Below are 72,089 nucleotides of genomic sequence, written 5' to 3' on the forward strand. Positions count from 1 at the left end.
TTTCTGTCTCTACACTCACCATTCACTCACTACTCAACATTTCATAATCTCTCTTCTAGTCCTACTACTTCCATTGTAATGTCTTGCTTCATATTCATCAAATACCCTTATGGTGGCACTATAATCCTGAATATTTTTTTTGTTTTATTTTTTCAAGGCAATGGGGTTAAGTGACTTGCCAAAGGCCACACATCTAGGTAATTATTAAGTGTCTGAGGTTAAATTTGAACTCAGGTCCTCCTGACTCCAGGGCCTGTGCTCTACCCACTGTGCCACCTAGCTGCCCTTGATCCCAGAAATTTGTACAAGAAATCCAACCTTAAAAAAGATCCTAGGCATTATATTACAAGAAATTATTAGGGGAAACTGACCTGATATCTTAGATGCAAAGGGAAAATAGATATTGAAATAGACTAATCACTATCTGAAAAAGATCCCCAAATCCCAGGAATATTAATAGTAAAATTCAAGAGATCTCAAGTCAAGTAGAAAATATTGAAAGTAATCAGAAAGAAAATTTAATTATCATGGACCCATAATCAGAATTACCCAGAATTTAACAGCTTCCACCATAAAGTTAAGCACTTACCATATTATATTCCCAAAGGCAAATGAGCAAGGATTGCAACTAAGCATTCATACACCCAGCAAAAATAAGTGTAATCCTTGGGGGAGGGGATGAATATTTAATGAAATGGTGGACTTTTAGGCATTCCAGATAAAAAAGACTAGAGTTCTCTAGAAAATTTGACATTCAAAGACTCAAGCATAAAAAGGTAAACATGAAAGAATTTTAGGGACTCAACAAAGTTAGATTGCTTACATTACTATGAAGGAAAGACTATATAGAATATATGTGCAGGTATACTCTGTGGAATATAAATAGACTACACAAGCAACTATCTATAATATACATGTGTGTGTGTGTATGTGTGTGTGTGTGTGCGTGTGTGTGTGTGAGTATACAACTCCTAAGAATTTCATCATTATTAGAGTAGTTGGAAGGAGTCTACATAGACAGAGGTCAATTAAGGAATGGCTGAACAAGTTGTGGCATATGATTTTGATGGAAGACTATTGTGTTATGGAGAATGACAAAGAGGATAGTGTAGCAAGATCTATTGATGCAAAGAAGAGTAAGAAAAAGAGGATTATAATGAGAACAATAAAAGCAATGTTGTTGTGATAATCAACTATGAAAGATTTGGCTACTCTGATCAATACAGTGATATAGGTCAATTCCAAGGTACTCACAGAAAATAATGCTATCCACTTCCATAGAAAGAGCTAATAAACTGAGTGAAAATTAAAGTATTTTTTTGCTTCTTTATTTTTTTTAATTTTATATAACATGGTTAATATGGAAATGTTTTATATGATTTCACATATATAACTGATACCATTTTGCTTTTTAGAGGGTGGAAAGCTTTGGGAAAGAGGTGGAGAATTTTGAATTCAAAATTTAAAAAGAAATGAATACTAAAAAACTAATAAATTTATTTAAAAAGTAAGAAGCAGAGGGATAGAGGGAAAAGGAATGAAGGAAGGAAGGAAGGAAGGAAGGAAGGAAGGAAGGAAGGAAGGAAGGAAGGAAGGAAGGAAGGAAGGAAGGAAGGAAGGAAGGAAGGGAGGAAGGAAGGAAGGAAGGAAGGAAGGAAGGAAGGAAGGAAGGAAGGAAGGAGGAAATTACTATTGAATATTTCAACTACACTAGACTACTTGCACATCTTTACATTCTATGACAGTATTCTACTTTTTTCCTTCTTGTCTTTATATAATACTCTCATATTTACCTAGAATCACTTACCTCTATCTCTTGATATCTTTCCCTTCTCTCAAGAACAACAATCAGTTTTCATCTTCTCTGTAAATCTTTCTATAGTTCCCTCTTAGACTGAATGATTTTTCCCCTCTTGAATCACAGTGTTTGGATATCTTCTTGGCACATATCATATTATAAATTGCAGTGTGGTTGCTGTTCATTTGTTTCAATTATGTCAATTCTACATGACCATTTGGGACTTTTTTTGCAAAGATACTGGAGTAGTTTGCTATTTTTTTTCTCCAGCTCATTTTACAGATCAGCAAGTGAATTAAGCAGTGAATTAAGTTGCTCAGGACAACTTAACTAGTTGGTGTCTGAGGTCAGATTTGAACTCAGGACAACTGATCTTCCAACCCCATACCTGACTCTCTATCCATTGTTCCACCTAACTTCTTAAAATATAGGTTATCTATATATCTCTATCTCTATCTCTATCTCTATCTATCTATCTCTATCTATCTATCTCTATCTATCTATCTATATTTACTTGTTTTAGTTCTTGAGAGTAGATGTTAATGCTTGCTCCATCTTTATATGTTCAACAACTCACAGAGTGGATTTCACTCAATATGTATTTTTTCAATATAATTGGGTGATAAATGTAAATCTTTGAGAAAACAGTCTAGAGCAGGAGAAATTAGCACAGAGAGACAAAAACATGTGACAATAAGGTACCAGTTGGCCAAAACAGGTGGCATCAGAAGAAGTTTTCCTTTATCTATTTCCTTCAGCCTGTTCAGTGTTAATAGAAGAAGGTTGGCAGTATGTGCTAGCAATTTGAAGGAGACTCAGATCCACAGCTACCCATTATTTTTTTTAACACAGTAGAAGATTAGAACAGGGGAATTATAATATTAATATAATATCCTTTTTATTACCAATATCACTCTTCTAAAAGAGACCTACCCAGATTTCGGTAGCTTGGATATTCAACTTATAACCATACATGAAACCTTAAGCATCAGATAAAAGCCAAATTGAATCTAATAACTTTGACTATATTATGAAATCATAAGAAACATTCTTATTTATGTGCTTTATGTTTTCATTATAAGTGATCAGTGTCTTCATGATCTTTTATAAAATGTACATTAATGTCAAAGGCCAAAGAACTTTTTGGCCAATGCAGAATCTTACATGTGGTTAATATGCCCTCTTTGCCTTTGATAGTTTATAAGCATCATACATAATATTGAGCTTTGTGTGCAATAAAATCCAAGACTACAACATAAAATCCAATTTTCTTTATTTCAAATGAAATGAGTCATATTGGAAGTTGGAAAACTGAATGATAGCATTGCTAAGTTAATATTGTCATATGTATTATTATTGAGGCTTCATTAAAAACTCACAGTATGATAAGACAAAAACAAATTCCACTGGGTATGAGTACTGTTATTCCTCTCAATCTCTGAATGCCTTTCCCCCCCTGTGAACTAATAGCTTTTCTCTAGAGGAATCTGATTGGTTGTTGCAGCCTATATGGAGGTTGTTTCAGATAATGAAAAGGTTATGATTACTGGAGATCGTTAAGGGCAAGGGAGGTATTCTCAGCATCATTCAGGCATGGCAACCTATTTGCTGTGGCAAGGTAGATTATTTGCTGTTCCTAGTCCCTCAGGTTTCATACTCACTGCAGTAGAATCTTAAATATTTTCCAGATCAATTTTAACTGCCTTTGGGGATGGCATGACTTATGTGGTATCTCTCAAAAAGCAACTGAAATGCCTTTGACTACCAACTGCAGCAAGGTTAGTTGGACAAATGAAACCCTTCAGTGGCAATCCCCCATCATTGTCAGCCAATCATTTACATACTGTGAACTAAGTCACACTTTTCTTAACACAAAAAACTTTTCAAAGATGAAACTATTTTTTTAGTAAATTCTATTTTAAGTTCTGACAGGTTTTCACAAGCAATAAAAGGAATAAGAAAGGGAGAAAGAAAAAGAGAGAAAGAAAGAGAGAAAGAAAGAAAGGAAAAAAGGAAGGAAAAAAGGAAGGAAGGAAGGAAGGAAAGAAAGAAAGAAAGAAAGAAAGAAAGAAAGAAAGAAAGAAAGAGAGAGAGAGAAAAAGAAAGAATGAAAGGAAGGAAGGAAGGAAAAGAAGGAAGCAAGGAAGGTAAGAAGAAAATGTTCAACTAATATTTCAAATAGTGTAATGTTCAATTTCCACTATATAACATTGAAACTTTGAGGTGATAGAGATTAGACCTTTGGTTTCCTTGATATAGACAATGCCCAGATATTTAGGAAGTCAAGTAACAGTGCATAAAATACTAGAACTGGAGTCAGAACGACCTTAGTTGAAATTCAGATGAAGACAATTAATAGCAATGTTACTTAACCTGTTTCCTTCAATATCCTCAACTGTAAAATTGGTAAATTTGCTCAGACCACTGAGAATTTAAGTGACTTGACCAAATTCATACACCCAGTATTGGGCGTGTGAATTACTTGAATCTGGATCTTCCTAGTCCTGAAGCCATCTCTCTCTATTATTTCATGTTTACTCTTGTGCCTTTTAATGGAATATATTATTTCTCTTAATTTTTGAAAGCTTTATTACTCTTGGAATCTAGTGACTTCTGTAAACTTGTATAAGTTACTTGACTTCAGTTTCTGAAATATTATATAAATATGTACCAGTAAATGGAGAACTTCCATTGGCACTAGAAAGGCATGGGTTCAAGGGCCAGCTCTGACACATATTGGCTCTGTAACATTGGGCAAATCAATTAACCTCCCAGTGTTCAAGAAAATTCTATAAGAGTACAAGATGTCAGCCTATGCTTGTAGAGATAACATCCTTATTTGGAAATTCTTTGACTTATTGATATCATGAATCTAGTCTCTTATAATAGTCTGAAAGAGAGCCAAAACCATATAGCTACTAACTCAATATTCTCCCAGGGTCCTAGGTGTAATTTTCTTTCCTAAGTAGGAGCATATTTCTACTACTCACCTCCGAGGTTTCTGAGTCTCCACTGTTGATTTTATTTTATATAGAATAAGTCATTTTTTGCTAGAGTGCTAATAATGTAATGATTCCTTATTCCATAAAGGGAAGAATAATTATAACACATTTTACTCAATATAAAAAATGCAGTAATAATAATATTTGAGTCCACCATACAGCTCACACTCTCTCATCAATGTATGTACATTTTAATAGAAACCTGACAAAGACACAAAAGTAGAAAAACCCTTATTTTGGGGACAATTACAACTGAACTGCAGACCCTGAAGTCTTTGGTTTTTCCAGAAAAATATAAGACCCAAGTCTACTTCCTTGCAAACCGTTCTCCTTCTGGTTCTTACTGATCTCTTATGAACAAACCTGCAATTGTTCTTTCACGAAGACAAAATAATGGCAAGCTCTTTTGACACAATATCAACCTTTACAGGACACTTAAGAAAGTATCAAGCTACTATATTGGTACTAAGTTTTCTCAAGCTAGGAACCTGCAAAACTCCCTGGATATCTTTATGGACATTGCAGACAAGCCCTTTCAGGTCTTAGATCAATCAGTTTCTGCTTAATCTAATTTTCTCTCTCCTTATCACAATGAAGAAGAGGTTACAGGAAAATTCCTCCACTTGACTCTTTGGATAATGTACTATTCCAGCTATCTCTTCATTCAATGTGATTCTGCCTTATTCAATCAGCTTTGAAATGTTTTTCAGCAAAACAGCTACAGTCCAACTTTTCATCTGTTTCCCTTTCTCATTTGAAAGGGTAGTAGAGGGTTCCTTTCCAATAAGTTACTACTTTCCAGTTACTATTCCAAGTTTTTATAGTGCCAATCAGCAAAGCAATGTCTCTATTCCTATCAAGCATAGCAGTTGAAACTTTCCTGTCACCTTACTCTTTTAATGGTTTCATAATGGTTTCTCTCCTATACAGTTATTTATTTTTACTATTTCCAATATGTCAAATGTGTCACCTGTTGGTCAGTGATTTTTCTCTCCCTTAAGATAAAACTCAATAAATCCACTTTTCTTCCAGGAATGAAATGAACAATTCTCATTTGATCTTCCCATAATCCCCAAACAAGTATTTGATTCGTCACTTTATTAGTTCAAACATTCTAAATTCTAAAAATAGTCTGTATGTAGATGATAAGGAACCAAGATGTCTTGTAAACCCCATAATTTCTCTATCTTCAAACAAATCTTTCATTATATTTACTGGGAATTCTCTATTCAGTTATCTTACTCTCTCTATGGCTTTCTAATATTTTCTCAAAGAAAGTGGGTTTCTTCACAAATGTATACTACCAATTCTTCATACACAAAGTTCTTTCCCTGCCTCTTTGTGCAACTAACTATTCAAATAAAATGTGGTCAAAATAAAAATAACAACTAATATTTGCATGTTACTTTGAAGTTTATGATATACTTTACATTTTTATTTCATCCAATGTACATAGCAACCCTGGGAGGTAGGTACTGCTATTATTTCCATTTTAGAGATAAGCAAACTGAGTCTAGGGAGATTAAATGATTCGCCAACAGTCTCACAGCTAGTAAGTGACTGGAGCAGTATTCAAAATCAGTTATTCTTAACTCTATAGAAACATTAAATAGCAACACAAAAAAAGAAACATCACTTGTTGCAGACATAATCCATTCCTAAAGTCAATGTTTTTTCCAGTAGGGAAAGGCAAGAAGATAGTATAATTCTATCTTTTCATAAACTCCTCTCCTATCTCACTTGCACATTACCCCTAAATCATAATCTCCTATTCCCTAGTGTTTAATTTAAACTCTGTACTCTCTTTTTCCTATAGCTCTCAACCAACAGTTGAGGAGGAAGGCAAATTTGCAGCAATAGAAATTGAGGTATAATGCAAGAATTTTTGTGATTTTTCTAAATGAAGCTATGGTTAAATAAGACATCTAGACAATATAGTTTAGACTCTTAGACCTTTATGGTCCCCAAAATGCAAGTTATCCCTACTAAGCCACTATCTTGTTCCTTCCCAGCACAGATGAACCCAATTTTACAGTATAGCCAAAATGCAGAGAAAAGGAGAAAAAAGCATCTGCTCAATGTCTATAAGGTGAGATCAGAGAGCCATTAATCTTTTAACTCTACAGAAAAGACATTAACTTTTTTCTCATTATCTCCTTTTTCTTGGCTCCCAAACTTGACCTTGCTTCCATACACCTTCCTCATTTAATTCTATCTTTAACCAAGTCATAATTGACTTTGAAGATATAGTGGGAATGTCCCAGTCAACACTGTCACAGGCAAATGACACCCAGAGACTCTGAAGTCACATCCAAGTACAGTACTTTTAGATCATTCTTATGCTTATTTTAACATTGGTATGATATGTCCTATTCCATGAGCTAATGATAGCATTTTGCAAAAAAAATAAATGAAAGTCAAAAACTCATATACCAGATATCAGGTTTGAATTATCAATAATGGTACAACTTGATCTGGTGTAAAACTTTGGGGGTTATTCTGTGTTCACTGAATTATCCATTCTGTTCCTTAGATACAAACTATGCAAATTAGGGTATCTGATTGAATTTTTTGGAAATTAATTATTTCACTTCAAGAAAGAATTGGTCTGGAAATTGCTATTTTATTTGAGTGTGGCATAATGAACAAATATGACTTTTAAGTCAAGAGGACTTCAGTTTTAATCACAGTTCTGCTATTCAAAATACCCCATGAAATTTTGGGGAAGAATTAAAAGATTAACATGTCAAATAATCGTCTCAAGTGAATTTTGCACTTAAGTGTCATATTTAAAATACATCATGGCTGAAAAATTTTAGTGATATTTTAAGTCTTCTTAAAACTTCAAATTTCACTGTGACTTTTAGGCCATATCCCATACATGTCTTCTCTATATCTTTATTTGTATTTATCAGTAGCATCTATATCTATCTATCTTTCATATTATAAAGATTTAATAAAAGAATCTATATTAGAAATACAAGTAGAAACAGATGCTCACTGTTCCAGAATGCTTCAAAAAGGTTAAGTTATACATTGCAGTGGAACAAGATGATCCCTGAGACATCTTCCAACTCTGAGATCCTGTTGTTCTTCAATGCTACATTGAGGTCAAAGATAATTTAGATGGATTATAAAATAGCAAATAAGAATCTAGTGGTCCAACAAATACCTCTAGAGCTTTTAGAATAACAAAAATATTTTGAGCTCAAGATATTTCATTTGGAATAATGACATTTTAGTGCTGTCCAAATAATGTTAGGTTATTGAAACTTATTTCATTTTTGTTAAAGGAAAATATTGACTATTTTTGACAACTATCAAAACTCAAATTTTGTTGAACTTCTCTGTATTATTTCATCTTTTTCTCACTAAAGGAGGTCTCCTCTCTCATGAAGGAGATCCAGTACAGAGTCCAAGTGGAAGAGAAATGCCAAAAAGATGGTGAGAGCTCTCAGATTATCCTTCTGTAAATAACATCGGCTTGGTTGCATCAAGCTCAGAACATAGAAGAACCACACGAGGACATATGTGGAACCACTTGAAAAATTTCAACTTGAACGCAAAAAACTTTCTCATAAGAAAAATAATAACTAAAAAAAGTCCCTTGCTCAGATGTAGAATTTATCCATGTATGCATTTATTTAGGATATATAGTAAGAATTAAGAATATGTAAAGACCAGCCAAAATAAGAAAAGTGAATTGGATTGCCCTAAGGAAATAGTAAAGTTCACTTTATAACCATGAACTTGTCTTAGGAGTAAAAATCCATGTTTTTCATATTGATATTCTATTAAAACTAAAATACAGCTATGAAATCTAGAATATAAACCTCAAAGAAGTGAAAATAAGCATCACACAGAGGACAATAGTTGCATGGTGAGAATGAACAAGCTTCAACACATAGCAAATAAGGCATTACAAACCAAAAAAATAAAGGATTGCCTAAGGAATATGTTTAATAATAATAGAAAGAGAAGATGAATTGGTCACAAAGAGGCAAAGATGGGGGCAGCTAGGTGGTGCAGTGGATAGAGTACTGGCCCTAGAGTCAGGAGTACCTGAGTTCAAATCTGGCCTCGGACACTTAATAATTACCTAGCTGTGTGGCCTTGGGCAAGCCACTCAACCCCATTTGCCTTGCAAAAACCTAAAAAAAACAGGCAAAGATGGATAAAAGTTTCAATAGTATCATTATATTATCAGAATAAAGTGGGGAAGGCCATTGACATGTAGTATGGATCTCTTGTGACAAAATTCTAGAAATACATGGGAAATGATTGACACATGATGGGCCAGCAAGGATGGATTGAGATTGACATCACTGGAGGGAACATCTAAATTGATGACATCATATCTCAATTTGAATATTTATCTATGTCTCATTGCTTAGAATACATAATTGGGCCAGTTTGGGACCACTTTAAGAGTGCAGTGAATGAATGAAGATAATTTCTCCATGTCCACTATGCTAACTCATTATGATAGCTACCTTTGGATTAATGAGCTTCAATCCAGCTCTATTGGACTTCTTATCTTAATTGTCATCAAATGAAAAATTTCAGCAGGAGAAAAAAATAAAATACTCCTCTAGTTATCATTGCCATTCCCAATTGTACTTTCTGTTTTAAGGTTTAAATGAGAATTCCGATAAAGTATTGCAAACTGTGAAGTGCTTTAGAAGTATGACCTACTATTATTATTGTGAATATTTTGTTATTATTAATATTGAGAAAATCAGAGATAAGAACTAAAATAACTCATGTAGGTCTATTTACAGAGACAAAATGAAATGAAAAATTAATTACATCTTAAAATTCACTTTCTTATTTATACATTCATTAGTTCACCTCAAAACATTTAAAATTTAAATAGAGTTTTAAATATATTATTACCTATGTTGAAATTCAAGAAAAGAAATAGTCTCTAATTATTGTAGCTAAAATACTCAATAATAATAATATGCAAAAGCCTCTTCCCTAATCCATTAAACAATCAAAAGGATATTTATTTCAGTTGCCTTTTAGCTTCGTCCCCTTACCTTTTATGAAGAGAAGGAATTTATTTTGACAAGGGAAGGGAAGGGAATGGGAGGAGAAGAAGGGGAAAGGGGAGAGGGAGGGAATGGGGAAGGGAGAGGAAAGGATGGAAGGAAGATTCTCTGCCCCTTTAATCATTTCCTTGTAGGTTCCTTTTTTTTTTCCTTAGAGATTATAGGAGACATGTTTTCTTTCACCATTATTTTTGATTTGGTTCATATATTTGCCTTCTATATTTTTACTCCTCTCCCCCATTCTAAATATTTCCTCATTCCTCAATTTAGTCACTTGATTTGCCTGCAGGCATGATTATTCAGAGATTTAGTCTATAATATGTCAGGTCTGTAACTCCAATGTAAATTCCATTTGATATCTGATTTCACTCTTGTCATCTTGTATATTTTTAGAAAGAAACCTATCAGTGGCCTCTCTGCTGTTATTTTGCTATTATCATTGGTTGAAAATATATATTTCAAAATTGTGTAAAAATGAGCTGAATTTACTTAAATTGAATATTATAATATATACTAGTCAATTATGCAGTTACAAAAAAAAGTACTGCTAAAGAAAAAATACATATTCTTAAATAATCTTGAATAAACAGGATTGAAATTCAGGAACAAAATTTTTGTTCTAGGGCTGACATACTAGAGCAAAGAAGAGTCTTGCTACAGTGAAACTTCTGTGCAATTTATTGACAAAAGATATCCTTTCTCCATGTTCCTAAATAGTATTTAAGCTCAATTTTCAGAAACTGACTCATATTTTGAATCTAGCAGAGGAGGTGACACTTTAAAGAAACCCTCTGGAATATGTTTGCATAAGGTAAAGAATACTATTGTAAGAGGAATAATCAGTTACACAATCAGTAAGCTGAGATTTTAGTGCATGGGGTATAGCTGAGAAATTGTCATTTTAATACATAATTAGTAGCCCAGTCCAGTTTTTGGAAGACATACATAATTTTATATGGATATATAATATACTAAAATGAAATCCTCTGCTAGTGATTGATACCTGTCTTGATGTATCAGTATTGCTTAATGATGAGCTTTGTTAAGAAAAATCATACCCCTGAGCACTGACAGATAATTTCAAAATCCAAGCACATAATCACTTACTTATGATCAGTTAAGGTGATATTAAGCTAAGATCTCCATTCAAGCAAGATGATTTTAGTTAATAATAGAAATGTACTCAAGATTCTAATTGATTAGTTTGCAAAGAGTAGTTCCTAGTGAATCCTAAATTCTCCATTATTCCTGGCATAATAGCAAGATTGAATCATAAACTGTGATTATAGGATAATAAACTACTGTTGTTCAATTACTCCTTTTAAGACTCAATATTCCAGTGCATTCTGTATTTTTAAAGAGCTTCCTTATCCTCTTTTGGAAGATCAAGAGACAAGGAGAATCATATGGTTGTAAATGAGTTTCAGAGTGGAGTGATTCAGTTGAGATTATAGGAAAACAGAGACTGAATTTTGAGGCATTATTTTGAAAATGAGAGACAATTGGTTTCTAGGGTTATGGATCTCCAGGGCTGTATGTGTTTGTAAGATTAGTGCATGAGCAGGAAATGAACCAAAGTATAAGACTCACAGCTGATCCTGAGGATAGTTGGAAAGGGATGGAAGCTATGAATAGAGAATAAGATGACAGCAAGAAAAGCACACTGTTTTGAGAGACTCCAAGACAGAAAGAAGAAAACAGAGGTGGAGAATAAATTCAATTCAATTCAATATCTATTTATTAAGTATCTATTCAGGGAAAGGAACTAGGATAAATGTCGGGCTCTCAAAGATGAAAAACAATTCAACCTTGCCATCAGAAAGTTTATAGTCTAGTACAGCAAAGAGTCATATGCACAAATAACTATAAGTTAGAAAATGATTGACAGCAAGGGAGAGGAGTAACAGAGCAGTCAAAGCAATTCAAAGAAAAAGGGATCATTTAGAGCTGGGGAATATAGTCCCTTTGGGTTTCTGAGGTAGCTTGATATATGTTATCTCCTCGAACACTCATAAAAACTCCATGAGGTAAATAATATTATATATCCCCATCTTAAAGATTAGAAAATTTAAGTTAAGAAAAGTACTTGAATTTCTCTAGGTCACCCAGCTAATGAGTGTTTGAGGCACAATTTAAACTCAGATTTTCTTGACACCCAATTTAGTATTCTAACCATTGAGCCATTTGGTTGCCTAATTAGCGAATCTAAAAACTGTAACTCTCACTTAGAAACAATGAAAGACATGGGCTTTAAAGGAGAGGAAAGAGATGAGTAGCATATGATGGAGTTGTTCCATACATGAAGGAAATAATTCCCTGCAATGTAATCGTGGAAAAGCACAGAATGAGATTGAGAATAGTGAATAGTGAAGTTAGTTGCAGCATGAATTGCACAAAGGAGAATACAATAGAATGAGCCCAGAAAGATAATCTGGGAGTCAGATTATCTAAGACTTTGACTGCCAGGCTGAGTTTATATTTTATTTATTAGGCAATATATAGTCAGCAAAGTTATTGAAGAGACTAACATGATTTGACTGTATATTAGAAAGATTTATTGGTACTATAGTTGGCTAAAGGATAAATTCATGAAGGGAGAGAGTAGAAAATACAGAATGTAGAGGTTAAACTGCTTCAGAGCAAACACTTTTTCAGAGGTTTTCCTCATCAGCTAGGGTTTAGCAAAGTGACTAAGAGGCAGTTAGGTGCACATAATGCTGGGTCTAGAGTTAGAAAGACCTGAGTATAAGTTCCTTCTCAGAAAATTACTCTCCATATGGCCTTAGGCATGTCACTTACCCTTTGCTTGCCTTACTTTCCTCATCTCAGAAATTTTGATAATAATAACATTTACTCTTTAGGACTGGTGTGAAGATAAAATGATATTTTTGTAAAGCACTTTGTAAATATTAACGATTATTATTATTATTATTATTATTGCACATAGTAGACAACTAATATTTGGTGATTTGGAGGAAAGAAGACCTTCATAGATCTCTTCAAAGCTAATGACTTCCCCTCTGAGATTACCTTCCATCTACTATATGCATAAATTTATAATAATGTATGCTTCTGCATAGAAATAGGAATAAATGTATGTAAGCATTTATATATAATACATTTTATATATCATATATATTTACAACATACATTTAGATAGAAGGTAGATAGATAGACAGATAGTATGTATATATATATATATATATATATATATATATATATTTATACCTTAAAATATGACTTCCAAGAACTGTTTTTGCCTTTTTTTGTATACAATATAGCACAGTTCTGGCATATGATAAGTGTTTATTAAATACTTAATGACTGATAGACTGAGGAGGAGGAGGCTCTTACAACAATGGGAGATGCAATAAATACTGACACTATGATAGTAATTGTAAGATGAAAAGGAAATGGTAAAGAAAATATAAGTTGTATAGGCAGAATAGCAAGGACTTGGAAGTTGACTGCACTTGGGAGGTGAGGGAAAAGAGAGGATACAAAATGAGTCTTAATTACTGAGAAAAAGTTGTCGTAACAGAAAATAACAAGGCAGGAGAAGGGGTAGATTTAAGAGGGGGAAGATGATGAGTTCAATGATAACCAGGGTTTGAAAAGGAAAACTTTTCCGTTTCTGAAGTAATGCTGAGTAATTTCAACATTCAAAATAAGGCAAGATTCTTTTTCAATAAAAAATAAATAATAAAAGAAGAGCCATAATTAGAGATGAGAGGATGTGCCAAATTTAGAGCCCACTTACAAATGCACCCTGAGTTTCAAAGTTACTCATTCTTCCAGTGAACAGGTGTTCACTTCATGAAATCAAAATGTTGGGGGCCCTTTTTTCTTTTTTCTTAAAGATTTTATTTATTTTGAGTTTTACAATTTTTCCCCTAATCTTACTTCCCGCCCCCCCCCACAGAAGGCAATTTGACAGTCTTTATATTACTTCTATGGTATACATTGATCCAAACTGAGTATGATAAGAGAGAAATCATATCCTTAAGGAAGAAACAAAAAGTCTAAGAGATAGCAAGATCAGACAATAAGATATCACTTTTCCCCCCTAAATTTAAGGTAATAATGTTTGGTCTTTGTTCAAACTCCACAGTTATTTCTCTGGATACAGATGCTATTTTCCATTGCAGACAGCCCCAAATTGTCCCTGATTGTTGCACAGATGGAATGAGTGAGTCCATCAAGGTTGATCATCACTCCCATGTTGCTGTTAGGGTGTACAGTGTTTTTCTGGTTCTGCTCATCTCATTCAGCATCAGTTCATGAAAATCCCTCCATGCTTCCCTGAATTCCCATCCCTCCTGGTTTTTAATAGAACAATAGTGTTCCATGACATAAATATGCTACAGTTTGCTAAGCCATTCCCCAATTTAAGGATAATTACTTAATTTCCAATTCTTTGCCACTACAAACAGGACTGCTATGAATATTTGTGTACAAGTGATGTTTTTAGCCTTTTTTTATCATCTCTTCAGGGTATAGACCCAGTAGTGGTATTGCTGGATCAAAGGGTATGCACATTTTTGTTGCTCTTTGGGCATAGTTCCAAATTTCTCTCCAGAAAGGTTGGATGAGTTCATAGCTCCACCAAAAATGTAATAGTGTCCCAGATTTCCCACAACCCTTTCAACAATGATCAGTATCTTTCTGAGAGGTGTGAGGTGGTACCTCAGAGAAGCTTTAATTTGCATTTCTCCAATAAGTAATGATTTAGAGCAGTTTTCCATACAACTATGGATTGCTTTGATCTCCTCATCTGTAAATTGCCTTTGCATATCCTTTGACCATTTGTCAATTGAGGGATGGCTTTTTTTAAAAAAATATGACTCAGTTCTCTGTATATGTTAGAAATTAGTCTGTCAGAAACATTAGTTGTAAAGATTGTTTCCCAGTTTACTACATTTCTTTTGATCTTGGTTAAAGTGGTTTTGTCTATGCAAATTTTTTTAATTTAATATAATTGAAATCATCTAGTATTTTTTTTTGGTGATGTTCTCCATCTCTTCCTTGGCCTTTTTTTCTTTCTAAAAAATAGTAGGAGTAGATGCTAAAGGCCATTAATATCTTTTGGATCACTAACAACAGACTTTAGAGCAAAAGATTTAATGGTATAACTAGTGATAGAGCTATTTGATTGGAAAAAATCTTAGAATTTTAAAGCTAAAAGAGATCTTATAGATTGTTAACCCAACTACTTTATTTTCCTGAAACTCAGAGAGATTATGAGTTACATAGTTAGATAATTGCTGCATTGTAATACTAAGGGCTATCATAATTAATGGCTGGAATTCTAATTCCCTCCAATCTCATCCTCCATCTTCCTTACCTAATAATTCAATACTTGTATGTTTTAGCAAGTTTCGAATATGGCCATTGGTAAAGGAAGAAAATAGTATTTTCATGATGGTTGAATGTTCTCATTCTTTCATAGTTGTAATTGTAATGATATGCCTGTGCAACAGGCAGAGCATATGAAAATACACTATAATAAATATGCACTTTCATAATTCCTATTCCACTGATGGCTAAGTCCCTTGAATACCTGGAGCACCATAACTTGCAACATATATCCCCATCATCAAAGAATACAATACTTCCTTGACTCAGTTTCAGGGTACAGTGGGAAGAGCATTGGCAACAAAATTAGAGGATACCACTTCTGGCATTTACTAGTTGTGTAATATGGGTCACATAATGTTCAAGAAGGACTTGCCAATTCTCAGGTGTGAGACTTGATGAGCCCTGTTATTATCTTTCGATGTCTAGGAGCCACTCAACTCTCAGACATTGCTACAAGAAGGTTATGTGCACCAGTCATACTCTGCTAAAATCTCCATGACAGAACTGTTAAAGTAGTTTGAGAGTAACCAACAGACCTCAAGTCTGGTGAGTTAGGAGGATATGTACCCCAAACAACTGAAGACTTCCCTAGGTAGAATGGATGGATGAGAACACATTGTTCAAATGGCCATGAAAACAGTTGAAGCAGGTTCCTGGGGAGAGCTTAGAACTTAACCAGACATCTAAGATTCCAAAATCATCCATGACATCCCCAGTCATTTCGTGTTATCTGGACTTATGTCTTGCCACTGGACTTCAGTAACTCTAGGAAAGAGAATGAGACTGTCAACTTTGTGCAATTCTGCCTCACTGAAATTCATTTCCCAGACAAGTAAAGACTTATGTCACTTAATCCTCTTCAAAGAAGGCTGAACAGCAACAACCTGGGGGAAGTCACCTAACCTCCCTGTACCTCTGTTTCCTTATATTTAAAATGAAGGTATTGGACTACTTGGTTACTTCCACTGGAGTTCCCTTCTAGCCCAGGTATATGATCCTTTGTATCTAGTTAAATTAATAGCTTTTTTTGGCCTTTAGGTTCAGAGGAAAGTTTATCTTTGTCCTCCATTTATGTCTAAGCTGTTTAGGAAAGTCATGAGGTCACTCAGTCCATCTCTTCTCTAAAATTGGGTGGTATAGGACAAGCATTTATTGAGAACCTACTCTATGTTGAACACTGTTAGGTGTTTTACAAATATTTTATATCTAACTTTCAAAGTTGATGTGAGAATCAAATGAGAAAACATTTTTAAAGCATTTGGAAACCTTGAAGCACTATATAAATGCTAGATATTATTATTGTTATTATTGTTATTATTATTATTATTATTATTATTACTAGTAGTAGTAGTAGTAGTATAAGATCAAATTCACCCATATTTTCCATGATAGTGGACAGAATCAGATAGCATTTAAAATACTTATAATTAAAGCCCTTGACATCTGCATCCTACTCCCGTTTGCAGGCTTATTTCATGTTATTCTTTTTTCTTTTAGGTTTTTTTGCAAGGCAAATGGGGTTAAGTGACTTGCCCAAGGTCACACAGCTAGGTAATTATTGTTATTTAAGTATCTGAGGTCAGATTTGAACCCAGGTACTCCTGACTTCAAAGCTGGTGCTCTATCCACTGCGACAACTAGCCACCACATTTCATGTTATTCTGTTCCTTCTCATTCTCTCTATATTTCATTTAAATTGCCTGACCTTCCTTGCTTGAAACCGATCTCCTATCTCTATTCCTTTGTTCTGGCTGTCGCACATGCTTGAAATGACCTCTCTCCTTACCTCCTATGATCCCTTTTCAAGACTCAGTTTATGGGGCCAGCTAGGTGGTGCAGTGGATAGAGCACTGAGTCAGGAGGATCTGAGTCCAAAGTTGGGCTCAGACACTTAATAATTACCTAACTGTGTGACTTTGGGCAAGTCATTTAAACCCACTGCCTCAAATAAAAATGAAAAAAGGAAAAAAGAAAACAAAAAGACTCAGCTTATTTGTCTCTCTTATAGAAAACTTTTCTTGATTCATATAGTTCTTAATGTCCCCCCGCCAAATCATCATATGCATATTACCTTAACTATGTTGAATCTAGCCCAATAGACTATAAACTCCTCAGGAGAAGGAACTGTTTAATTGTTTTGCTTTGCTTTGGTTTTCATCTTTTTGTTTTCAAAACTCCAACACATGCAACAGTGTTTGTTATATAGTAGATGTTAAATGAATGGTTCTTTTTTATCCTGAACCTCTCCAACCCATCAAATTGTGCCTACAAAATTAAAAAAAAAACTGATATTAAGGATTCTGTTTTCTGAATGACAATAATTACTATTAGTTCATCGTAAAATAACAATTACACCTTAAATTTGCACAATGCTTTTATCATTTACAAAGCACTTCCAGGTGCATCATTTCATTTTGCTAATTAGTAAGATGGATGGGCATTGTGCCTTTTTTAAGGTTGAAAGAGAGTAAGTGACTTTCCTGATTTGCACATCTAGTAAGTTGCAAAATAAGGACAGGAACCCTCATCTTTGGATTCTCAATACAACACTCTGCAATATACTGACTCTACTTTCCATATGGCTATTTTTGCATCTTGATAACAAGGTGTGCAGCCAGAAAATTCAGTATATTGGAGCTAATGAAATTTCTGACATACAAATCATATTATGTCTTGCAACATTATGTTATACGGGAGTCTAACATAAAAACAATGTAGAGAGAACAAAGCCCAGGAGAAGGAAATGAAGAAATGCACCATTTCTGAGTAAACAAAGGAAGAGAATGACCTAATTTGAAGCAATAAAGTTAGATGCTGTCTAAGGTACTTGAAAATTGTTGAGGTCCTATGTTCAATAAATAACTTGGTTATTTTGTGTTAGAATAAGTCACATGTGAGTGCAGTGGAGAATATGCATGCATATTTCATGCAACAAAGTATCTATGACAATATTTTCCAATGAGAAATAGTACTGAATATTTGGTGAGATTTCATGGAAAAATAACAAGGGTAAAAAGACCTTAATCACCAAATGCAAGACTTTTAAGATCAAGAAATTATTAAGGAAAACAATTATCACTGATTTGCTTCATATACATGATTGAATTGATCATTTTCTGAGCAACACGATTATTTGAACCATGATAACGGCTGATCACTTGAGAGTGACCAAATCACCCCGCAGTCAATCCTGCTGTTAATTTAAGAAAACAAACTCCAGGTCTAACCTTGGGGAAATTGTATCTTATTCTAGCCAAAACTACCCATGCCTCATATCCTATATATCCCAAAAGTCTTAGTGCAGTTTTAGTTTAAAAATGCGGTACACTTTTAGGAAAAACTAAATTAAAGATATTTGTCTCCCTATATTTTTAATTGATATTTTATTTTCCCAATTACATGCCATGGTTGTTTTTCAACATTCATTCATTTGCAAACTTATAAGTTACACATTTTTTCCCACCCTCCCTTCCTTTTTCCCTCCCCTTGGAGGCAGTCTGGTAAAAGTTATATATGAATATTTGTGTTCAAACACATTCACATATTAGTCATTTTGTGCAAGAGAAATTAGGACTAAGGGATAAAGAAAGAAAACTGTGAGATAGGAAGGAAAAACAAAGAAGAAATTTTAGAAAAGTGAGCATAGTATAATTCAGATTCTGTGAGGGTTTTTATTTCCATCTGAATGTGAATGGCATTGTCCGTAATAGGTCTCCTGAAGTTGTCCCAGATTTCTGAACTGCTAAGAGGAGTTGCATCCATCATAAGTGATCAACTCAAAATGTTGTTGCTAATATGTACAATGTTCTTTTGGTTCTGCTCCCTTTGCTCAACATTAGTTCACATAATTTGTTTCCTCTCTTCTGTAAAGTCTGACCACTCATAGTTTTTTATAGAACAACTATGCACCTCATCATTCATATACCATAACTTGTTCAGCCTTTCCCCAATAGATGGACATTACCTCGATTTCCAATTCTTTGCCACTACAAAAAGAGCTGCAACAAGTATTTTTGAACATATGAGACTTTTCCCATTTCTTAAGATGACTTTTGGGTATAGGCCTAGTAATGGTATTGCTGAGTCAAAAGGATATGATAAGTTTTATTGCCCTATAGAAATAGTTCCAGATTGTTCTCCAGAATGGTTGGATGAGTTTAGAACTCCACCAACAATTTATTAATGTCTCAATCTTCCCATGTCCTCTCCAACATTGATCAATTTCCCTTTATGTCATCTTAGCTATGAAGTAGTACCTCATAGTTATTTTTAATTTGTATTTTTCTAATCACTAATGATTTGGTGTATTTTTCATATGATTATATATGGCATTAATTTCTTCATTTGAAAACTGTCTGTTCATATCCTTTGATGATTTATTAATTGAGAAATGACTTGCAAAGTTATAAATTTGATTCAATTCCCTATTTATTTTAGAAACAAGATCTGTAACAGAGTCATAAACTGTAAAAATTATTTCCCAGCTTTCTGTTTTTCTTTGAACTTTGGTTGCATTGGTTTTATTAGGGCAAAACATTTTTAAATTTAATATAGTCAAAATTATCCATTTTGCAATTTACAGTGTTCTTTTTTTCTTGTTTGGTAATAAATTTTCCCCTTTCCCTAGATTCAACAGTTAGAGTATTTCTAAATCTTTGAATTTGTCTATAGTCCTTTTTATGTCTAAATTCTGTACCCATTTTGACCTTATTTTGGTATATAGAGTGTGAAATATGAGTCTATGCCTAGTTTTTGCCATACTATTTTCCAGTTTTCCCAGAAGTTTTTGTTGAATTGTGAGTTCTTATCCAGGAAACTAATGTCTCTGGATTTGTCAAATAGTGGATTACTGTCATTACTACTGGTTCCTTTGTACCTATTCTAATCCACTACTAATTTTTAACCAGTACCAGGCACTTGATGACTGCCATTTTATAGTACAATTTTAGATTTTGTACAATTAGGCCATCTTCCCTTTCGTTTTTTTCATCAGTTCCCTTGATATTCTTGATCTTTTGTTGCACCAGATGAATTTTGTTACTATTTTTCCTAGCTCTAGTAATTTAATTTAGGTAGAATTGTCATTTTTATTATATTAGCTCAGTCTAACTATCAGCAATTGACACAACTATTTAGATCTGACTTTATTTGTATGAAAAGTATTTTATAATTGTGTTCATATAGTTTCTGGATTTGTCTTGGGAGGTAGATGCCCAAGAATTTCAGGTTGTGTATAGTCACTCTAAATGGAATGTTTCTATCACTTGCTCTTTGACTTCATGGTTCAAATATAGAAGTACTAATGATTTATGTTGGTTTATTTTACTTCCTGCTATTTTGCCAGTTTTAATTTTAGTGGATTTTCTATGGTTCTCTAAATTTACCATAATATCATCTGCATAGAGCAAAGGTTTTGCTTCCTCATTGCCAATTCTAATTCATTCAATTTCCTTTCCTTCTCTTATTGCTAAAGGTAATATTTCTAATATATTGAATAGTAATGGTGATAACAAGCATTCTTATTTAAACACTTGATCTTCCTGGAAATGATCCTAGTTTTTACCCATTACATATGTTTGTTGATGGCTTTTAGAGAGATACTGTTTTTTTTTTATTTTAAGGAAAAATTACATTTATTCCTATACTCTCTAACATTTTTTTGGTTAAGTGGCTTGCCCAAGGCCACACAGCTAGGTAATTATTAAGTTTCTAAGGTCGGATTTGAACTCAGTACTCCTGACTCCAGGGCCAGTGCTCTATCCCCTGCACCACCTAGTTGCCTCCCTCTCCAAAGTTTTTAATAAAAATTGATGTTGTATTTTGTCATAGGCTTTTTCAGCGTCTATGGAGTTGATCATATGATTTCTATTGGTTCTTTTTTTTATTGATGTGGCTAATTATGTTGATTGATTGAACCTTCCCTACCTACCTGGTATAAATCCTAGCTGATTAAGTAGTATTAACCTAGTAATAAATTGCTGTAATCTCTTTGCTAAAATTTTATTTAAGGTTTTTGTATCAATATTCATTAGGGAGATATCTAGGTTTATAATTTTCTTTGTCTGTTTTGGTTCTTTTTGATTTAGATATTAGCACCATAGTGGTGAGATAAAAGGAATTTAGAGTTCCTTTTTCTTTTTTTTTTCAAATAGTTTATATAGAATTGGAATTAATTATTCCTTAAATGTTTGTTAGAATTCAATTGTAAATCCATCTTGGACTAGATAATTTTTCTTAGGGAGTTTTTTTAATGGTTTCTTTAATATGATTTGTTGAAATCAGGTTAAGTATTTTATTTCTTCTGTTAATCTGGATAGTTTATATTTTTGTAAATGTTCATCAGTTTCACTCAGGTTGTCAAATTTATTGGCATACAGTTAGGCAAAATAGCTCTGAAATAACTCTTCATTGTTGGCAGGTTCACCCTTTCATTTTTAATACTGGCAATTTGATTTTCATCTATTTTTTCATCAGATTAATCAAAGGCTTATCTATTTTATTGGCTTTTTCATAAAGCTAACTCAGTTTCATTTATTAGATCAATGATTTTCTTTCTTTCAAATTTATTAATATCTCTTTTGATTTTTCAGAATTTCTAATTTGGTATTTCATTGGGGATGTTTAATTTGTTCTTTTTCTAACTATTTTAGTTAAATGCCCAATTCATTGATCTTCTCTTTCTCTATTTTTTCATATAAGCTCTTAGAGATATAAAATTTCTCCTAAAAACTGCTTTTACTGTTTCCCATACATTTTGGTATGATGACTCATTACTATCATTTCCTTGGATATAATTGTTGATTATTTCTATGCTTTGTTGTTTGATTCACTTATTCTTTAAAATTGTGTTATTTACTTTCCAATTTATTTTTGATTCATCTTTCCATAATCCTTTATTACAGGTAATGTTTATTGCATCATCATCTGAAAAGCATGCATTTTTATTGAACTCAGGTACTCCTGACTCCAGGGCCGGTGCTCTATCCACTGTGCCATCTAGCTGCCCCTTATTGCTATCTTTCTGCATTGGATTGCAAGATTTTTATGTTCTAATAAATGGCAGTTTTGGTATAGGTACCATGTCCTATAGAGAAAAGGGTGTACTCTTTTCTGTCCTCATTCAGTTTTCTCCAGAGGTTTATAGTTTTCTAAGATTTTATTCACCCTCTTAACTGTCTTATTATTTTTCTATGGCTAGATTTACCTAATTCTGAAAGAGGGAGATCAAAGTCCCCCATGACTATGGTTTTACAGTCTATATCTCCGTGTAATTTATTTAGCTTCTCTAAGAATTTGAATGCCATACCACTTGGTCCATATATGTCTAATAATGATATGACTTCATTGCTTATTGTATCTTTTAAGAAGATGTTGTTTCATTCCTTATCCCTTTGCTAGAGCTAGCTCAGTATTTGGGAGGCTCCAAAAGAAAGTGTGGTAGAGAAGAGGTATTAGACTGACTACCCAGCTGAAGGTCTACAGAGACATTGTTCTGACCTCAATACTATTTGCTTGTGAAACCTATACAGCCTACCAGTATGACATCAGGAAATTGAATCACTTCTATTTAAATTGTCTTATGAAGATTCTGAAGATCACCTGGCAGAAGAAGATACCAGACACTGAAGTCCTTTCTTGAACTAAACTGTCTGGCATTACAAAATGATTACAGAAAGTGTAACTACAATGAGATGGACATGCTGTTAGAATGCCAGACATAAGCTTGCCCAAAAAACTATTTTATGGAGAACCCACACAGGACAAGCACTCACAAGGGGGTCAGAAGAAGTGATACCAAGAAACCCTGAAGGCCTCATTGAAAAACTTTAGAAATGATTGTACAGCATGTTATACATTTTTATAGTACCACACAGCATGGAGTGCTCTCATCGGTGAGGGTGTTGCATTCTATGAGGAAGGCAGAGTTGAAGCTGCTCAAAGGAAATGTAACATTCATAAGTTTAGAGTACCCACCCCAGGTGTTCAGATGGACTATTTGTGCCCAACCTGTGGTAGAACATGCCAAGCTCATATTAGTTTGATCAGTCACAGTAGAACATGCTGAAATTTGTTTCAAATATAGTGATGTCATTTTAGTCTCCTTCCATAACAAAGGACAAGAACCATCCAACCATCTTTTTTTAATGAGATCGATTTTTGCTTTTGCTTTGTCTAAGATTAGAATCACTATGCCTGATTTATTTTTACTTCCACTGAAGCATCATATATTTTGCTCCAACCTTTTATCTTTATCCTGTGTGTATTTCTGCATCAGAAAGTACAACTATCATGTGCTGGACACGCAGTTAAAATGTCAGATGCATGTTTGTCAAAAATACTATTTTATAGGAACTCACACAGGGAAAGTGCTCACAAGAGGTCAGAAGAATTGATACTGAGACATCTTGAAGGCCTCATTGTAGAACTTTAGAATTGATTATACAGCATGGGAGACACTGGGGCAGGATCACCCAGTATGGTGTGTCCTCATCAGTACAGTGCTGCACTCTATAAGAAAGGCAGAATTGAAGCAGCTCAAATGACATCCATAAGTTTAGAGTACCAGCTCAGGTATTTACATGGACTAATGGTCTGATCAGCCATAGTAGAACACAATATAATTTGTCCCAACATTGTGATGTCATTTTGATCTTCTTTGATAACAAAGGTCAAGAACCAATCAACCAATCTCTGCTTCAAATGTGTTTCTTGTAAACAACATATTGTAAAATTTTGATTTTTACTGATTCTGCTCTCTGCTTCTGTTTTATGGAAGAGGTCATACCCTTCATATTTCCAGTTATATTAACTAATTCTGTATTATCCTCCATGTTATCTTTCCCCATTCATACTTTTCACTTTCCTTTCTTTTATCTCTCCTCACCTATGTTTTGCTCACATTTCTCTTTAACTTTTTAAATTTTAACTTTAACTTAACTTTTACTTTTACTTTCACCTACTCTTTAATCAGTTCCATTGTCCCCTTTTTTCTCCCCCCCCCCACTTTTCTAGGATAGATTTCTAAACCAAATTTGGAATGTGTGTTATTCCCTCTTTGTGACAAATCTGTTGAGAGCAGGATTTACTCAATGTTCATACCCTTCTTTCTTTCCTTCTACTATAATGTCTTTGTGCCTCTTCATCTGGCATTATTTATTCACTAATAGCTAGCATTCTCCTAGTATAATCCTTCTTTTCATGTGCTTATTGTTTTAACCTGTCTTGTACCTACCTCGCTGATAAAATATACTATTTTTATCTATCCTGATAGAATTACCTTTCACAAAGGCTGATTTATTGGTTGAGTGATAAGCAACATTGCCTCACAGTCATTGTCCAAATACTCTTCCCTCTTCCATCCCTTAAGAAATACACTTCTCCAGATTCATAAATCATATCAGATTATAGTTGATTTATACCACATCCTCTTTTCAAGTATCCTTCATGGACACACACAATTCTCATGAGCCAATGCATCATACAATGTCAAATCATTTCATGAGCCATGTATACCTCCCCCCAATTGTAGCCAAAGCATCAAGCAAAGGAATATTGTGTCACACTCTTTTCCAATCTAGTCCCTCTACGTGTACTCTCTCCCTCTGTCCCTGTAGCTTTCCAACTCTAATACTACTACCCTTCTTGACCAAAGTATCCAGTCCATTCTCTCTCTGTCCCTTTGGTATTCCAATCCTCCTTAATTAAAATATTGGGCACACTCTCTCCTTCTATCCCTATAGTACTCCAGCTATAGCACTATATTCCTTTTTGACTAAAGTATGGAATAAATTAAGATTGCTTCATGATTTATTTATGTCCAGCCTTTCTAGTGGTATGAAAACCTTTCCAATTGTATAGCAATCCTCCTTAACTAAAGTATCTAGCAAAGTAAAATCACTTCTTGATTTAATAAACCCCCTAAGTACTCTCTCTCCTGCTGCCTCAATAGCAATTCCAACCCTTGTAATCAACATTGATTTATATCTCATTTATACCCATATCTTCTATGGACAATCATGGTCCTGACACCCTCCCCCTTGAGCTTTGGTGGTGGAACTCAACCTCTAAGTGGAGCTGGGTGATGGTGTCTGTGGTCCTCTCTGAGAGAGAGAGTGTGACAGACACTAAAGAGCTGTTGGCAAGGCTTGGGAGTAATTGGGGGAAGAAACAATACCAGAAGATAGTTTTCAAAGGGTCTGCGCAGCTTCTTCTTTCTCATTTGTCCTATTTGCTGCTTCTTGCTTTCTCAAGATAGTCTCCTCTTATTTAAGGGCAACTAGGTGGTTCAATGGATAGAGCACTGGCCTTGAAGTCAGGAGTTCAAATTCTACCTCAGACACTTGACATTTAATAGCTGTGTGACCTTGGGCAAGTCACTTAACCCTGATTGCCTGGGATCCAAGACCATCTCCAGTCATCCTAATTCATTTCTGGACACTGGACCAAGATGGATTCAGAGGAGAAAGTAAGACTGGTGAATTAGCACAGTACCTCCTCACTCAAATCCAGTTCACCTGCTTGTCATGGTATCACCTTCCTGATATCATGGTCTTCTTTGAGAACTAAGGACAGACATCAGCAAGTACAATCACTTCAACAATATTCAACCTCCATTAGCTGAGGTATTGACTAAAGGTTAGAGTTAGGATTAGGGTAGGACACTGTCATGGTCATCCTGCACCCATATCTTCTCAAGTATGTTTCTCTAACTGTCCTAAGAAAAATACAGTTCTCAAGAGTTACAAGTGTTATCTTTCCTTGTAAGGTTGTATACAATTTAATGTTCTTAACTAGCACTCTTTTATTTTCTCCTTTCTATTTACTGTTTTCTGCATCTCTTGAGACTTGTATTTGATGATTGAATTTTCTGTTCAGTCCTGAACATTTTATCAGAAAGTTTGGAAGTCCTCTTTTCATTGAAAATCCATTTTTCCCTATACAGAATATGCTTAATTTTCCAGATGAATTAAATCATGTTTGTAAATAGGAGGTCTCTTGCTGGCTGGAATGGAAATTGATAAGTCCTGTGTTATTCTGATTGTACTCCCTTTGTACTTAAAATTGCTGCTTTTTTAACTTCTTGCAATATTTTCTCCTTTAGTTGAGAATTCTGGAATTTGGCTATGATAGCCCTTGAAGTTTTTATTCTGGGGGGACCTTTTCTGGAGGTGTTGGGTGGATCCTTTCAAGGATTACTTTGTCTTATTGAACTAGGATATTAGGGTAATTTTCCATCATAATTCCCTGAAAGACATTTTCCAGGATCTTCTTTTAATTCTGGGCTTTCAAGTAGACCAATAATTCATAAATGAGCTCTTCAGGATCTACTTTTCAAGTTACTGTTTTTTTTCCCTATCTACTGGTATGCAATTTTTATTTTAAGGAGGTATAGATTAGATTGAATCCCAATTCTCAATTTCCTTTGAAAAATTAAAGGTTTGTTAAGAAGGAAAAGCAAAAAAAATCCCCCCTCCCCAGAGAAAAGAAAAGAGAGCATAGTGCCCTAATCAGGTTTTTGTTATGTTTTAGTTTTGTTGGAGGTATTGGGGATTATGAATATGGAATACTCCATAAATTTTCAGGCTTTCTGTAAGTATTAGGTTTTTCTTCTTAAGCTTCCCGTCCTCTTTTTTTTAATTACAAATGAAAGCTCACTGGGACAGAGCAAGAATGGGTGGGAAATGGGGAGAAGACTATTTTAGAAAAGCAAGAGATAGCAATAAAACTTTTCTTCAAGATACTCCATGTACACACATTTCTTAGAATCATAGCATAACATTCCCTCATTTTACCCATGAGGAAATTGAGGCACATAGAGAAGAATGACTTGCCCAAGGTCACAAAGTGAGTAAATGATGAGAGACTGGGTTGCAGCTAAAAAGCATTTATTCAGGATCCAGTTATTCTTCTTGTATACTACATGACTTTTACAAATTAATTAGAAGACTCATATTATTTTTCAATTTATACAACTGGAGTTATGTCTAATACTGGGCAATAATACCTGTTCTCACTAAGGTTATTGTAAAGAAGGTTTTTATATGTTTGTAAAAACAGGATTGAGTCAAATATTCGATAATTAAATGTAAAAACATCTAGCTCCTTAAAAAAAAATGACCATAGTAGAACTTATATAATCAATGACTATTGTCCCCAAAGAATCTTCTTTGATAGACTATGTATTGATTCTAATGAGGTTGTCATTGATTAAAGAGAAACTCCACCTATGGAACTGCCTTTATTGTCTGCTACTGAATCTTTTTGTATATCCTTGGGAGATAGTAAACATTCATCCTTTCAAATATAGACTTTTTTTCATAAAATAAACAAAGGGTTTTGGAACTCAAATCTAGTATATAAGATGAAAGGACATGATATGTTGAAAGACAAGGTGCAACTATTTCCTAATGAGTAGGATTTCCTTCTTGGGGTAAACTGTTTAAGTATTTAACTATAGTATTCATGCTCTCTGGGTATGAATGTGAAACGATGTACTCCCAGACCAGGGCATCTGAGTTCATTTGAAGTAGTTCAACCTCCTCAATATTGGGATCTTGGAGTCTGGGAAACAGTCACTTTCTAGGATGTTGATATGTCTGGCCACAGGAATCCTAACTCTGGATAGACTATTGCTTGATCACCTTACCAAAAAAAGAAGTACCAAAAATTTTCTGAGCAATGATAGACCAATTTGAGTAGGTCCATCTTCTCCTAAAGTGACTATATTAAATGAAAATATGAATTTGGATATTTAAGTGTTGAGGCTATCTGGTAGAGGGGATTAAAGGGCAGAGTCAGAAAAATTAGAGAACTGCTTCTGATATGTGTTGAATATATGGGAAAGCCATTTAAGCTCTTAATATACCCAGGCAATTATCTAAGACTTTATGTTGCAGATGATGTCATATAATGAGTTGTAAGACACTTGGAGGTCCAAATTCCTCATCTGAGAGGTAAGTAAAAAAAAACCCTAAGGGCCCTCCTCTCTCAGATTTATTTGTTTTCCCTTTGATAAAAGAGGACAATCTTAGCTTCTTTTTTTAGCCTATATTACATCACTGAAAGGGTATTGTCTCAGTTAAACTCAAACCTGTTAGAAACCTTAGCTTAAATAGTCTCCCACTGCATCCTGGGTCATCTCCAAGCATCCAGATCCATATCTGGTTACTGAACCCAAATGGCTCCCAAAGAGAAAGGCTGATGTATTTGCACAACCCTTCCTCTCTTAAATAAAATTTACTTGCCTGCCATGGAATTACCTCCTTGATATGTGGACCTCTTCAAGAAGAATGAATAAACAACTACAATAACAAAACAACAACAACAACAATGGAGGATCAGAGGTTAAATGATTTGCCCAGGGCCACACAAGTGGCAAGTGGTAGGGAGGATTTGAGGCAAGGTGGAGGTAATTTTCTTACTGGAGGTTGATGCAATTATAGATCTACAGCTAACAACAAAAAATAAAATGTGTTAAAATATCAGTCTTAGATCCTTGTTACTTTGTACTCACACCTCATTGTGTGAGTGAGCATGGGAGATTAAGAGAAAAATGCAATTAGAGAGCAATTCTCAAAGTACAGTATGAAGGTGACAGCTATTATCAAATCATCTGGACTACTGCCAGTAATGCACTTTTTCACCACTCTGAAAAAAGGAAAAAAAATGCTCTGCCTCTTGGCTTTGACTTTTGCAGGGAAAGCAAATGAATGTACACAGTAATATCCTTTACAGATCCTTCCTAATCCTATGGGCACATATTGAAATTTCTGCAAAGCAGTTAAATGTTCTTTGAGGATTTTTTTTAATGCCTACAACATTAATCTAGAAAAACAGATATCTGTCTGGCAAGGCAAAAGAATGCTAAATGAATTCTTGAGTGGAGAAGTTAGGGTTCAATGACCTTCATCAAACCTCAATGAAAGTGATTATAAAATATAAATAGGTCAAACCCAAGCACCCAGAGATATAATGTGCACAAAGCTGATATGCTAACAGTCCATTTGCTGTGAAGATATCCTGTATGTGTCTCATCCTGGCCAACTTCAGAAGGTCCTGGTTTTGCAGAAGAAAGGGTTCCCAATTGGACTTTATTGGTTCAATGTGTGGTTTTACCATATTTCCCCACGTATGACACACCTTAATTTTGAGGCTCAAAATTTGAAAAAATGGTATTACATAAAGTCATTGAACTCAAGTTTTAATCATCATGAAATTCAAGGACCTTCTGCTAATAGCTTTCCAGCATCTTTTGGGCAAATATGGTTCATGGACACAGGTGTAGTCCATTCCATTTTATGAACCTGAAGTACCAATTGTGTCCTTCTTTGAAAGAAGATACTTCTTTTTCATCAGCAATTCTTTTAGTCTCATGATGAACCATCTTTGTAGACACAGGAATTCCAATGGCTCTTTGCTCTTCAATCCATCTCTTCAATTTCCTCTCTAAATCAGACTATTTGGCTGACTTGCCTCCCTGTAGTGTGGGGTTTCGTTTTCCTGGAGCCAGTCTCAGATTGTTTTCTCAGTTGAAGAAGGACCAAACTGATGTTCAGCCGCATGATTTCCATTCACTTTTGCCAAATGGATCACTTTACACTTGAATTAAACACTATTTGAAAATCTTTTATGAGACTTTTCTGGGCAGAATGTAGCAAATATGGCCTAATATACCAGTAACAAATGTGAAAATTAGCACAAAAACAACAAGTGTGAAAGAGCGGGAAATGCAAGTAAAAAAAAATCTACAACCACTGTATAAGATATTCCCAGTTTTTAGATCCCAAATTTTTCAAAAAAGGGTGCATCTTATACTAGGGGAAATATGGTATTTGCAAAAAAAGTAAATTATTTAAAAGTCACTGTTTTAAAGACTTAACAGGTTATGTTGTTCAGTGCTTGGACTAGATGCCATTCTTGTCTGGACATATAAGTAACTCACTTCTTTGATTCTGGGTATTCTCATTTGACAAGGATACTTCTAATTGCTGATCTCTTTTCTATATTATACTTAGAATATTCAGAAGCTTAACTCTGCATATTTGACCAGAATCTTACCAAAATGTGAAGGAAAGAAAAGTGGAAAGTGAGGGCACAAAAAGTGTCTAAATCATCAGTTTAGACAATGTAAATATTTGTTTTAGGCTTACAAAAGTGACCTCAATGATACCCAAAGGAGTAATCTATTTTCTTTTTCCAGACAATCTAAGATCATATACTAGAATCAGTTACTTATAAAGAGGGTTTGGTTTTGTTTTTCTCCCCCAGTACAAAGCAAGGAGACACAAGAAATGATGGTTTACCACTTTGTTTATATTAATTATATACAGACATTGAGAGCTGATAGCAAAAGATTGATTGTAATTGAGCCATAAATTTAGCTGTGAGAAACATCATCCATTTAGCTGGACAGCTCTTTGATGAAATATATTTCTAGAGCATGGAGAGCAGGGAGAGGGTCTAAAGATAAGGAATGATAAATGTCTTCTGGCTCCAGCTACAGGGAGGCAAGTCTTGGTATCAATTGGTGACTTGTTCAGAAACAAATTTGTCTGCATGCTGCGATATGCATCATGCAAAGTTTGAAAAGTTGGAGGTCTATTTTTTCAAGCCTTTTATGTTTGGCAAATAGGCTTGAGATTCTAAAATAACTGGGACAAAAATGAGGCTTTTTTTGTCCATCTCCAAGTACTATCTTCCCACCTGTTTCTCACCCATCCCTGTGAATGGAGCAGTAGTACCTTTTGAAGGGCAATTGAGATAATCAGAATGTATTTGCTCAGTCACAACCAAGAGGCCAAAAGACTCCACTTGATTTCTGGGCTATATGATAGCTGGAAGAATATCTGAGAGTGGTATTAAGACAGTTTCAGTTCATATTCATTTAATCTCCCATATATACCCCCTTTTCCCTCTTGCATCTATAACCTCTATCAGAGTACAGCCCTTATCATCTTTTGCCAGTACTAGCTATTTCTTACCAAAATAACTTCCTAATTTGTCTCCCTGACTATTCTTCTTGTTCTATCTCCTAATCTGTCTTCAACACACTTGCCAAAGTGATTTTTTCTAATATACCTGTTTGACCTGTGATCTCCCTCTAATAGTCCCTCTCCAATAAACTCTTTTACTGTGTCATGGACCTTTTTGACTATCCAGTGAAATTTGAGATTTCTTCTCAGAATGATGTCTTTAAATATATAAAATAAAATGTAAGATTTACAAAGGAAATACATTTATTAAAATATATGCTTATATGTATAGTTATCTATATCTATATCTGTGTCTTGGATCACTGGATATATAGATATACATACACATATTTAAAAGCTCATGAGCCTTCACCTTCAAACCTTGCATTTAAGGATCTGTCATCTAATCATTTGTTACTTCCTCCTGTGGTACAGATCATAGCATCTTCATACCTTCCCATACTGTGATGATAAATTGTCTTTATGGTATCTACCAATGTGTCAAAATACTTCTTCTGGGGCTTTTTCATTTCATGAGTACTAGTGAAGAGTATGGGATATCCATCTACTATTACCCACATAGACAGTTCTTGTAAATAAATCATCAACAAAGAAATAGGAGCATTCATAGCAGCTCTTTTTGTAGTGACAAAGAATGGGATATTTACGAGATGTCCATCAATTGAGGAAACAAGTTTTAATACATGAATATTATGTAATACTACTGTTCTATAAGAAATCATAAATGGTCAGACTCTAGAGAAGCATGGAGGAAATTACAGAATCTGATGCTGATTGAAGGGAACAGAACCAAGAGAACAACATCCACTTTCACAACAGCATTGGGAGATGATAAACCTTGATGGATGTAGCTCCTCTCAGCAGTTCAGAGAGATAGGACAACCCTCTTAGACAGGGTATAGACAATACTATCCCCATCCAGAGGAAGAAAAACAAAACAACAAAATAACCCTTCAGAATCTTATGAACATTGCATTTACTTTTTTTAAAAAATATATTTATTTATTTTGAATTTTAAAATTTTCCCATAATCTGGCTTTCCTTCCCCCACTCCCCACAGAAGGCATTCTGTTAGTCTTTACATTATTTCCATGCTATACATTGATCTAAGTTGAATGGGATGAAAGAGAGATCATATCCCTAAGGGAAAAAGAAACAAAGTATAAGAGATAGAAAAATTTCATTATAAGATAATTTAATAATTTAAAAAAAAATAAAGGTAACAGTCTTTAGTTTTTGTTCAAACTCTGCAATTCTTTCTCTGGATACAGAGAATATTCTCTATCGAAGATATCCCAAAATTGTGCCTGATTTTTGGACTGATGGAATGAGCAAGTCCATTAAGATTCTGGTTCTGTTCATCTCCCTCGGCATCAGTTCATGTAAATACTTCCAGGCTTCCATGAATTCCCATCCCTCTTGGTTTCTAATAGAACAATAGTGTTCCATGACATACACATAACACAGTTTATTAAGCCATTCCCCTATTGAAAGATATCCAATACTTTGCCAACACAAACAGGGCTGCTATGGATATTTTTGAACAAGTGATGTTTTTACCCCTTTTCATGATCTCATCAGGCTATAGATCCAGTAGTGGTATTGCTGGATCAAAGGGTATGCATATTTTTTGTTGCATAAATCCAATTTGCTCTCCAGAAAGTTTGGATAAGCTCACAGCTCCACCAACAATGTATTAGTGTCCCAGATTTCCCACAATCCTTCCAACATTGATCATTGTCCTTTCTGGTCATATTTGACAGTCTAGGAGGTGTGAGGTGATACCTCAGAGATGCTTTAATTTGCAATTCTCTAATAGGTAGTGATTTAGAGCAATTTTTCATATGACTATGGATCATTTTGATTTCTTCATCTGTAAATTGCTTTTGCATATCCTTTGACCATTTGTCAATTGGGGAATGGCTTTTTTTGAAAATTTGTATATTTTGATATTTTGGAAATGAGATCTTTATCAGAAATACTATTTGTAGAAATTGTTTCCCAATTTACTACATTTCTTTTGATCTTGGTTACAGTGTTTTTTTCCTCTGAAAAACCTTTTTTAATTTAATGTAATCAAAATTGTCTTAGTTTGTATTTAATGATGTTCTCCATCTCTTCCTTGGTCATAAACTGCTTCCCTTTCCATAGATCTGACAGGTAAACTAGTCTTTGATCTCATAGTTTGCTTATATTGCTTTTTTATGTCTAAATCTTGCATTTGTTATCTTATCTTGGTATAGGGTATGAGGTGTTGGTCTAATTCAAGTTTCTTCAATACTAACTTTGGATTTTCCTGAAAATTTTTATCGAAGAGAGAATTTTTATCCCAATAGCTGGACTCATTGGGTTTATCAAACAGCAGATTACTATAATCATTTCCTGCTACTACACCTAGTCTAGTCCACTGTTCCACCACTCTATTTCTTAGCCAGTACCAGACAGTTTTGATGACTGATGCTATATAACATAAATTTAGATCTAGTAGGGCTAAGCCACCTTCTTTTTTTTCATTGAATCCTTGGAAATGCTCAACTTTTTATTTCTCCATATGAATTTGCTTACATTTTTTTCTAATTCATTAAAGTAGTTTTTTGGAATTTTGATTGGTAGGGAATTAAACAAGTAGTTCAATTTTGGTAGAATTGCCATTTTTTATTATATTAGTTTGATTTATCCATGAGTAGTTGATATTTGCCCAGTTATTTAAACCTGATTTCATTTGTGTGAGAAGTATTTTGTAATTGTTTTCAAAAAGTTCCTGAGACTTCTTTGGCAGGTAGACTCACAGTTATTTTATATTGTCTGAGGTTCCCTTGAATGGTATTTCTCTTTCTGCTGCATCTTGCTAGTCACACATAGAAATGTTGAGGATTTATGAGGGTTTAATTTTATACCCTGTGACTTTGCTAAAGTTGCTGATTATGTCTAGCAGTTTTTTAAGATGATTTTTTGGGATTTTCTAGGTATACCAACATGTTACCTGCAAAGAATGAGAGTTTTGGTCTCTTCCTTCTCAATTCTAATTCCTTCAATTTCTTTCTCTTCTCTTACTCCTGAAGCTAACATTTCTATTATTATTATTATTATTTTTTAGTTTTTCCAAGGCAAATGGGGTTGAGTGGCTTGCCCAAGGCCCCACAGCTAGGTAATTATCAAGTGTCTGAGGCTGGATTTGAACTCAGGTACTCCTGACTCCAGGTGCTCTATCCACTGCGCCACCTAGCCGCCCCTGAAGCTAACATTTCTAATACAATATTGAATAGTAGTGGTGATAATGGGCATCCTTGTTTCACCCCCATCTTATTGGGAATGCCTCTAGCTTATCCTCATTGCATATAATGCTTGTTGATGGTTTCAGATAGACACTGTTTATTATTCTAAGGAAAAATCCATTTGTTCCTGTGCTCTCTAGTGTTTTTAGTAGGAATGGGTGCTATATTTTGTCAAAAGCTTTTTCAGCATCTATTGAAATAATCATATGATTTCTGATAGTTTTGTTATTGATATAACTAATTGTACTAACAGTTTTCTTAATGTTGAACCAACCCTGCATTGTTAGGATAAATCCTATTTGGTCATAATGTATTATCCTAGTGATAACTTTTTGTAATCATTTTGCAAATATTTTATTAAATATTTTCGCATCTATATTCATTAGGGAGATAGGTCTAAAATTTCATCCTGTTTTAACTCCTCCTGGTTTAGGTATCAGTAGTATATTGGTGTCATAGAAGGAGTTAGGCAGAGTTCTGTTCTCACCTATTTTTTATAAATTTTTATTTATGTACTTAGGGCAATATGGTTAAGTGACTTGCCCAAGGTCACACAGCGAGGTTATTATTGTCTGAGGCAAGATTTGAACTCAGGTCCTCCTGACACCAGGGCCAGTGCTCTATCTACTGTGCTATCTAGCTGCCCCCTTCACCTATTTTTCCAAAGAGCTGACATAGAATTGGAACCAGTTGTTCTTTAAATGTTTGATAGAATTCACTGGTGAATCCATCTGGCCCTGGAGATTTTTAATTTGGTAGTTCAATAATGGCTTGTTGAATTTCTTTTTCTGAGACAGGGTTATTTAGATGTTTAATTTCCTCTTCATTTAACCTGAGCAACTTATATTTTTTATAAATATTCATCCATTTCACTTAGATTATCAAATTTATTGGCATAAAGTTGGACAAAATTATTCTGAATTATTACATTAATTTCCTCCTCACTGGTGTTGAGTTCACCTTCTTAATTTATGATAGTAGCAATTTGGTTTTCTTTCTTTTGTTAATCAAATTGACAAGAGGGTCATCAAATTTATTGGTTTTTTTAATAAAACCAACTCTTGGTTTTATTTATTAGTTCAATAGTATTCTTGCTTTTGATTTTATTAATTTCTCTTTTAATTTTTAGAATTTCTAATTTGGTATTTATTTGGGAGGGGTTTAATTTGTTCTTTCTCTATTTTTTAGTTGCATATTTAGTTCATTGACTTCCTCTTTTTCTAATTTATTCATGTAAGCATTTAAAGATATAATATACCCCCTGACAGTAACCTTGAGGTTTTGGTATATTGTTGCATTATTTTCATTAGGATGAAAAAAATTTCTATAATTTGCTGCTTGATCCACTAAATCTTTAAAATGAAGTTATATAGTTTCCAATTAGTTATGGGTCTATATCTCCCTGACCCAGTATTGCATATTATTTTTATTGCATTATGATCTAAGAAAGGTGTATTCACTATTTCTGCCTTTCTACAATTGATCATTAGCTTTTTATTCCCTAGTACATGGTCAATTTTCATGTAAGTGCCATGTACTTTAGAAAAAAAAAGTATATTCCTTTCTATCCCCATTCCATTTCCTCTATAAGTCTATCATATCTAGGTTTTCAAACAATCTATTTACCTCCTTAACTTCCTTCTTTTTTATTTTATGATTAGTTTTATCTAAATCTGAGAGTGGGAGGTTGAGGTCTCCTATTAGTAGAGTTTTAATGTCTATGTTTTCCTGTAATTCCTTCAACTTCTCCTCTAAAAATTTGGATGCTATCCCATTAGGTGTATACATATTTCATATTGAAATGACTTTATTGTCTATGGTACCTTTTAGGAGAATTTAGTTTTCTTCCTTCCTTATCTTTTATAACAATATCTATTTTTGCAGCTGCTTTGTCTGAGATAAGGATTGCTACACTTGTTTTTTTTTCCACTTCAGCTGAAACAAAATATATTTTGCTCCAACCTTTTACCTTTAAACTTTCTGTATCTCTCTGCTTCAAATGAGCTTCTTGTAAACAGCATATTGTAGGATTCTAGGTTTTAATCAACCTTGCTATTCACTTATGTTTTAAGGGGGGGTTCATTCCATTCACATACAAAGTTATAATTACTAACTCTTTATTGCCCTTCCTGCTATCTTCCCTCTGTTTGTATTTTCCCCTTTTTTTTACTTCATCCATATTCCCCATTATTTTGTTTCTGAACACCACCACCTTCAGTGTGTTTGCCCTCCTATATCGGCCCCCTCCCTTCTTTCCCATTTCCCTTTGCCCCTTCTTTCCTTTCTGTCATTTCTCTTTTCCTCTCCCTCCCCCTTTCCCCTTTTAATACTTGAAAGGTAAGATAAGTTTCTTAACTGAGTGTATGTGTATTACGTTTAACCGAATCTATTGGGAGTAAGATGCAGGGGGTTCTCACCTCCTCCCTTGAGTTGCTCACTTGACTTAGTAACTCCAAGTGGGCCAGCCAGTAGGGGGTGCTGGTTTCTCTCTCTGGAGTGTTTGATGTCCTCTTGTTAGTTCTGGAGGGAGTGAAGAGGGGGCAGTGGGGTCTGACTTGTCCTTGAACAATAGGCTGGTCCCTGGGGGAGGTAGTTAATCTCCCTTTCACCTGAAGGAGCTCTGCTATGCACACTTGAGCCTGAGGGGGTGGAGGGGCAGTTACTGTTTCTTTTGGGAAGAGAGTTCCACTGAAAGCTTGGAGCTCAGGCCTCCAGCTCCAGGTCAATAGCCAGCCATGCTCTGAAACTCTCTGTGGTAGAACTTGCCCTTCAGCCTGGCTGGGACTCACCAGACCTCCACTCCCCCAGCCAAAGTTTCCATGGCTAAAGTTGGTCCTCAGACCCACCACTCACCAAAGCCTCCATGGCTAAGACTGATCCTCTGACTTCACCCTGCCACTGTCCCTGTGCTGGCTGTCTGCTCTCCACTCCTGGTTCATCCATGGTCCCTTGTGACAGAACTTGAGGTAGATATTCTCCTAGTTTCTTTTTCTGGGTATTGTTGAACATATTTATGTTAAGAGGTTACTTTCATGTTATTTTTGAGGGGGAAAGCAGGAGACCTCAGCACAGTGCCTGTCTTCTCTCCACCATCTTGGTCAAAAGTTTCTCTAATTGATTTTTAAGCTCCTTCCTGCTTTCTTCAAGGATGGCTTTTTGGACTGGAGCACAAATCATATTCTCCTCAGAGGTTCTAGATCTCTTTGAGCTAGGGTCTTTGAGGTAATTTTCTTTCTGATAGCCTTTCTTCATTTTCCTGAGATCCTGTGTTGGGGAAGAGGCTGATTCACAGAAGTTTGGTGTTGAGATCCCTAGAGGCTTTACTCACTGAGTTTAATAACTCCAAGGAGTCTGCCAGTAAGAGGGGCTGATTGCTTTTTCTGACCTTGATTTGAAGTTTTCTCCCTTGAACTGGAGGGGGTGGGTGGGGCTGCTTTAATCCTTGAACAATGTGCACTGTACCTTGGGGCAATTTAATTACTCTCCCTAATCAGCTGAGGGAGCTCTGCTGTCCATGCCTGAGACTGGGGGGGGGGGGGGGGGCTGTTGTTCTGGGAAGAGGACTGTGCTGAAGTGAAGGTATGAAGTCTTAGATCCTCCAGACCACAGATGACCAGCAGATGGATGTCTGCAACTCTGGGGACTGGAACTTGCCCTCCAGTTCTGCCAGACCACCCCAGACCTTCAGTCCCACAAGCCAAATCCTCCACACCCCACTTGGCTCTTAGACCATGACTCCCATAGTCAACACCTCCACAGCTGATCTTAGGTTAATCCAGCTCTCACCCCTCCTGGCAGGGTCTCTGCTCTCTGTGCCCAGCTCACCAATGATAGCTGAAGACAAACCTTGAGGTAGATGTTCTTCTCCTAGCTTCTTTTTCTGGGTTTTGTCAATCAAATTTCTGTTAAGAAGTTTGTTTCATATTATATGTGAGGGAAGATCAGAGACTTTAGCACAGTACCTGTCTTCTCTCCACCATCTTGGCCAGAAGTTCCCCCATCCTGCATTCACTTTTTTAAAAAAAATATCTTATGTATTTCTTTGAATTAATCCTAATTCCTCATAATGAAAATGACTAATCTTTAAACATGCTTAACACAAATGTATATGTACAATATTAACCTGATTGTTTGTGGCTGAGGGGAGGGGGTAGGAAGATGGTGGAAGGAAATTTTGTAACTTAAAAATATGCATATGGATGTAACTTAAAAATCCCTATGTATGTTGAAAAACTTTCATGTATTTGGAAAAATAAAAATAAAAAAACTAATGAAATAGGATCTTCATGAATTTTGAGAGATTTTTCTGCCTTTTATACATCAAATCCCAACTTACTACCCTGGGATGTTCAACCCACTTCTGACAATACTATAATTCTTAATCTAAGACTGGATAAATCTTCTGTTGTTGGAGACAATCTAATTCAGGACTTGATATTCAAATACTTCAAGGATTACTCTAGGAACCAAGTTTCCAGCATTAAAATATCCATCTCAGGACTGGAACAGAGAAGAAACTAAGGAAAAAAATACCTCATGTTATTGGAACTTCATCTATGAACAGAACTGCTGCCACCAGGTTGAATCTTGATTCTTTCATAATTCTTTTTTTGTTTTTGTTTTGAAGGATTATTTATTTGGAAAGAGTTTATTTATTTTAATTTTATTAATATTAGACTTTTTTTTAGATCTTGAGTTCCAAATTTTCTCCATTTATGGAAAAACCTAGCCATATGTCAATTATATTTGTGAACTCATGTAAAACATTTTCACAATAGCCATGTTACAAAAAAATAGGAAACATAAAGTTGTTATTAGTTCATCATTTCTCTCTCTGGAAATAGATCCTTTTCATCATGGATAATTGTATTGGTCAGAAAAGCTAAGTCTTTCATAGGTGATCATGATTACAATATTAACCTTACTATTTGCAATATTCTCTTGGTTCTTCTCACTTCAATTTGTATTATTTCATACAAGTCCCATCAGGATTTTCTGAAACTGTCCTACTTGCCATATAAGAATTGACATTCCCTAATTGATGGGCTTCCCCTCAATTTTCAGGACTTTGCCAACACACAAAATAATTATTGCTATTAATTTTATACATACAAGTCTTTTTTTTTCTCTTTAATCTCTTTGGGATACAGATCTAAAAGCATTGTTTCTAGGTTAAAGGCAATCTAGTGTTGTATAAACCCAATGAGCATGATTACAAATTATTCTCCAGAGTGCTTGAACCAGTTCACAACTGCAGCATGATAATAATAAAAATAATTAATAATTAATAATAATTGTCTGGTATGGAAGAAGACAATAGCAATTATCTTTATTATAGCAGGGGCTATATTGTGCAATGCATTCTTCTCCCTTGCTATTCTACCTGTCTGATTTGACAGGAAGCATAATTTTTCAATGGTTTGGATGTTTGCATGAGTCTCTTGGCCTTTGACTGATTTCTTTTCCTTCTGATTCAGCAAGGCACTTCAGCATATCATAAATGAAGGCAAGCACCAGTAAGTGATTTCTGGTGATAGAATATAGCAACTTGGTATATCCAAACCTGTATTTCCACAGTCTAATTGCCAGTATGGCCTTTCCTTACAGACTTTCCACTTTCAGTCATATTGCCCCCCAAAATCAAAGATTTTAATTTCCTGGAAGTTACCCATCAGGTTGTGGGAAAGATATTGCAAGATTGCTAGTTGGCATTGTTTATGATTGGAACTATGATTGTCTCTGATTGTTTTCAGATCTCAGACTTTCATTCTTGATTTTTGAAAAACATTCTTGGCAAATGCTTTTGTTGTGGTCTTTCATTTGTCTAGCTGTATATCTTGCATTGGTTCAAGAATTTCACTTAGTGGCACAATATGAATGCCTCTGACCATCCCTTTTAATCAGGACCCACAAAATTGAACCAGAGTCCTATCCCATGCAGCAATGCTGCATTACTGTGTTTATTTTTCTGTATTCCCTTCAGTGTTCATCATTTTGATTTTCTGCCATGTTAACCAATATATAGGTAAAGTATTTGCTCAGAGTTCATTTAATTCACATTTTTTTAAAATCAGTAATGATGTAAATCATTTTTTATGTGATTATTGAAAGATCTGATTTCTTTTTTAAAATGCTTATTCATCCAGAAAAACACTGTACACCCTAACAGCAACATGGGGGCAATGATCAACCTTGATAGACTTACTCAATCTATCAGTGCAAGAATCAGGGACAATTTGGGGCTTTCTGCAATGGAGAATACCATCTGTATCCAGAGAAACAACTGTGGAGTTTGAACAAAAACCAAGGACTATTAACTTTAATTTAGAAAAAAACCTGATATCTTGTTGTCTGATCCTGCTATCTCTTATACTTTATGTTTCTTCCTTAAAGTTTTGATTTCGCTCTCATCACATTAAATTTGGATCAATGTATACTATGGAAACAGTGTAAAGACTGGAAAACTGCCTTCTGTGGGGGGGGAGGGAAATAAAATTAGGGGGAAAATTGTAAAACTCAAAATAAATAAAATCTTTAAGAGAAAGAAAAGAATGACTGAGAAAAAAATAAAATACTTGTTCATATATATTGACCATTTATCAACTGGTGAATGGCTCTTATTTTTTATAGTTTTGGCTCAATTTATTACATATTTGAGAAATAAAGCCTTCAACAGAGAAACTTGATGTAAAATTTCCACAATTTCTTGTTTTCTTTTAAAGCAAAACATTTTTTAAAATTTCACATAAGCAAAATTATTAATTTTACTTCTCGTGATCCTATCTCTTGCTTAGTTACACACTTTCTCTCTCATATGTTGAGAACTCTTACCCATAGATCTACATTTTTTCCAAGCTCCCTTAATTTACTATTAAGTAAATATCACTCTATATGTCTAGATCATTTATCCATTTCAAACTTATATTAGTAATACAGTATGAGATGGTGGTCTATATTTAGTTTCTTCTAAATTGCTTTGAAGTTTTATAGAAATTTTTGTCAAATAAGTTCTTACCTCCAAAACTTTGTACTTTGAGTTAATCAAAAACTACATTATTTTGATAGTTTATTATTGTGTATATTGTCTACTTAATCTAGCATTCTATTCCTTAGCCAGTACCAGATTGCTTCCATGATTTCCTCTTGGTAATATCATTTTAAATTTGGTATTGAAATTTGGTATAGACTGCCTTCATTAGATTTTTTTTTCACTGATTCCCTTGATATTCTTGACCTTTTATTTTTTTCAGGATAAATTTCATTATTCTTTTTCTTAACTATATAAAATAATTCTTTGATTGTTTTGTTGATATGGCAGTAAAATAAAAATTTAGTTACAACTTTAGTTATGTGAATACTGGGTTTGTATCACAAAAATAAAAAAAAAACTCAAGTATTTCATATTGTCTATGAGTTGAACGATTTTTTTCCTATTTTTACATGATCCTGCTGTTTTTTAGAAAATAATTGTATATGACAATGCTGATGATTTCTATGGATTTATTTTATATATTGAAATGATAAAATTCTTAACTTTTCAGCAATTTTTTATTTGAATCTTAAAATATATTATTTCATATACAGAGTGATAGTTTTGTTTTTTTATTGCCTTTTTTAATCCTTCAATTCTTGTTCTGATTTAATATTTCTAGTAAGTGTTGACAATGGATGACATCCTTGCTTCACCCTCGCTTATATTGTTGTTGGGTTTTTTTGGTAGGTTTTTGCAAGGCAAATGGGGTTAAGTGGCTTGCCCATGGCCACAAGGCTAGGTAATTATTAAGTGTCTGAGTCTGGATTTGAACCCAGGTACTCCTGACTCCAGAGCCAATGCTCTATCCACTGCGCCACCTAGCTGCCCAAACCCTTGCTTATATTTTGAACTTCTAGTTTAATCCTCATTGGAGATAATACTTTCTATAATAAAATCTAGAAAAATAACATTTGTCATTTTAAGAAAGGACCTATTTATTCTTATGCTTTCTGGTTTGTTTGCTTGTTTTTTTTTTTTAAATGAGTGTTGTATCTTGTCAAAGACCTTTCCTTATATTTTGAGGTAATAATATGATTTTTAATGATTTGATATTGACATGCTGAACCAGTCCGGTATTCCTGGTATAAATCACACTTGTGCATAGTATATGATTTTTGTGAAATATTGTAATTTCCTGGCTTATGTTTTTTTTTAAACTTTATCATCATGTTTTATTAAGAGATTTAGTTTATTGCTTTCTTCCTCTGTTTTTGCTTTACTGATTTTAGGTATCACAATTATATTTGTGATATGAAAATAATTTGGTGAGATTTCTTCTTTACCTATTTTTTGTAGTTTATATTGTATTTGGATTAATTGCTTCTTAAATGTTTGTCAAAATTATAAAACCATCTAGTCCTGAGAATTTTTTTCCTTCAGAAGTTTATTTAGATCAATGTCTTTTTCAAAAATAAGATTAGATATTCTTTCAGTATCTACAATTTATATTTTTGAAACTATTCACTCACTTCATTTAGGTTATCTGTTTTACTAGCATGCAATTGCTGGAAATAACTCACAATTACTTTTAATTTCATCTTCATTTGTGATATAATCACTTTTCCTTTTTAATACCAATAATTGAATTTCCTTTTTAGAACAAATTAGCTAATGGTTTGTATATAATATTAGTTTTGTTCATAAAACCAAATCTTAAATTTTTTTTTAGTTCAATGACTATTTGGTACTCTCAATTTTATTAATCTCTCCTTTGATTTCCAGAATTTTCATGTTGGTGTTTAATTAAGGATTTTTTTCTTTTATTCTTTCTTCTAGTTTTTTAAGTCACATGCACAGTTCATTGATTTGTTCTTTCTCTTCTTTATTGATATAAGTATTTAGAAAGTTCTGCTTTGGCTACATGCAGCAAATATGGAATATTATCCCATTGTTGTTATTCTGTTTAATGAAATTATTGATTTTCCCTTTGATTTATTCTTTAATCTATTCATCCTTTAGGATTGAATTATCTAATTTTCAACTAATTTTATTTATTTAATGTCATTTTATTGCATTATAGTCTGAAAAGGGTGCACTTAATATTTCTGCTCCTTTGCAGTTGAATATGAGGTTTTCATACCCTAATACGTGGTCAGTTGTTTTTGTTGCTGTTGTTTGTTTTGTGAAGATGCAACTTACAGCCTAGAATAAGATACATTTTCTTCTTTTTCCATTCAGTTTTCTTCAGAGGTTTATCATAACTAACTATACTAAGATCATTTTCATCTACTTTACTCTTTTACCTTTTCCCTTCTATTTTCCATTTCAGTTAGAGACATATGTCCAAATAATGTGTTTGTATGTGTGTGTGTGTATGTGTATGTATGTACCTCTAGAGGTCTTTGAACCAATTCACATGAGAGTGAAGTTCAAGTATTGTCTGACCCTCCCCCACTTTCCCCTGTAAAAGTTCTTTCTTGCATATCACTTTTACATGAGATAACTTCCCACCCTATATTCTCTTCTTTCCTCCTTCTCCCAGTGCATCTCACTTTCTCATGCATGCATCTTTTTTACAACAACCCATATTATCTATAAATTGGGGTACAAATCAAATAAGTTAATATATTAAAAGCACTTTGCACATCTTAAAGCAGTACATAAATACCAGCTATTATTATATATCATGGGTATTAATGTTGTTTGTCCTTTGTTCTCAAAGAGGACCAAGGGAAATGATGCCATGACATACAAATGAAATGAATTTGAGTTAGAAAAGATTATGTAAAGTCACCAACTTCACTTTCTCCTCCAGAGCATCTGAATCTAGTAGCAAGGATGACTGAAAATGACCCTTATAATTTGTGTTTTGTCTGTATATTGCTATGTAATATATGCATTCCATAATAATATAATGTATGTATAATGATATATATATATTTCTTTTTATATTATATTTTACAGTGTATATTCAAATATAGTATTTGAGTGTATACAATTATGTATTTAAATTTATTTAATCTGTTTCTTCGATAGAATGCAAACTTGAGTGTGCATTTTTTCTTTCTTTCCTTTCTTCCTTTGTTCCTCTCTACTTTCCTTTTATTTCTTATGGTTTTCTTTCTTTCATTTTTTCTTTCTTTCTTTTTATCTCCAATACCTTACATTATGCCTAGGACATGATACTTAATAAATGTTCATTTGATGAATGAATTAATGAACTACTTAAAAGTATGGTTGATCCACTTCCTTTTCCAATCACCCATTGCCCAGATGGTATCCTTTACATTATCATCAATAATATAAGGTAGCTTACTTCAACCTTTTCACTAGTTTTCTGAGATGATTATTATCTTATGAGTATGATATTTTATGATTTACATCTTATAGCATCATAATCTTTTGCATCAATGAACAGCTTAGTATTGATTATTAAATGTGTGGTTTAGTACCCCCAAATACTACCTAATGTATTCTCTTTTTTCTTATTCAATTCAGAGCCCAGATCACTGGCCATGTACAGTGACTATACAAGAAGGGTGCACTCATGGACAACTCAATAAGCTGTCTATTCATTAAATGGCATTCAATGGTCTTATTCAGCAAGAAGCATTCTTGATCTGTTTGCTTATTGTTTTTCTGTATATATTAGTATTACAGTATATTCAAATATGGTATATGAGTGTATACAATTATGTATTTAAATTATTTATCTATTTACTTTGCTTCTTTGATAGAATGCAAATGTATGCATTTTTTCTTTCTTCTTTCCTTTCTTCCTTTGTTCCCCTATACTTTCCTTTATTTCTTATTTTTAATGAAAGCAGATTGCCCTGTGTCCTCTTAGGACACTGCATTCTTCAAACTATTAAGCAATTCTAGTTTTTTTCTACCACTCCCCACTAGTTATTGCTAATTCTTTAGCCACCATAGTCCCTCTATTTTTTTCATATAGTTTTTCAATCTAGTCTATATTACTGAAAGGATTTTGAATGTGTTTCCAAATAGATGCATTTCTCTTAACCAAAGATACAAAGAACAACAGAAGAAAGAAAAACCCAGAGTAGTAAATTTTTGAGTGTCAAGAAAATGATTCTCTCTAAGAAACAGTACAGTTTACATTCACTTTAATGACAATAAATAGAAGACCTTACGAAAATTGAAAAATCCAACACTCATAATATCAGCTCCATGCATGAAATGAATATTTGTATATATGCATTATTATTATAAGATCATTTATTCAAAACTCCTCATCATAGACTCAACAGTTAATAATATAATATTGCTGACTTGCCTAAACCTTTTAGAGGAAATGGTACAATATGACACTACGATGAATCTTTTATTCAAATAATAGATCAGATATAATAATAATAATAGGAATAATAGATCAGATATGCCCATTATCATATCAGATCTCAGCTTCCCAGTCCCAGATTGTTCAAGAAGACTTTTATTACTACAATATTCCAGAATTTTTTACTTATCTTTGTAGCTGACTGCTTGAAAGAAACCACTGAAGAAACCTACCTACAAAGAGAAGCAGAAAGCAGGAAAAGAAAGCAGAAAGCTCATAAAATCTCAATGACAATAGTACTCCTATGTTACAATAGCATGAAACATGAAGACTTGTATATATATATATATATAATATATAATATATATATAATATATATATATATATATATTTGTTTAGAAATTTTTATGTCTAATAGGTCTGTTTCCCAAGATGATTAGATAAGAATACATATGTCCCAAAATATTTATGGCAGCTCTCTTAGTGGTGGTATAGAACTGAAAATTGTAGGGATACCTGTTAGTTGAAAAATGGCTAAACAAATTGTGGTATATAATTGTGTAGGATACTATTGGTTCATAAGAAATGATCATAGGAAAAACATGGAAATACTTGCATGAAATGATGAAAAAAGAAATGAGAACCAAGAGAATGTTGTATATAGTAATAATAATAATAACAACAACAATAATAATAATAATAATAATAATAATAATAATAATAATGGTGTTTTAAGATCAACAGGAATTAGGAAGAACTAAGTTCAAATCTGGCCTCAGATGTTTAAAACTTACTAGCTCAAACTAAAATAACAGACTACCCATGCCCTGTATCTTAACCTTAATTGCCTTGCATCTGGGGGCCACCTTCAGTTATCCTAATTCATATCTGGCCACTGGACCCAGATGACTCTGGAGTAAAAATTGAGACTGTTCACTTAGAAGGTCACTCCTGTATGCAAATCCAATTCACTTGCTTGTCATGACATCACCCCCCTGATGTCATGATCTTCTTCAAAAATGAAGAACAAACATCATTATCATTAATAACTTGGAGTGAATAAATCATTTTGACTATTATACATATCTAATTCACTACAGAGGACATATGAAAGAAGATAGTATCTTCATTCAGGAAAAAGAACTGATAAATAGAAGTCTATATGGGATAGCTGTACACACACACACACACACACACACACACACACATACACATACAAACATTTGTGCCTAATAGTTGCCATCTTGGATGAGGGAGAAGAAAGAGATAAAGGCAAAAATTTATATGGTGACTTCATTACATATTTTAAAGGTATATCAAGTTGTACATAATGTGTACATTATGTGTACATTATGTAACAACATTTTTCCTGTTCTACTGTTATGTAAATTCTTGTTTTATTTCTTAAGTTTTCTCCTACATAGTCATTTCATATAACAATGTGTTCTTAGAGAACCAAATGTTTGTTAATAGCCCTTCAGATACTGGAATCTTTAAAATCTCTAATATGGAAGGTATATTTAACTGGTAACATAGGTCTCCACCTTTTTGTTGTTGGAATGTTTGGAAGGTGGAGCAACCTAAATCTGGACAAGTTCATCAACAAGCACTCATTATGCAGAAGATTCTGTGAAAGACTCTTAAAAAGTGGCATAATATCAGTCCTTAAAGAATTTATTCTTCAGGGGAAACAACTGTACAAATAAAAATTTAGGAAGTCTAGGGATTGGGTTCCTCCATCTGTAACCATCTGGCTCTGTATAAGGGAGGTATTCTAAACTTTGGGACCTCTCACACCAAGAATAAAATTTCTGGTAATAAACTTCTTATTGTTGAAAACCTTGTCTTCTGAGAGCCTGGCATCTACTCAACCCTTTAACTAAAAAAAATCACTGCAGCATTTAAAATGATGCTTTATCACAGGATAAAATTTTCTTATCAATCCTGAAATAAAGTATTATTTTAAATGCCTAGTATAGAGTTATAATGCAATCTTCTGTAACTGACCAATAGAGACTTAGTGGTTCTATATCATCATTCTGTAGAAATTATCATATTATTGGAACTGAAAAAGATCTCTCTGTATTTATATATATATATATATATATATATATATATATATAAATATGTATATATATCAAATATATAGCATCAGGTGTATATATACACATGACCTGTAGGTTAAGTTGTCTCAGTAAATGGGTACATGAATGAAAACTCATATTACTGTACTGTATCTAGTCAACCCCAGACCCCATTTCATATCTCATCAGAACATCTACAAGGACATCAGTTCTGGAGTCTTACCACTATTCCATGACTCCATGAGGATGCATTCAATCTCTTCCCCTATTCTACAACTTTTAGTTTTATTCAGGGAACAATAACCAAACCAGGATTATGGCTATTGTTGCATAGAATATGACAATTACCTGTTTAAAATTTAAAATTCCTTCGACTGACTTAAACAAAACTCTCTTCCTTAGATACTACTTCCCTACATGTATACTTATCTATCTATCTATAGATAGATATGTATAACTGCACAGCCCATTAGAATGTAAGACCCAGATGGATGCTACAATAGTGGAATAGAGGTAGTAACTCAACTGAACTTTCTCAACATTCTCCTCTAAACAACTTTAAAATAATGCTTCAAATCAAATTTTGGGGTGGTACAGTAAACAAAAGGATGGGGAGAGACAGTTTTCCAGACCAAGAGAGTTTAGGAGATCAGCAGGGAGAAATTTTCTACACTATGAATGGTTGTTACAGAGCACAGTGTCAATACTTTCAGCAGGTATCTACAAAACCACCAGTGGCAATAGCTTCAGGTTACAGATGTTAAAAGGAATCAGGCAACGGCTCAGAAAGAAATTGCAGAGGACCCTTGCTGGCACTGGTTTCAAGATACTAATTTCTTGCCTAAATGTGATTTAAGGGTGAAGAACAATTGTGGCCAGAAGATTACCAAACTGAAGGTCTACAGATTGTCATATGCTTGTGAAACCTGGACAGTCTATTAATGCCCTGTCAGGAAACTGAATCATTTCCATTTAAATTGTCTTAGGAAGAATCTGACAATCACCTGGCAGGAGGGCCTTTCTAAAGTAAACTATCTAGCATTCCAATATTACTGCAGAGAATACAACTATGATGGGCTGGACACAATGTTAGAATGCCAGACATATGCTTCCCAGAAAGACTATTCTATGTGAGCAAGCTCTCACAAAAGGTTCAGAGGAAGTGATACTGAGACACCCTGAAGATCTCATTGAAGCACTTTAGACTTGATTGTTCAGCATGGGAGACATTGGCCTAGAAACACCCAGCATGGTGTGCCCTCATCAGTGATGAAGGCAGAATGGAAGCAGCTCAAAGGAAACATGGCATACATAAGTTTAGAGTAGCCACTCTAGCTGTTCATGTGACCTATTTGTGGGAAAGCACTCTGACCTCATAATGGTCTGATCAGCCACAACTGGACACAGTGTAATTTGTCTCAACATAGTGATATCATTCTGATCTTCTTTGATAAGGAAGGACAAGAACCAACCCCCAAAACACAAACATGCCCCAAACCCCAATTAGTATTGTTCCATGTTCTTGATTGAGCCTTTAGTTCAGGGGTCAGTTTCTCATCCACAAAAGCTACCACTGAGGGGTGTTAGAAATCTATCTCTTCCACTTTTAGAGGTAATTCAAAAATTTAGATTTGAACTCCAGAGTTCCTAGATACAGCCTCAAGAGAATAATACAAATTGTCAGGTAGATTATGCTTGCTTTTGCTTTTGTCCTTCATGTTTGAAGAAGACCACAGCATCAGGGAAATGATACCATGACAAGCATGTGAATTGGATTTGAGTGAAGGGGGTTGTGCTAAGTCACCAGCTTCCCTTTCTTCTCCAGAGCTTTCTGGTCCAATGGTCAGATATGAATCAGGATGACTGGAGAGGGCTCTGACTGCAAGGTAATCAGGGTTAGATGACTTGCCTAAGGTCACATAGCTAGTTAAAGTTAAGTGTCTGAGTCTGAATTTGTACTCTCATCTACCTGACTCCAAAGCCGGTGCTCTATCTACTATATCACCTAGCTGCCCAAGATTATTACTAAATACATCAGAAAAGCAAACTCTATTTGAAGGTAATGACTAGTGAAGTAGAAAAAAAAGACTGCCTCAGGAGTAAGCAGTTAGAGAAAACTAGGACAATCAAACTTGAATGATTATGGCAAAGATTTATGGCTCCAAAAGATTAGCTTATAGGATAAACTTAAACTGTTAGGTTAACCAAAACCTAATTCTAATAGTTACAAAGTTGAATAGACCTACCTAGATAGGAATTTGCCATATAGCTATTTTCCCAAATATTTATAGGTTCAGCAAGATCTGAGCTGTGAATTGAATTATTTTCTTTGGTTTCTTCTTCCTGATTCTAAGTCTTCAGACATTACTATTGTCTCTTTTCTTTTTTTTTTGCCTTAATTTTCTTCTTTCTTTTCAACCCGCCCCCAGAATAGGTATAATGGAATGATTTACTTTAGAATCAGAATCAGATATTCTAAATGAGTCCTAGATCAACTACTCAATAGTGGAATGTCCTTACATATTACTTACTTCCTTATTCTTTAATTTTCTCATTTGCAAAATAGGAATAACAATATTGACACTACCTCACAAAGTGACTGATGTGCATTGTAAATTTCTACAGAAATGTGAATCATTACTTTAATAAAACAAACTTTTAAATATTTTTAAAATTTTTTTACTCTGTGATAGGCCAAATGCTTGAAGATACAAGGAAAAAGGCAAAAATTGTTTCTGCCATCATCAAGCTTACTTTGTAGGTGGGAAATAATATCATACAGAGTATATATAAATTAGTTTAGAGAGGCAAGCTATAGCAAGAAGTACTGGAAAAGTCTCCTTTTAAATAAAAGTGGTACAGTGGATAGAGTGCCAGTTAGATCTGAGTTCAAATCAGTCTCAGATGCAAATTATGTGATCCTGGACAAGTCATTTAACCATGTTTGCCTCAGTTTTCTCAACTGTAAAATAAGTTGGATTACAGGTAATTGCAAATCATTCTGATATATTTGCCAAAAAAACCCATATGGCATCACAAAGAGTTGTTCACAGCTGAACAACAACCACAAAACAACTTGGAAAGGAGAACATATTCAAAAATAGAAAACTTGGCCTGAATTAATTTCTTGAAAAAAGCTATTAGCAAGGTTTTGAGTTAGTAGGACACTGAAAATTTAAGTTTTGATTATCAAGGAAAAGATGTAGAGCATAGACATAGCAAAATCAGAATGATGCCTCAGTGGTAATATCTGGATATCTAGGGTACAACAAAAAGACCCAAACCTCTGGAAAAAAGGATGAGCTCCAGAAAATGTGATGGGATACAAATATGTGGTTAAAGGATATGAAAATGATTTGATGTCATTTTAGCCTGGGGAAGAGGTAATTTAGATGGGTCATAATGGCTACTTTCAAGTCTTTGAAGGTCTTGCATATAAAAGGAATTAGATTTCTCCTACTTTACCCTAAAGGCAAAAGCTAGAATAAATTGTTGGATTCTGTAGAAAGGTATATGAAGGCTAAATGTAAGAAATAAATTTCAAAGATTAGAAATAGGGACTAGATCAAACTTCTTCTATAAATGCAGGTTAACACCTTTTCTTTACTACATCATCTTAGAAAGTTGTCTAAAGCACTGAGAGGATAAATAATTTGACTAGAGTCACAAAAACCATTTGTGGTCTCCTAGGTGCCAGATGAGTTCTCTAGCCTCGTCCATATGGCATTATTTCTCTCAAAAAATAGAACTATTTAAAATGGTATTGTTTGCTTAAAAAGGTGATGTACTCCTCCCCTTGATCTTTTTTTAGGGTGCTTTAGAGAGATTTACCATTAAAAGCTAGGTTGAATTAAATGCTTTTTGAAGTATCTTATAACTCTGAGATTTCATGAGTGCCAGTAGAGAAAAAAAAATTAATCCACCTAATACTTCCTCCTAGTGAGCAATCTGAACATGAGGCAGGAGATCATATAGGTCCATACAATATCATTAGTAAAGAAGTCAAGTTAGAAGAAAGGTAAAGTCAGTTTTCTCTTCTGAGCTATGTGCTACAATAGTAGCCAAGACATTATGATGTTAATCCATAAAGGCCATAATTTCACTAAGGGTTTCCTATGGCCTCATAAAACTTAATGGCAAAATCAAAGATTATTATCTCAGAATTGCTAACTTAAAATTGCCTACTTCTGTACTTTCCTTGTCCACAATGACTGCCTCCTTTTGAGATTTACAGCAGCGTTCCCTATTTTTAAAAAGTCTTAAGTTCAACAAAACCAAACTGTTACTATTTTCATCAGTTTACATTATTACTGAGGACTAAAAACGAATTCATCTTAATAACCCTTAGCAAGTGAAGATCAACAAATATTTTATTTCCTTGTGGGATTTGACATATCATTACATAACAAATGGAATGGAATGAATATGTCTTTTGTGACTTCACTGTAGAGAATAATAGATGAGCACTTTTTTATTTTGTTTTTTTTTGATAAAGGCTTTATGGGGGGGGGGGGAGATAGCTATTTTCAGTTGATCTTAATTTCCTTAAAACTTCTGGGATTCTATTCTTTCGCCTTCAGACAAACACTGATCAACCAAAAGAGCTTGGTTGTTCACCAGTCCCAGGCTTCTTCCACCTAAGATCCTATTACCATCACATTCTTTTCTAGGATAATCTTTTCCACAACCTCTGGAATACTCCTGTTGTTCCATCTAGTTAAGACTTTGTATATCAACTACCACACATTTCCCCTTCCAAATAGGAAACTCTTTGAGGACTAAGACAATGCCGCATGCTTCTCCTTGTGTATCTAGCAGAATTACCTACCCAGAGTATTTCCTCAAAAACTATTTTAATTATTTTGATAATAATTGATACATTTACTCTCAAAATTTAGTTTTATTTTGATGCAAACAGCTGAGGGTTCTGTGTCTGAGGTAGGGTCTATTGAGGTCCTGACACATATCAGTCTAATTAGAATCAAGGAAAAAATAATGAATTGTCCTAGGAAAATATTTTTAAAATTTATACTCTCAACTGTATATATGTGCTTTGTGTTTTATATTACAAACATTCCCAGATTATTCTAAGTTTCTGAAACAAAACCACAGCTAATCAAAACTAGTAAGTTGGTGGTCTCATCTGAAAATACATACAATATTTCACACTTAAAGCATTTCTATTTTTTCAATTGCCAAAAATTCCTTTTTTTTCTCCCCCCACTCTCAAATCTCTTTAGAAAGAGAGGGAAAAAACAATTCTAACAAATGTGCATAGATAAATAAAAAAAAATTTACCCAACAACTGTACATAAAAATATGTGTGTCTCAATTTATAGCCTAAATCCATCACCTCTGTAATGGATAGCACATTTCATCATTAACATTTATAATCCTAAATAGTCAGAATGGTTCTTACATTGATCATACATAGTTCTTAGAGCTTTCAAAGTTTTGTATTTTTGCAATGTTGCTATTATATGTTATTATATAAAAAGTTACCCTGATTCTATTCATTTCATTCTTTATTAGTTCATGAAAGTTCTCAAAATTCTTTATTACTATCATATTGATGTTATCATTAAAATTATACTTCTAATTCTGCTCATTTTAGGCTTCAATCGAAAATTTCCAAATCTTTTTGAAACAATTTATTTTCTAATTTCTTGAGACATAAGGATATTCACATTCATATCATATTCATATCAACCATTCCTCAATTGCTGGAAATTCTTAGTTTTGAGTTTTTTTAACCAATGCAAAAAGAATAACTATAAAAATTTTTCTACATAAACTACCTTTTCCTCTTTCTTTGAACTCTTTTAGATAACAGAATAACAATTCTATAGTTAGTTCACAATTGCTCTTTAGTAATTTGTTTGTTTGTATGTGCATTTGCAATTTCAAATAGCTTTTCAGAAAGGTTGTACCCCTTCACAAAGTCCAGCATTGATTCATCAATGCGCCTATTAATCCACAACCTCTCCAATATTTTGATTTTCTTTTTACTAGCAGATTCTGAATTCCTAATTCTCTAATTCCTTTAATAAGAGTTCCATTTCCTAAGATGAAATCCATTCCCCCTATTAATTCTTTCTATCCTCACATCCCTATCCAGTTTATTCGTAATTATACCCATTCTTTATTCCTCCTACCATCCCTTTCCCCATTCCTCTGATTCTATTTGTTATGTATTCTTCTTTATCTTAGATCTCCTTTTGGTTCACATTACCTGACTTTTACTGAAAATCAGCTTTCTTCTAAAGACATAGAATATTTTCTATTCAAGAAAGAAGATATAAAATGTCTGAAGGACTCTCTAAAGATCCAGAAAGGAATTAATTATATGACTCCAATTACAAAGCATTATTTTTTTATCTTTTTATTTTGTTTAATTTAGTATTTTATTTTTCCTAGTTACATGCAAAAACAATATCCAATATTTGTTTTTAAAACTTTTGAGTTTCAAAATTCTCTCTTCCTCCCTCCCCACATTCCCTCATTGAGAAAGAAGGCAATTTGATATAGGCTATGCATGTGTAGTCATGCAAAACATTTCCATAATAGTCATGTTGTGAAAGAAAACATAGACCCCCCCCAAGAAAAGAAATCTTAGGGAAAATAAAGTTAAATAAAATATGGTTCACTATGTAATCAGAAATCATCAATTCTTTCTCTGGAGATGGATTACATTTTTCATCATAAGCACTTCAGATTTGTCATGGGTCATTGTACTGCTATGAATAGCTAGATTATTTGCAGTTGTTCATCTCACAATATTGTAATTATTTTTACATAGGATATTTCACTTTGCATTAGCTCATATAAGCCTTTGCAGATTTTTCTGAGAGTATCCTGTTCACCATTTCTCATAGCACAATAGTATTCCATCGTAATTATATACCTCAATTTGCTCAGTCATTTTCCAATTGATAAACATCTCCTCAATTTCTCATTCTTTGCCATCAGAAAATAACTGCTTCAAATACTTTTGTATAAGTAGGTTCTTTTCCTTTTTGATTTGTTATCTCTTTTTTGATACAAACCTAGTACTGGAATTGCTCAGTGAAAGGGCATGCATTGGTTTATAACCCTTTGGGCATAGATCCAAGTTGTTTTATTGAATGTTTGAATCAGTTCATAACTCTTTCGTTTTTCCCCCCACATCCCTGCCAATATTTGATATTTTCCTTTACTTTCCTAATTAGCTGATAAAATAGGCATGAGGTAGTACCTCAGAATGTTTTTAGTTTGCATTTTCAAATCAATAACGAGGAAGAACAATTATTTCATCTGATGATAGCTTTGATTACTTCATCTAAAAACTGTTCATAACTTTTGATCATTTATCAATTCAGGAACGATTTTTATTTTCTTATTAATTTGACTTCTCTATAAATTTGAGTAATGAGATTTTTCTAACAGACATTTACTTCAAAATTTTTTCAAATGTACTATTACTAACTGTATTTTCTCAGTCTTATCCCCCCTGTTTATTCTGTTCTCTCTCTCTCCTTTCTCCTTGGTGTTCTTCCAAAGTGTTTTGTTTCTGACTCTGCCCTCCCCAATCTTCCCCTCCCTTTTATCACCAGCCTTCTCTTATTCCTTTCCCCTTCTACTTACCTAGAGGATAAATTGGAATTCTATACCCAATTAATTGTGTATGATATACTCTCTTTGAACCAATTCTGATTAGTCACATTTTGGTTTAACATGTCTTCCTGAAAAATGCCTCATTTGTTTTGATGGAATTTTTAAAATATTGAATGATTTTTCCATATAAATATCAATTATGTAGTGCTCTTACTATACATGAATTTATTTTGTACATTTGCAGTATTTGAATATCATAACTGTGAACTAGAGTAAAGATTGTCTGATAATAAAGATAATGTTAATATTATGTCCCTTTAAGGTAATTTGTTAATTTCCAAATATATAATGAATAGTTATGTTGTCTGAATCTAGTTAGTATAAATTTTTTCTCTTCAGTGAATATATAATTTTCTTGTATTTATAAAATATTTCCCTGTAATTCTGTATGAAATACAAACTGTAAGTGTTTAACATAAAATTCACATATCTGTAAATCTTTATTTTGGGGGGCTTAATGCTTTTTTCAACTTTTGGTAAAACTGTGATACTTATTAAGAAAGATAGGATCAGGTTTACATTCAAAAGAAAGGTGGTAAAGGTTTGTATTAGAAATTTATGCTTCATTGTGAAGTCTTTGAAATAGCTATGCAATACTGGACATGTTATTAAACTCAGTTTCCTCATCTATAAAGTATGTGTAGGGGTGGAGGAAGGATCCTGCCATACAATGTTGTGTAAGCATCAAATGAGATAACATATTTAAAGTCTTTTGCAAACGTTAAAGTTCAATATAAATGTGGGGGGTAGGAGGAGGAGGAAGAAGAGGAGGATGAAGATAAGGTTGAAGATGATGAGACATCTGATTCTGATGATTTTTAAAGTTTTTGTTGTTGTTGCTGCTGCTGCTATTTGTTTCATTTTTCTTTTTTGAGAGACTACCTTGACTCACTTCCCTTGGTATAACTGCATTATGTTGACAATTTCATTTGAACCAACTTTCTTAGATAGGAAACCAAATTCTTCATTATTTCTTCTTTGAGATAGTCTCTCTCTGTCTCTGTCTCTGTCTCTGTCTCTGTCTCTCAATCTCTCTCTCTCTCTCTCTCTCTCTCTCTCTCTCTCTCTCTCTCTCTCTCTCTCTCTCTCTCTCTCTCCCCACCTCTCTCTCTCCCTCCCCCTTCCTCTTCTCTCCTCTAATTACTTCTAAAGACAATAGAAAAGTTTGATTGCCATTGATTTATTTTCCCTTGGTGTGTTTTTTCCTTCGGGTGTATTTCTAAACTCTTCACCTTTGCTTTCAATTACTGATTAAGGGAATTTAAAATCTCTCATATACATTTCCTTTACTGATTCTAATCTGCATATTTCTTTTTTGTTATCTTTAATGGAGTGTTATAGATTTCTAATTTTCTTCTACATATTACAGCTAGATATTAATGTGATCTCCCAAAATTTTTCTGTAGATTCAGTAGTTCTCTTAATTTACTTCTGCCAAGTTGTTTTTGATATTCTTTTATAGCTCCATCTTTTCTCCTATGATTCTTATTATAGCTACAGCTGCCACATTCATTCATAATGATTATAGCAAATGTTGACTTTTTAAATGACTAGTCTTTTGTTTTGGTTTGTTTTGTTTGATTTTTTTTTATTGTACTCCAAGAAGGCTTCTCTAAATTCCAGCCTAAGTATGTTTATCTCCATTTTCAAATCATTTAATACATGGGTACATAATGGATAAATAATGATATACTCATGGGTATATAATGCTAACAAAATCATTATTAAAATAGATAGTTCTATATAAATATGTATATATTTATGAAATATAACATTTAATTTTAAAATAAATTTTCTAGAGTTATATTGGGTTATGATTTTCTAAAGTACTAGATTCTCAACTTTTTCCTTTTCAGATTTTAATAATTCCTTACGGGCGACTAGGTGGTGCAGTGGATAGAGTACCGGCCCTGGAGTCAGGAGTACCTGAGTTCAAATGTGGCCTCAGACACTTAATAATTACCTAGCTGTGTGGCCTTGGGCAAGCCACATAACCCCATTTGCCTTTCAAAAAAAATAATAATTCCTCCATTTGCTCTCATTTTATCTAATGAAGCTTAGGGGTGAAGTTGCTTTTTTTATATTACTGCCATACTTTGGACAGTAATCTGAGCTGAAGTTCAGAACATTGAAAAAAATACCATTTAACAAAGACAACATTAAGCCTATTATCGGTAAGATTTGCTTCCAGTTTTGTTGTAATAATAAAAATATTAATATTTTCTATTCATTTCACACTTACTTTAATTTTGCCCATTTTAGTGATAAATATCATCTGTCCTAAAGCATTTCTTGGAGGTGAGGTTATTGATTTTTTTCTCTTTTCTTTAAGTTTGTCTTACTTTGTTGTAGAAGACATAAGAAGGTTGCTTATTCCATTATGATCCATGTTAAACTCATCATCTTGATAGTTTCTAGTAAGAATCTTATGAGACCCCATTTATTTCTCTGATTTCTACCAGTAATACATGATACTGACCAAATTACTAATCTAAACAATGGTTCCCTAGAGTCCCATTCATCAGAATGTCAGAGCTCCTGCCTTGCCTTCAGAATTGTCATAATGGTCATAAGGAACATTGATGTGCCTATGTCATGATATGTTATCCTCACTGATATTTTTTTTCCTTTGGCATCCCTTTGATGTGGATAATGAGCTGGAATATGAGGGTATTAAAATTGCTATTATATCATTTTAATAATAATATAATTTCACTAAGAATAACATTTATAATCAGACTAATAAGATGATGGTTGCTAAAAATGTACATGGAAACAGTTGTAGTTTATAAAATATCTATATTTGTTTCCTGCATTTCATTTTAAGAAGAAAAAAAGAAAAGAAAGAAAATGAAAAGAAGAAAATGAAAGAAAAGAAGTGACAACCAAATAAATTCTTATAATGACTTTTTTTAAAAAATTATGAATTTGTCTCAGAGTGGTTTTGCATTATCCAAAATAGCTTCCAAAATCTAAAGTCCTATACCATGATCAATAGACTTAGGATATTCAGAATGATAACCCTCAGGTATTAAAAGACTGTTGTTGAATTATCAAAAAAACTGAGTTACATTTGACAGCATAAACATGGACTAATATATTTGACAGATAAATAGCACAAAGCAGTAGCATGATAGAGCCAAAATACTTCTGGTCTTGGAGTCAAAGGACGTTGGTTCAAATTATAGCTCTGCAAATTATTATTTAAATGATTTGGGTTAGGTCATTTAATATCAATTTCATCTGACAAATGAGGAGAGTAAACTACATGATTTCTAAGATCCCATCCAGCTTTTTATAATAAGGAAAATAAAATCAAGATTATGAAACTTCATTTACCAGTAAATACATTCATGAAAATTCTACAGAAACAGACATGTTGAAACAAGAAAAAGTAACTGATTGAGTAAAATATACTTCATGCAAAATGATGTAAGTCAAAACCAAAATATATTATTACTACAATCAGTGTCTATACTAGGGCTTCTGTAAGTTCAGCTGAACATTCAGTTAATCAAACCATCCAATTGCTTGCTTATTGAAGTTTTACTGTACTTGTAAATTCAAGAGACCTTTATAGAATTTCATAGACCAAATTAATTCAGCAACTTTTTTAAAACTTAAATGGTCATTACAAAGATATGTCAGTGTTCATTCAGTTCCATAATTTTTCATCAATCATAAAATATATTCCATGCTGTGAAACCAATGCTTTTTAATTAATAGTATTATAATTGCCAGATTTTTTTTTACCTTGTAAAAATAAAAGTGAAATTAAAAAAGTATTCTTAAGAATAATCACATCCTTTGTTTTCTTATTCCATTAAGGTATTTTGGTCCCAATGTAATGTATTTTTTGGGACATTAGAAAGCTGTTCTTTATAAAAGCAATATAGAAGAGCAAATTTCTGTCAGTTGGAATCACCAAGGTGATGCTGGCATTTGGGGGCAAAAAATAATCAGTCAATAGATTTAGAAACTGAGACATATTCTACTGGAACTAATAGTCCTAGAAAGTCTGGGAAATGTTCCCAGTTATCCTTGGATTCTGTGGTAGTACCTCTGGCCAAAATCACTTTATTCAAGATAGTCTCTTTCTAAAGAATATGGTAAAGGGCAAAAATTCAGGAAATTTGGGTTCCTTCAGTAACAAATTCTGCACAGAACAAATGGAATTTCAGAGATTGTAGGCTGAGCCTGACTCAGTCCAGTCCATTGATAGTTTGAGATTGGGACAAAAAACATGCAGTATATTTAACAACGATAGCAATTGGGAACACCCTAGTTTTTTTTCAGCTAAATGAAGCTCCCTTGATTGAATTGTTCCTTGTTGTCTTCCACCAGGGTCCTGGTTAAGTTCTTTTTGATTGCATTATACTCAGGCAACCAAAAAGTGATGTCAGCAAACTGAACCCTTTGAGTCCTTTGAGCTAATCAGAATTTAATGATAGTCATAAAATACTTTTTTAAAAAAATTTATTTGGTTTGCATGAGGGACTGGTTGTTTTATTGCTCCTACCACTCATGGGAAAAAGAGACAAACAAGACAACTTCAGAACTAATGTGCTTAATGTCGTAATAGTTTTTTAAATTTGAGCTATAAATAATGGATTTATAAATAATGGAGATTCTTGGTTTGATATACAATGACTTTTCCTTTTCTTTGTAAAAAAAATGCACATATCCTTTTATATATTGCCACACTTGGAATAATATTTTTAAATTATTGGAACAATTAAATATTTGAGTGGTTTTTTCTAATTCATTGAATCAAGGGGTCATTAAATTATCCTTATATTTCTATCTCTGTTAAGTTTCTTGTCCATTAGCATTTGGTTGAAAGAAATGATTAACTTATTTTAATGACATATCAAAACAAAAATTCATTTCTTCATTTGCATGGTTGTTTGGATATAGTAACATTCAAAAGCAAAAAAATCAAAAATGGTTCAGAATTAATATAAGGTCATAGATTCTGATTTGATAGAAATAATAAAGCTTATCTAGCCCATCCTTGTCATTTTACAGGTAAGAAAATTGAAGGGGTGGCTATGTGGTGCAGTGGATAGAGCACCTGCCCTGGAGTCAGGAGTACCTGAGTTCAAATCTGACCTCAGACACTTAATAATTACCTAGCTGTGGGGCAAACCACTTAACCCCATTTGCCTTGCAAAAAAATAACCTAATAAAAATTTTTTTTAAAAAAAGAAAGAAAATTGAAATCTAGAGAAGTTAAGTGATTGGTCAAAAGTCAACAAATGGTATGTAAAAAACAATATGTATCAATTGGGGGAGTAGCATCTTATCATGACATTTATTTTATTATACTAAAGGCTACACATACCTGAAGTAACCAATTTGATTGGATCATCAAAAATATGAAAAATCTGATTGAATTAAGTAAGTGCTCTTTTGCTCTTTCTCTCTCCTTTACCTTTTCCTCCTCCAACCTCTCACCTTCCCTGATTTTCTTCATCCCACTGACTTCCATATTTTTTACCACAGAGAAGGCAGAAAGGAACCAGTACTCTAACCAAGGGCCTTATTGTTTTAATTTGACTTTTCTTTTCCTTTCCATTTTGTAATATCCTTATTCCTTCTACACATTGTCTTTCTGCACTTCACTTCTTCCATTTTAGTAGTTTCTTATTTTTAATCCCATCTCTCCCAGTCTTCCATGTCACCCCTTCTTTCTTTATTTCCTACTCTCTAAGTACCATCTATGCCATTTTTTAACCTTTTAGTCAATTTCCTTATCCTTTCCATCTCTCCTTTGTTCCCACCTTCAGTTTTTTTCCTTTCCTTTTCTTGGCTACTGAATTGGTCACAAAAGGGAAATAAAATGGTAAATGAATATGTAAAAGAAGCAAGATAAAAACAAAAAAGTTAGATAAAATGTCCTTCCTATACCTACATCTCTAATACACACTTTAGCCAATAAATTCTTAGGAAACTTGAACCTGATATAACCATCTTGATTTATTTAAAATATTGATTGAAAAATATCTTTACAAACTCTGTCTCTGTTCCAACTTCATTGTTTTCAATGTGCTTTGATCTACAACAAAAAGTATGTTTTCAGTCCATAGAGTCTAGGATCACAATTATCTTAATAGATCATCTCTAACTTTCCAAACCTGAAATAAAATTACTCATCAGATAATCTATTAAAAAGTAATGCTCAGGTACCATATAAACTCATAACCACATTTAGGACCTATTTTTACAGTTGCCTCATATTTATTTATACTGTCTATATAATAAATTTGCCATAGTTACATCTGAAATTGCAACTTAACAATAAGTGCTGCTTAATTCATAAAAGAGATTAGAGATAAAAATGTTATAGTGATTTACTTTTACATTCACACCTACACACTCCACCAACTTGTTTAAATTACCTCTTCCTGAATCTCTTGTAGAATTGCTGTAGTTCTCTTTTAAGAGTAATCAATATAGAAAACAAACCACACTGAAAGGAGCTAACCTATGGTTCAAATTATTGCTGTTTGATCTCAGAACACTTGCTAACCCTCTCTAAACTTCAGCAAGATAAGTTGATTGCTAGTATTCAGGCATTTCATTCATGTCTGACTCTTTATGACCCCCTTTGGGGTTTTCTTGGCAAAGACGCTAGAGTGGTTTTCCATTTATTTCTCCAACTCATTTGACATAAGAGGAAACTGATGCAAGCAGGGTTAAGCAACTTACCTAGGGTCATATAGCTAGTCATATCTGAGTTAGGATTTGAATTCAGATTTTCTTACTCTAGACGTGGTGCTCTAATCAATATGCCACTTATCTGCCTCTATAAATAGACTAGATAATATCTAAATTCCCTTCCTCTTTAAGCAATCTATGATATATTGTCTAATAGTACTTTCTTGTTCTTATCTGGTTAATAGCTACCAATGGCTCAAGGATGAAATAGATCAGAGTACATAAATAATCATAGGTAGAAATATTAAGAGATCACATGGCACAGTAGAAAGAATATTAATTCCAGAATCAAATGTCTTATGATCAGATCCTTCCCTGATGCTTAATGACTATATAAACTTCAAAATTTCAATTATCCTCCCAAAGTCTGTTTTCTTTATCTGTAAAATGAAGGATTAAATTTCATATTTCCAGAATTGCTTTTCAACTGAAAGGATCTTAGAGGTCATTTAATTTATTCCTATCATTTTATAGATGAGGAATCTGATGTCTGAGTGGGGATGAGGAATAACATCTGCATGTCCACACTACCAATAAATGGTAGAACCATGTTTAAATCTTTTTTTCTGATCACAAATATGTGCTGTTTGCATTATTAAACTTACAGTATGAAGTTTTTGGAAGAGAGGGGCTTGGAAGAAAAGAGCTTGGAAGAGAGCTCAGAAAAATTCATGCTACTATAAAACCAATAATTAAAAACAGTTATAAAAACCATCAAAAGTTTGGGATATCTTGGAAGTTCAATTCCAACTCAACAAAGAAATAAAATCAAGACATAGGCTGGGGAAATAAGTAAACAACAGAAGAAAAAATCTGACCATAGACAGTTACTTTGGTGGTAAAGAAGGTTAAAATACACACTCAGAAGAAGGTAACAAAGTCAAAGCCTCTATATCTAAAGCCTCCAAAAATATTAATTGGACTCAGGCTATGGAAGAACTCAAAAAGGATTTTGAAAATCAATTAAGAGAGGGGCAGCTAGGTGGCACAGTGGATAAAGCACCAGCCCTGAAGTCAGGAGTACCTGGATTCAAAATAGGTCTCAGACACTTAATAATTACCTAGCTGTCTGGCCTTGGGCAAGCCATTTAACCCCATTTGCCTTACAAAAAACCTAAAAAATTCAATTAAGAGATATAGAAGAAAAATTTGTAAAAGAAATGAGAGGTATGTGGGAAAATCATGAAAAGTGAGTCAGCATTTTGGTGGAGACACCAAAAATACTGAAGAAAATAACAACTTAAAAACAAGACTGGGTCAAATGGAAAAAGAGGTCTATGAGGAGAATTCCTTAAGAAAAAAAATGGCCAAATGGAAAAGGAGATACAAAACTCACTGAAGAAATGAATTCCTTTAAATTTAGAATGGAGCAAATGGAAGCTGATGACTTTGTGAGAAATCAAGAAACAATAAAACAAAGCTAAAAGAATTTTTAAAACTAGAAGAAAATGTGAAATATCTCATTGGAAAAACAACTGACCTGGAAAACAGATCTAGGAAAGATCATTTAAAAATTTTCAGACTATCTGACAGCTATGACCATAAAAAGAGTCTAGAGATCAATTTTCAAGAAATTCTCAAGGAAAATTGACCTGATATTCTTGAAGCATAAAATAAAATAAAAATTGAAAAAAATCTACTGATAATCTCCTGAAAGAGATTCCAAAATGAAAAATATCATAGTCAAATTTTACACCTCTCAAGTCAAGGAAATAATAAATAATGCAAACAGAAAGAAGTAAATTATCTTGGAGTCACAATCAGGATTACACAAGATTTAGCAGTTTCTACATTAAGGGACTGTATGATTTGGAATATGATATTCAAGAAGGCAAAAGAAGTTGGATTACAGCTAATAATCAACTACTCAGCAAAACTGAATATACTTTTTCAGGGGAAAAGATGAATATTCAATGAAAGAGGGGACTTTCAAACTTTCTTGATGAAATGACCAGAAGCGAACAGAAAATTTGATCTTTGAATACAAGACACATATGATATATAAAAAGTTAAAAAAGAAAGGCAAATCGTAAGGGACTTAACAATGTTGCACTGCTAATATTACTTCAAGAAAATATGATACTGACAACTCAAATGAACTTTTACATTAGGGCAGTTAGAGGGAGCATATATAGACTAGACAGGTAGAAGATGAATTTGTAGGGATGATATATAAAAAGACAGAGTTAATAGGTAAGAGAAGAATGTATTGGGGGATGAATGGAAAAGTTATTTCACATAAAAGAGGCAAGTAAAAGCTTTTGCAGTAGAGTGAAATAGGGTGAGAGGAGAGGGAGTGAGTGAGCCATACACTCATAGGAATTGTTCAGAGTGGGAAAACAGACACACTGAATTGAGTATAGAAATTGATCTTACCCTAGAAGAAGCTAGGAAGGGAAAGGGATGGGGAAAAGTGAGTAGGGAGAAGGTGACAGAAGGGAGAGAAAGAATATAATTAATGGGAATGGAGGAATAGGATGGAGGGAAATAACAGTTAGCGATGGGACTTGTGGGAGGGGGGATATTGAAACAATTTCTCTGATGAAGACCTCATTTCTCAAACATAGAGAACTGAGTCAAATTTTATAAAATAAGAGCAACTTCTCATTGATAAATGATCAAAAGAAATAGTTTTCAGATGAGATAATCAATTTTATCTATTTAAATCATTTTTTAAAAAAATATCCTCACTCACCAATTTGGAACTGTTACGACAGAGCCATAAATCTATTCTTACCCTTTGACCTAGCAATGTCACTACAAGTTCTATATTCCAAAAGAGATTTAAAAAAGAAAGGAAAAGGATTTATATGTATTGATATAGCAGCTCTTTTCTTGTGAAAAGGAACTGAAGATTGAGGGGATGCCAATCAGTTGGGGAATGACTGAACAAATTGTGACATATGATTAAGATGAAATGCTATACTGTTCTAAGAAATGATGAGTAAACTGTGCATTAAGCATATGCAATAGAAAAGGTTCTATATACAAAGTAACAGCAGCATTGTAGGACAATCAACTATGAATGAGTTATCTTTACTCAGCAATGTTGTTACCTCAGAGAACTCTGAGGGACTTTTGACAAAGAATACTATCCATCACAAAGACAGAGATGATGGCATCTGAATACAGATTGAAGCATATGTTAAAAAAAAATTTGAATTGCTTCACCAAAACTTCTAGAAAGGCAAGGAAGGAGGATGTAGCCAGCATGGGGTCAATGGCAATGGGAAAGAACTGAAAGTTAGATGAAATTGAAATATAGAAAATATGCAAAACAAAAATAAGGGCGACAAAGCATGAAGTTGCAAAGATTAAAGACAAAGAAATTACAGAATTTGCAAACATGAAAATAGAGCACTTAAAGATGATGTTTTAAATTTATAATTATCTTTGGATGGACTTGAGGTGAAGAGGAAAAGTAGATCACAGGAACTGAGTACTTTGGGATAGTAAAAAGTTGGTATATTGGATAGAACATCAGAATGTATCTTGAATTCTCTAGTATGAAGTCTCATGATATGAAAAATGAAAGACTGTGAGCCAGGTTAGAGATTCATTGAGGGAGGAAGTAGATTGTAAAGGGGCAAGTGAGGCAGATAAAATATATAACAAATGAGGTATTCTCTAAGAGCAGTTGAATAAAGAAAAAGCAAATAAAAATATAAATAATGAATGAATGAAAAATATGAATGAATCAATAAATAGAAGAATAGATAGAGATAGGTAAAAATGAATACAATGGCCACATGATAAAATTTAATTTCATTGCTATATTCATATCAACAGAAGCACTGAAGACATCCAATAACTTGTGAGGAATCTCTCTTTCAAACTTACAGGACAGTAAGGAAGACAATAATTGCTACACTTTTCATCTCTGGAGAGACTACCCATAACAGTGAAATCACAAATTTATTTGACTCTGCTTGTATCAAGATTTTAATTGTTTATAGATCAACATCTTTTTCCATCAGGCACACAGAACTATGTGCCCCAAAGTTATCTTCCTGAGAATTAACTTCTTTTCCAGATTCTCCAAAATCATCCCTTCACAGAAGATTGATTCACTTATCAAATTATGTCAAAATTGGTACATTTAGCATTTATTACCTTTTGGTTGAACTGACTCCAACAACAGATTCATTTTTACTGCTATACAATAATAATAACAATAAAAATATATTGAAACAAACATTCAACTCCAAAAGGCTTTAAATGAAACCCTTAAATGATTCAACACAGAATTGAGTAATTCCACCCAGATGCTCTAGTCATGAGGACCAATGTATTTGTACCCTTCAAGTTCACCAAGGGGGGACATAAAGCTCTCTGCTCAAGAAAGTTTCTCTATCATGCAACATTAGAGAGACATTCTGGTCAAATTTCATTTGCTACAGCAAGTTAATATTGGCAGAGAGTGATGGGAAATGAATCCATCATATTAATAATCAAAGGAAATGCAGATACAGGCAGAACAATTAAGAATTGAAAGTTATTTGAAGCTGCAGAGCCCTTATGAGTCAGCCAGATGTTTCAAAATGAATTATTCCAAACAAACAAGCCAAAAAAACATTTTGAAGTGAGTATCACATAGTGAGCTCTCTTTTTTGATGGAAAATATTAAGATGTATGAGGGTGTAAATGTTGAGGATACCACCTTTGGGGAGAGAGTATGACTATGACCCTCTCTTCACAGCTTTCTTTTCACTTAGAAAGGAGGCAATGTGAGACATTGATCCATTAAACTCCAGAAAGTTCAACCAAACAATTAAGGAAGCAACAATAATTGAATCCCTAGGAAAAGACTACCAATCTCCTGATGCAACTGATTCACTGAAAACCTCTATGATGGAATAGCCATTAACCAAGCCCTCTTCTTCCATTGTAAAAATAGTTAAGAACTTTGAGAGTTATAGGCTGTGTTTGGCATTAGTTTACATAATCCTTAGTTTGAAGAATTTCTGCAAGCTTTCCCTAAAGAAAAGGGGGATTGCAGAATAAAAATTCACAATAGAAGATAGATTAACCTGAAGATATAAAATATGCATTAGGTTGCACTTGACTGATTTTGTTCCAAAGGAAGTTGATTATTTTAGGCTTCTCATGTCCTGATAGATTTTCCAGTCTTTCAGGATGCTGGATTAGTGGCTTTGATGCAGAAAAATGCATTTTTGCAGGAAAAGCAGCATTCATCCCTTCACTGACAAAACATAAGATAAGAAAAGATCTATGTTTCCATCCTCTCCCTCCCTCCATGCTTAACTCTTTTTACTTATCATACTTGCTAATATGCTATCATATTTCACCAAAGGGATATTGTTAAGTATTAAGATAACATTGAAGTACAAATGGAGGATTACAGTGCTGTCTGTGAGAGGTCAGCTGATGGAGCCTGGACAACTGAAAAGTTGATACCCTTAGCTGAGGAGGGTAAAGGAATTTACTAATTCATAACCTGCCTTCCCAAATGTTACTGGATCTTTTCTATAAAAGAAGCAAGAGCTATGTTGGTTCAGCAGCAGTCTATTTTTGCTATCCTGATCCATGCCTTTCTTATGTCAAGGTTGTGCTCTTTGTCTTATACCACCACCACCACCACCACCATCATCATCATCATCATAATCATCATTTTCACCATGACCTTGAGCATTATCATTATCATCATCTCTATATGAGTTCATCAGTGTAGGAAAGTCTCAATATGGAAATTTTTTTTCTGCTGATGCTGAACAGCAGCTCTTCAGCATCTTGAAGCCTTGAGGAATTGCACAAAGTCACTGAACAGTTAAATACTTTGCACTGGATTAGAGTTAGTATCAAAAGCAGATTTTAAAACCAGGACTTCCTGACTCCAAGACTGGGTCTGTGTCTACTCTGTGGAATATCAGTTTTCTATTATCAAAGAGTCCTTTGAATATGTTTTCTTATCTCAATGTTCTTCATATTAATAGGATCCTATTCTGGAGATAATATAGTGCTTGTAGGGGTGGCAATGTGGGAACAGTTTTTCTTCAGTTCATTTATGATCCCACTTGGAATCCTCCAAGAAAATTACTAAAACAATATTTGTGATTAGGGTATTCCCCAAAATGAGTAGCAATGCTCCATCTCCTTCCCCACTAAGATATCATCAAGCCTCTATTTCACCATGCATGAAATGCTTAAGATGCAAAAGACTCAAAGATTGTGAAAACACAGAAAATATAAATCATCACCACTAACCCATTATCCTCAGCCCCAGAAGATCAAGAAAACTTTGGGAGACTACTGAACAGATATTACATATTCCCTTCAAATCTATAGTCAAAGGTTTTACACAACTGAGATCTTTTAATAGCATGTTTTTTTAATCCTTCAAATGCAGATAATGTTGGGAATAATGCTCTTCTTCAAGAAGCTAGCAATTTTAGAAATCTCCTGAATCTCAAATTTAATGACTCTAGACTCATAAAATAACTGCCTAGACTAGAAATGTTCGATTTTTCAGGATTTCTAGTCACTGACCACTACTTGGAAAAGAAACAAACGAGAAAAGACAGTTAAGTACTTAAGATTAGTCTCTGACTTATTTAGGAAAGCATAAGGTAATGACTATTGTTATTTTCCTTTTCTGTTAAATCTCATTGTAATTTGGGTGGGGGGGGTGGAGGGAGATATATCCTTTCCTCCCCTTTGGATAGAAGAGCAACTGAGAAAAATCCTGGGAAAGACACAAAAGAAAAAGTCTTTTCTCCATATCTTCTCTTATAGGACACAGAAAAGAATGGTAACACACCACTCTCCCTGCTGACTCTCAGTCACCAATCATAATCATTATAGTCACCTGTTACTAGACACCAATCAAGAGGTCATGGTTTCAATTTAACAAGATGACAGAATTTGAAAATGTTTCCATGGGAGGTGCTCTAAACCCATTAAATAAAAGGATGATCCATATTGCATGTAAAAGGAAGATGTTGTTCTACATGGTTGGAAAGAACACTTCAAGTTTTGAATCTTATGATCACACTACCTTACTATGGAACTAAGATATTAAACTAATACCAGGGAGAAAAATGTGTTGTCTCAAATTTTTGCAAAATACAATGAGATTCATCAATCCTGAAAATTTGGAGAATGTATAGCAATGTTAGATGACTCATCTTACATGACCAATGCAATCAGCAGGCTAAATGTATAATCCAAGACTAAAGAGGCGCATACATTCAAATATTCTCACTGCCAAAAAAAAATCAGATAATTTCCCATTAAGTTTAGTGTTCTGTTTCTATGTTATCTTTCAAACACACAGTAAAACTTAAAAGATGAGCCCTGAGCTGAATCCCCAGGAAATTGTATAGTAGTAAAAACAGCTAAAAGGGAGCACAAAGGGCAGTTATACATTTAGTCACTGAAAAGAATGCAGCTAGAGCATAGCATCACCAAGGCAGCATTGGTTCATTCTTGCCTCCAAATTCTAAATATATCAAGCCTGTAAAATCCACTTAAAAATTTTTAAAAATAGCAATACAACAAAGAAAAGAAATTCTTTATTCCTTCTAAGGAGGAATGCTCAAATTTTCAAAGGCTCGCTTCAACCTGATAGTCAAAAATTTTAGCTGAACCTTCAAATCATTTGTAAAACTTAGATATTGAGACATCCATTTTTATGACAAATAATAGATTACAATAAAACTGCTATGCAAGTTTTAAACACTTGCAACATCTTCCCTTGAATAGCTTCTGTGACCTTTCCTTGTTAAGTTATGTACAGCCTGTATTCATTAATCATTTTTCTTCATGAGGTTGAATTCATTAGTTTTTGAGGCTGATTCAAATTCATCAATGTTAGTCATAATTAGTTGTGTAAAAGAGTGCATGTGGGGGTGATTACTGCCTTGTTAGCACCTTCTTCTCATTCACTAAATGCTAGCAATTTTCTAATGCAACAAAAGGAAAATCTCATATTTTGGATAAACTGAACCATATTAATAAATTTTCCTAAATAATACATTTAGCACTCTCCATCATAAATTGTGAAACTTTATATGTGTTGCATACATGCAATAGAAATTTATTTCCCACATAATTTAAAACAACAACAAAATGTATGCTGTTTTCTCAGCTCAATTCCATAAGCATATGTTGCTGCATAAGTTAACAACTATTGAATGCTTACTGTGGACACCAAGTTTGATAGATAAGTCACTAAAGAGAGTAAAACAAGAGCCTATGTTTTGAATAGTGACTCATTCAAGGGATTAAAACCATAAGGGAAATAAAAAAAAACTATGCAAGATGGTACTTGTTAAACACTGAAGAGTTCAAAGTACATGATATAGTTAATACTACTCTTGGAGAGGAAAGGAGAGGTATCATGAGGAATTGAGATTTGTGAAGTGCCTTGCAGGATGATTGGGATTTGAATAGGCAAAAGGAGGTAGATCATTTCAGAGTTGGAAAATCACAGGGCTGAAAAATAAGACAATGCACATGACATGATTGGAAGATAGTGAAGAAATTACTAGCTGTAGCAGTCATTTATTGGGAAGTAGAGGAAGGAATCAAAGAGAAGGGAGATAAGGTGGATATAATGAGACATTTGAATTTGAATAACTAATCAGTAAGGAGACTAGCTAGGTAGGGAGCAGTTAGTTAAGAGAAGACCTGAATTCAAATTTCACCTTGCATATTAGTAATTGGGAGACTATTGGCAAGACACCCTCAGACTCAGTTTTCTCCTCTTTAAGATATTATTTACATCTAAGTTATTGTGAGGTTTGGATGTAGCAGCTTTGATTTTGTTATCCTCCGAGTATGTATTTTGAGCTTCCTTGCCATCATAGTAACTTTCCAGATAGGAATAAGGCAAATGGCCAGACTTTTGTGTGTTCTTTGCTCATTTTCCCAGGCTATGACTTGATTTTATCTTTTTCTGTTAGTGTAGGGCTCTGCTTCCAGGGTGGAAGTCACAATGTCCCAAGTTTCAGGGTTTTTGTGCAGCTATTTTAGAGATCTGCAAATTTTTGGTTCTTCTGAGGTGGTATGATCAAAGGGTAGGTATTTACCCCTCTCTTGACCTGTTCTCTGATCTGTAAGCATACTTTACAGACCTGAAAGTATGAGGGTTCCTGCTCCTCTGCAGTCAGAAGCTCTGGCACACTACTGTTCTTTCTCACTTAGGGCCTGTCACCTAGTACTGTGACTAGGATCTGAGTATGGGAAAAGCAACTTTTGTGCTGATAGCAAAGAGATCCCTACAATCTCTTTCTGACCAGTTGGTTCACCCCCTTTACCATCTGTGGGCAGAGAGCTCTGGAAGCAGCTGCTGCCACGACTGATTTGGTGACCCTTAAACCTGGTCTTGGACCTTGCTGGGTCCAAGTCTGCACTGCTGTGCCTACAGTGGACTGCCCTCTTTTCTCACCCTGGTGCAACAGGTCTTTCCTGATAACCTTCTCATTTGTCTTGGCTGGAAAGTTGTTTAACTTCATCTTTTTCTGGGTTCTGTTTTCCTAGAATTTTTTAGAGTTATTATTCAAAGGTATTTTAATACTTTTTGAGAATTTATTAAATTAAATTATTAAATTTGTATGAAAATAATTTAAATTTAAAATAAGAAAATTTAATTAATTTAATACTCTTCCTTTAGTTGGTCCTCTTGTCTCCACCCACCCAAAGAGGAATTTTAAAAAGAAAATGCAGGGGAGTGGTGAAAAACAACTTCACTGATGTGAAACCAAGATGATGGAGTAGCAGGAAGAAGCACGTTAAAGTTCTATTTCCAAACTCCTTCCCAACAGGTTCCCCACATATAATGAAACTACTCCAAACAAATCTAGAAAATGCATTAGACTTAACCATGATCAGGAAATTCAAGAAGAAAAAAAGTTTGCAA

This window comes from Macrotis lagotis, chromosome 6, assembly GCF_037893015.1.
Source record: "Macrotis lagotis isolate mMagLag1 chromosome 6, bilby.v1.9.chrom.fasta, whole genome shotgun sequence".
NCBI classification, from domain to species: Eukaryota; Metazoa; Chordata; class Mammalia; order Peramelemorphia; family Peramelidae; genus Macrotis; species Macrotis lagotis.